The 72,089-nt window shown below is 42.5% G+C and overlaps 1 protein-coding gene across 2 annotated transcripts; it reads right to left on the bottom strand.

Moving 5' to 3' along the window:
- Positions 1 to 26,005: 26,005 nt before the first annotated feature.
- ELK1 (ETS transcription factor ELK1) lies at positions 26,006 to 63,293 on the bottom strand. Of its 2 annotated transcripts, XM_040324360.1 has the most exons (6): positions 62,691 to 63,293; positions 54,112 to 54,320; positions 43,343 to 43,771; positions 39,791 to 40,186; positions 35,209 to 35,310; positions 26,006 to 27,197 (listed from the first exon to the last, which is right to left on the bottom strand). In XM_040324360.1, the coding sequence occupies exons 2-6, from the start codon at positions 54,316 to 54,318 to the stop codon at positions 27,099 to 27,101; spliced, it is 1,233 nt and encodes a 410-aa protein (XP_040180294.1). In that variant the 5' UTR covers positions 54,319 to 54,320; positions 62,691 to 63,293; the 3' UTR covers positions 26,006 to 27,098. The 2 variants fall into 2 exon arrangements, with proteins under 2 accessions (XP_040180294.1, XP_040180293.1); XM_040324359.1 differs by lacking the exon at positions 62,691 to 63,293 and having other exon boundaries at positions 54,112 to 54,928.
- Between the last annotated feature and the right edge of the window lie 8,796 nt (positions 63,294 to 72,089).

The following is a 72,089-nucleotide window of genomic DNA, read 5'->3' as shown; positions in this document are numbered from 1 at the left end:
TTTTTTTACATCACAGAAACTGGACATTTTGACAGGGGTGTGTAGACTTTCTATATCCACTGTATGCACATGAAAAAAATACAATTGAAGTAAGGTGCAATTCTATAATTGATACAATAACTCATTCATCCTAGTAAATTGAGCATAAAGAACAGTTGTTTCAATGTCCTGAATCAAAACATTTCTAATTATTTTTAATATCATTATTTAAAAATAATGATTTATCATATAAGAAATATGTAAGTGTAAGGCCCCTTTCAAAGGTCCGCCTGTCAGTTTTTCAGGCAGAACTAATCGTATGATCCATTCAACCCTATGTGTCTGTTTACACCCACCTACCTCCGATATGATTCATTCCGCAAAAAAAAAAATGGAAGGGGATCTATTCTCCTCCATGTAGGCGGATCAGATCCTAGGGTGGTCGAGTGTAAATGGGCAGTGGAGCCAGTTTACACCAGCCTCTCCATAGAGCAGAGCAGGCTCTGCCCGTGTCCGCTCTGTGGAAACTGTCATCCGCCCGCTCTGCTCTGATCAGCGGAGAGATCCCATGTTAATCAAAACAGAAGGTGTCCGTGTGAATAGGGATTAAAGCCTTGTACACGCTACTAGTTTTTTTTTTAACTGACAGCTCAGGTCAGAGCCTCTGTACTAACAATCCAATGTTAGTACATAAATCTTCCCTGCTGTGCTATTGTGTTCTGACAGCTTATCGGGAGCCGGTCGGCAGAACTTTTTTGGTCATGACCCTTCGACAGGCACGATGTTCGGCCCGCATGTACTAGGCTTAAGGCTTACATTTATTATTACCACTCTCTACAGTATATCACATTACCCCCCTCTGATAATACTTTTATCTGCTTTTCCCTTTAGAAGGATGGAGTTTTCTTTGTTCATCTAGGGTCAACATCAACTTCCTGGACAGATGTTTGCTCACACATTACACAATCATGTAAATCCTTGTGTTGATGCAGTTCCTGGATGTGTTTACAAATGGCTGACACAGATCAATGCCTGCTGCCGCCACTTAACTTCTGTGATCACTGGGGGGAGAGGTTGACAACACTTTACCCTAGGCAAAGTCACTTTTCTGGAGCACAAAGCCTGCCTTTTAATGATAAAAATCCAGTTAATGGACATACGTTCATTTTGGGTCATGGCCCATTTGCCCTTTAAGCCTTTCTATGAGAGAAACATTGGGTCAGTTAGAAATTGCTAGCTGCTTGGCGGTCAAGTCAACCGCTTGTTTCTGTTTTTTGAGTCATCGGTCCAGAACAAATTTCTTTAACTTTTCTGATCTGCATACCTGATCCAAATGAGTTACTTAAAAATAATTAAATCTAGCAGGTCGGCATAAAATCCAGGCAACCATCATTTTCAGGAAAAGGTCAGTTATGGCAGCCCAATATTTCTCCCAATTAGAATTTGATAGAGCAGGACAGGGATACAACTTTCCTAGCTGTCTATGTCATTGTTAGGGAGATTTCCCTTGACTTCCTGTAAAGAGAGGAAATTATGGGAGATCACTTTAACAGGGACACATAGTAAAGCAGGAAATTACAAATTTTTAGTAGAATTTCTGGGCCAGATTCAGGTAGAATCGCCTATCTTTAGGCGGGCGTAGCGTAGCTCAGATACACTACGCCGCCGTAAGTTTGAGCAGCAAGTTGTGTATTCACATAGAACTTGCTCTTAAACTTACGGCGGCGCAGTGTAACTGGGCCGGCGTAAGCCCGCCTAATTCAAAATAGGCTGGTTGGGGGCGTGTACTATGTAAAATAGTAGTGACCCCACGTTTTTGACGTTTTTAACGGACGGTGCATGCACCGTCCGTGGACATATCCCAGTGCGCATGCTCCAAATGACGTTGGCAAATCGTCATGCTTTCGACGTGAACGTAAATTACGTCCAGCCCTATTCGCGAACGACTTACGCAAACGACGTAAAAAATTCAAATTTTGACGCGGGAACGACGGCCATACTTAACATTGGCTGCGCCTCATAGACCCAGGGGTAACTTTACGCCGGAAAAAGCCTAACGTAAACGACGTAAAAAAGTGCGCCGGGCAGACGTACGTTTGTGAATCGGCGTATCTACCTAATTTGCATATTCCTCGCTGAAATCGACGGAAGCGCCACCTAGCGGCCAGCGTAAATATGCAGCCTAAGATACAATGGTGTAAGAGACTTACGCCGGTCGGATCTTAGGGAAATCTATGCGTAACTGATTCTAAGAATCAGGCGCATAGATACGACGGCGCACAATCGGACTTACGACGGCGTATCTGGAGATACACCGTCGTAAGTCTCTGTGAATCTGGCCCTCTGTTTTTATAGCTGTCTGTGCCATCCTGCCCCTCTGACAACCGTTTTCCCCCTTTCTTGTATGACCATCACAGGGACAGGAAGTGAGGGTAAAATCTCCCCAATGAAATACAAATAAATACTTGACAAAAATGTTAACTGTATTCAACATTGCTAGAGATAGGCTTTAAGTAAAGAAGGTGACATACTATTATATGACACCTCAGGTTCAATATCCCTTATGCTGCGCACACACGATTGGAAATTCCGACAAGAAAACCGTGGTTTTTGCTGACGGAATGTTTGCTCAAACTTGTGTTGCATACACACGGTCACACAAATCTTGTCGGAAATTCCGACCGTCAAGAACGTTGACGTACAAGACGTACGACCAGCCGAGATCAATGAAGTTCAATAGGCAGTTCCGCTCTTCTGCTTGATTCTGAGCATGCGTGTCTTTTTGCTCGGGATTGCATACAGACGAGCGGATTTTCCGATAGGAACTTTTTCCATCAGAAAAATAGAGAACCTGCTCTTAATCTTTTGTTGGCAGAAATTCCGACAGCAAAAGTCCGATGGAGCATACACACGGTCGGAATTTCTAACCAAAAGCTCACATCGGACTTTTCTTGTCGAAATTTTCGATCGTGTGTACGCAGCATTAGTGTATGTTTTATCCAGGGACCCTGTACTGAAAAAGAAGAAAAAAATACACCAGAGCCAATTATTATTTTTAAAAAATATATTTACAGATATAACAATATAGAATGATTTACAGTGTCCTCAAAGGCCTTCATAAAACATTTTAAAATGAACAATAGCAGAAGAGTGAGAGCAGCATAGAGACTGATAGCGTCTCCTCATCGGTCAGAAAAGAGCATCTTACTTTTCAGCAAGAGAGGGGGGCTTGTCTTGAAATGGGCAGTCGGCACCAAATCACTGCAATGATGGCATGGTGAGGAAGGTCCCAACTCAATACCCTGCAAGAGAACTTAAGGCATGCTAAAATGACATGTTAATATTGTCTGAGAAGCCACTTCAGTATGTCTTAAGCCCGCTTGAGAGTTCTGTAGGTGCTGCTGGTAGACCATCTGGAGGAACAACAGGACTTGATGCCTCAAAATCAGTCACACTGTTCAACAACTAGATAACCTTTTCTTTATAGACTTACAAATATGTGCGTTTGTTTAGTGACTATACTAGTCCATACTGATGTCAGTTGAGGATTTTAACATAATAAACTGTATCTTACACATACCTGCCAAGATAACTGCCAATATTTTTTAGGGGCCCGGCCACCAAAAAATTATATTTTCATTATAGAGGCAACCTAGTGGGCCGTGTCAGTTCCTGGGTTTTAATGTGTCTTGGATACTCCAACAGTGAGGTCTCCCTGTCAAAATTCCAGACTCTGTTCCTGTCCACATGGAAGTTTAGGGTGTTTCTGCTAACCTTTTGTGTGCTCCAGCTCCTCCTGTTACATTCTGCAGGATATAAAATAAATAAAAATCCAGCAGGGAGAGCGGAGCACATCATATTGGTCACAGCAGATGTGCAGACCCAATAACTAAGTGCTGAGACTTCAACCATAGTGTCCCTCAGAGATAGAAGACATTGTCAGGTAGTGTACCTCTCCAACATCTACCAAACACTGAAATATCAGCATTGTGTGGACCGACCTTTTAAGATTATTTCCGGGGGCTATGGAATGTTTAATCAAGAACCACAGAATTGTAATATAAGAGTGTAATATAAAAAACACAATTTTAAGACTGAGGCCGGGTACACACGAACAAACATGTACGGTGAAAGCGGTCCGTCGGACCGTTTTCACCGTACATGTCTGCCAGAGCGCTTCTGTACGATGGTTGTACACACCATCGTACAGAAGTCCGCGCGTAAACAATACGCGGGGCGTGTCCGCGTCGTCGCCGCGACGATGACGCGGCGATGACGCGGAGACGTGGGCGGGCCTGCCATTTAAAGGCTTCCACGCATGCGTCGAAGTCATTCGACGCATGCGAGGGACGGCGGGCGCCTGGACATGTACGGTAGGTCTGTACTGACGACCGTACATGTCCGAGCGGGCAGGATTCCAGCGGACGGTTTTAAAACACGTCCAGGAATATTTGTCTGCTGGGAAAAGGCCCGGCGGGCAAATGTTTGCTGGAATTCGGCTTGCTCGCGCCCACACACGACCGAACATGTATGCTGAAACTGGCCCGCGGACCAGTTTCAGCATACATGTTTGGTCGTGTGTACGGGGCCTAAGGTTAGCCATACACATAAAGATTTCCCATCTTCAGCCAGCTGAACGAGAGAAATCTAATAGATTCCTTCATCTACGCTAAACAGCACAGATAAAGGAATTTCCCCAGTCAGCTATTGTACTGTATTCTGACAGCCAAGAGACTTTCCTGCTCTCAGAATACACTGATCAGTGCTGCAGGGGAAAATCTGACAGGGTGGTTGTACAGAAGTCGATCAGTAGATTGACTTTTGTACAACCTGTTTGCCCATACATGGATCAAAATTTAGCCGGTCAATGCTGAACCCGACAAAATTTCAATCCATGTATGGCTGGTTTAAATCAATTAAACCATTAACAATTTTTAAAAAAAAATCACACTCCGATTTTTTTTTATATTTCAAAGTATCATTTTTTAGTGACTAGTGGGATTGAAATGTTTATGGACATTGTTAAACTGACAAAACATGGTATGATCCATTTTATATACCAACAACTATGTAGTACAAAGGCTTTTTTTTGCTGCTTGTTTGCTGGTTTGTTGTTTGCATATTGCCTCAAGACCTATTAATTAAGCCCCTCCCACTTTAAATGCAATTAAGCCACACCTCCAGACCTATTAAGCCCCTCTCATTTTAAATGCAATTAGACCACACCCATAATTTGGTATCTCATGTGGTGTGGCTCAATTAATTCCTAGGTATGTTCATTTCATCTACACATGATTGGGTATCCAAAGCAAACAGGTATTTGCTTTTCCTGAATGGATATTTGGAGTAAATATTCATACAGGTTATAGGGTGATGGTTCTCAACCTCTTTAGTAAATGAGTCCAAAAATATCATAGGACGTAAAAAAAGGGGAACATCTCTCCAATGGACAGAGAGAGCAACACAAATACTTTTTCTAGTAGAGTGGGGAAAGGTTGACTAGGTCGGAAGTTAAGTATTTTATTGCTATCTGTGTCTTCCTGTTTCGGTGACACCTTTTCCCTCAATTCTTGTTCTGGGGTTCAGGACAAAAGTGATAGGTAATCTCCCAGTGGAGACTATAAAAATATTTCAATCAAGTGTTGACCATTATAAATTGTTCTCAAGTATGGAGGATACCAGGTGTATGCATGTATATAGTAACGGGATAAACCGCTTTGTAGAAAAGCATTTGTATGTGCCCAGACAGCATCACTTTTGCTACGCACACTGATACTGACTTGACATGGTGGGAGGGCCATCAATTTCCAGTGACTGGTGCATTCTGTCCATATCAGCAGCCTTTTTAGCTCTCTTAGTCAATAAATATATATATTTTTTGCCTTTGAACTGGCAGTTCAGTGAACTGAAAATAAATAATTAAAAATACTTGCATGATACATAGTTCTTTTCAGCAAAAGCAGTATTTCCCTTTAAAGCATAAATATATTCCATAACAAACACCACTAAAGTCTGCATTAAGAAAGACTTCAGCGTAGTATTAAATTCCCTTTTAAAGGTTACGCACCCCACAGAAAGAGCACATTCAGAAACCACTTCACAAAAATATTGCATAAGACTTGGATTTGTCACCTGAACAAAATCTGAAGTACTAAAACCTTGCATGAAAATTCTAACTGACCTAGAGCTATGTAAAAACTGCCTACATATTCCATATAGGTATATTTATTTATATATATATATTTTTTTATTATTATTTTTATTTGCCACACAAACAGTTGGACCATGGCCAACAAAATAGCACAAAACGGCAGCATGGTGCCACCAAGACGAGTCAGCTGACACATTCACTGTCAGCTCTAAAAAAATGAGGCTGTTAAAGTTCACAGCAGCTATTTATTTCAGTTGTGTTCAAAAATTTGTAGCGCTATTCTCAGCTGGGCCAAGGGTAAATAAACGGACCCGTGAAAATATTCGCTTTACATGAAATGGTACGGCATTGTGGCAAGCAGCTTTTACTGTTTTCCTTTGCACCAACTAAAATTCCCTTTTGACAATAAATCTTCTTTATCTAAAATTAGCCCTCCATATGAGTAACCTGTACCTGTATTCAGTGATAATTCTGCACTATAACTGGACAACATTTTCTCAATGGCCAAATTTACAAAACAAGCTTAACTTTAAATTGGATAGAAAAAGATTCAATAAATAGTGCCTGGTAATTGACTGTTGGCAGTCTCAATGAAACAAATCCTAAGGACCAATTTTTTCCCACCACGTTATAGTAAGGCCCCAAAATAATTTAAAAAGTTCAGTTCTGGATAGGCGTCACTGTACTATTGTATTTCTCAACGTTTCCAGTCTTGAGATTTAGGCATGCCTGTTTGTATATAATAATGGAGGGACAATGAAACATGTTGTTTTGTAAAGTCTGAGCGTGTTAGGCAGAACTGGAAAATTTGAAGGAGATATTTTGGTGCATAAGTGCACAAGAGATATAGGACTCCAGTATGTGATTTAATTAGCCAACAGCCATGCAAAACTTAAATATATTTTTTGGGTGGTATTGCACTTTAACTAAAAACAAATCAACTCTGTATTACATGGCCAAACCTATGTGGATTCCCCTCTAAATTACTGACTTCAAATGTACAGAGTATGAGTCAGGTTCATGAAGACATGGTTTGATGAGTTTGGTGTGGAGGAAACTGAGGTCTTCCATAACAAACTCAGGTCAGGGCACAGAGCCCTGACCTTAATCCTATTAAACATCTTTAGGATGAATCGGCATGCCAATTGTGAGATAGGTGTTCTCATCTAGCAGCAGGATCTGACCTCACACATGCTCTTGCGCCTGAATAGGCACACACTTTTACAGAAACATTCCAAAATCAAGTGGAAAGCTTTCTCAAAAGAGTGTATAGCCACAAAGGGAAGGTTAGCACTTTATTCGTGTGATGGTCAGGAGTCCAATAATGTTTGACCATACAGTGTATATCGAAAGAATGATAGTAAGAGGCAAGGCAGTTAGACATATGATCAGCCTCTACAGAGGTGTAGGTGGCAGTAGTATAATTTAATTGAATAGTGTGTATAAAAATAAGATATCACACAAAATGCCAACAGGGAGAACAGTACGCCTTGTAACATGGGCAACACCATAACCCTGAAAGCATAGATCTCACATCTCAAGTTGATGGGCGGTATTAAAGCCAACATGTATTTTGGACTACCAATCTACCAAAAATTGAAATATCATTTGCAGGTAGACAGTTTAAACATTGGTGGTGTATTTACCACCATTTGTGAACTGTTCAGTTCCTGCAGCATAAATAGCCAACATTCATCTTGTTTTGTTTTACTTTTGCTGGTGAATTTAAGATTAAAGTGCTCCATAATATTAACATAGTGATTGAAATGTTCACCATAATTAAAACCGATATTTCAGTATTTGGAAGGTGTTTGGTAGGTTCAGCTACCTAATGATTCAGGGACTCCAGAAGTGAATCCGCTGTGCTTGAGTCCTGAGGCCTATACAACCCTTAAGTTGGGGTCCCACTATCCCTTTTTGACTTTTTAATTAATTTGTATGTGACAAAGAAAGCATGGGAGTTGTAGGAACACCCAGTCCAAAATAGACAGAAATCGAATCAGGAACTATGGCACATAGTTCTCACTAATAGTTTACCCAAAAATAAGAAGTCACCATTTTAATGCCAGTAGACAAGACTCTAAGGCCTTTTTCCTCGACAAAATCCATCAAGAAACTTGGTGGCAGAGCTTTTTTGCAGAGGAAAACAGTCATGTGTATGTTTTTCGGCGAGAAAACTGTCGTGGATCTCAACGAGAAAAAAAAGAGAACAAGTTCTCTTTTTTCTCGTCGGGAGTCTCAATTTCCTCGTTGTGTATCTCATCAGGCTGGTTTACGATGAGAAACACGGTCGTGTGTATGCTTAGAAACCGGTGCATGCTCAGAAGAAGCTATGAGATGGGAGCAAACCTTCGGTAAAAGTAGCGTTCGTAATGGAGATAGCACATTCGTCACGCTGTGACAGACTGAAAAGCGCGAATCATCTCTCACCAAACTTTTACTTAACACACAGTAACATGAGATTAGTAAAAGCAGCCCCAAGGGTGGCACCAGTGGAATCAAACTTCCCCTATAGTGCCGTCGTACGTTTTGTACGTCACCGCGTTTGAGAACGACGAGATTTTGTCTTGACAGTGTGTTCGCAAAGAAAGCTTGACAAGATTCTCGACAAGCCTGACAAGGAACTCGTCGAGGAAAGCGATGTTTCTTTTACAACGAGTTTCTCGGTCGAGTGTACGAGGCCTAACTATAGTAAATGTTTTAGGGGCCCTTACATCTGAAGGCCATGCGACAAACCAAAGATGTTTATTAAAGTGGAACTGGAATGAGCAGTTGACTAGCACATTATGAATAGACATCAAGCATCTAGCTTGCAACTGGGACCATTTGTGTGTTTTTGGGATCAACATTTTTTTGACCAGGTCTACAGAAACTCAAATTTAAATCCTGGAGGATCTTTCCAATACTATTTTCCTATTTGAAGACATTTTGAGTCAGAGCAATGGCTCCTTTTATCGCTGCTATAACTACAACCTGGGTGGCATGTACATCAAAGACTAAAGCCGTGTACACACCATTTTTCATGTCATGAAAAAAAACAACGTTTTTCTCAACGTGATTCCTCTCAAGCCTGCCTTGCATACACACGCTCGTGAAAAAAAATGCTTGAGAAAAGCGCAGTGACGTACAACACATATGACGGCACTATAAAGGGGAAGTTCCATTCAAATGGCGCCACCCTTTGGGCTGATTATGCAAATTTCCCTTCTCATAACTTGCTTCTGAGCATGCACGTTTTTTTTTCCCCATCGTTAAAGCGTACACACGACCGTTTTTCACGACGAGAAAAAACGACGATGTGAAAAACGACTAGAAAAAATAGAGCAGGTTTCTAAATTTTAAACGGCCATTTTTCTTGTTGAGAAAAATTCTCTGGAGCCTACACACAACCGTTTTTAACAACCAATTTAAAAATCTGAATTTTTCTCATCATGAAAAACGGTCGTGTGTACGCGGCATTAGTGTAAGACGAGGCACCATAAGACTGTGCATTGCTGAGTGCATTATTAAATTAAACCCAGTCATAAATATTCCTTTTATTTCAGAGCATGATTCAGAGTCAGTATGCTGATTAGAGTTTTAAAGGCTCCAGTGATACAGTGCCTCCAGTTGCCAAACCTCAAAGAAAAATCTTCTATTACCTAATTCCATGCATGACATAACCTATCAATGGCAATAAGCAAAAAATATATACAAGGGTAAGTCTTAAAAGCAAAGAACAAGTTCTTGCTGGCTGATCTTTGAACAATAAGATTGCAAGGAACCCCACCCACTTTTTTTTTTGTTGGGAGGGCTGGGGAAGGGGAGCCCATGAGCAATTCATTTTATAAACTTATTTTTATGAAAAATAAGTAATAAGTTATCTTACTCTCCATATCTGCCTAATCGAATCTAGTATAAGCAGCCTAGAAATCACAATAGTTCTAAAGCACATGATACATTTTACATATGTAACTTAGTAAAATGGTACTAAATTACGTATGTAAATTGGAATGCCTGGATATATTAATGCAGATAAGTACACTTATTATTTAAATCCAACTTAATCAGCTAATTCCTGACATTAGGTCTTGCTACCGAAATATGAACTATTTTGCTCATGGGCAACCAATCAACTTTGGTTGTTCTTCCAATACTGTATGTCCCAGCAATTTGTCTTTATGAGATTTGTTGCTCTGGGCAACCCATAGAGCTAATCTCCCCTTCAATTATGAGGTTTAATGTAAATGTAGTTATAGCAACGGTAGTCCCATGATGGCCTTTTCCAGTGGGATAGGCCTTTGTATCACTTTTTGTATACAAATTGCCTTAAACTTGCTATCCTAACCCAGACTATCACCATCTCCCCTCATGGGGGTCTCCCCAGATTATTATCATCTCTGACATCTGAGAAGATTCAAAAAACTGACAAGGGGCCATTTTATAAGTCACACCACTGTGTACAGGCCTAGTCATTTAGTAGGAAATGGTACTTCAAACTTTACTTTATCCTAAAACGATCTGCCTGTGTCAAGAGTAAAGGCTTTAAACTCATTTTCCTTTAATGGGCATGAAGAAAGGAAACGTGTCATGCCGCGTACACACCATCACTTTATGTGATGAAAAAAAACGACACTTTCTGTGAAGTAAAAAATGACGTTTTTGAAACTTCAATTTTCAAAGACGAAGTTGCCTACACACCATCGTTTTCTCACAATGATCTTGCAAAGTGAGGTTACGTTCCACCACGTTTTACCATTGAAGCTTGCTTCATAAGTAGCTTCTGGGCATGCGTGGATGAAAAAACGTCTTAGAAAACGACGTTTTTGCTACACACGGTCAATTTCTGTGAAGTAAAAGTTGACGTTTTGAAAAACGACACATAAAATTGAAGCATGCTTCAATTTTTTTTGGTCGTTTTTTAGAAGACATAAAACGACGTTTTCCCACACACACGGTCAATTAAAGTGACGTTTTTAAAAACTTCATTTTTTTTCATCACATAAAGTGATGGTGTGTACGGGGCATAAGGCCTCTTGCACACTGCAGTTTAAAGTTTTTTTTTACTGAGCTAAAATACAGCCCATTAATTGTAATGTGCCTATGCACGCAGGCACGTAAACAAGCGCTTTGCATTCTTCAGTAAAAAAATTATAATTTACGCACATGCACGCAAATTCCCATTTACATATTGTGCAGAACGAGAATGCGCTTTTACTTATTTGCGTGAAAATGTGCGAGTGCGCATATATGTGAAAATGCGTGTAAACTTGCGCAACTACATACAAAAAGAAATGTCTAAAAAAGGTAGATGCTCAAACAGGAGTATCATGTGCAAGAGGCCTAATGCCCTGTACACACGATCAGTTCGTCTGATGAAAACGGTCTGTCCGATGAAGCTGACTGATGATCAGTCGCGCCTACACACCATCAGTTAAAAAAACTATCGTGTCAGAACGCGGTGACGTAAAACACAACAACGTGCTGAAAAAAATGAAGTTCAATGCTTCCAAGCATGCGTCGACTTGATTCTGAGCATGCGTGGATTTTTAACCGATGGACGTACCCACAGACGATCGTTTTTTTCTATAGTTTTTTTATCCATCAGATAATTTTAAAACAAGTTCCTAGTTTTTTGACTGATGGATAAAAAACCAACGGGGCCCACACACGATAGGTTAGTCTGATGAAAACGGTCCATCAGACCGTTTTCATCAGACGAACTTATCGTGTGTACGCAGCATTGGAGTTGCCTCTACCAATCAGTACAGTTTTGTTATCTTTCCCAGTCTCCATACGAGAGGCCTGGTGTATACAGTACAGAACCCTGTGTACTAACAGGCTGGTTTTGCTACTTGAACTGACTAAGTACTACAGCGGGGGGGGGGGGGGGGGGGGGAGTGTATGGAACCCAAATACTAGAATTAAGCTATAATACAGCTAGATCAAAACACAACCAGTAACACTGACTGTGGTACACACAGGTAATATGGCTTCTAATAGACTGGCTAACACTGTTGGCCAATCAGAACATAAGAAGAGACGAAACAAGAACGCTCACATGCAACACTGTCTTCAAAAATGCAGTGTTCCTATAACCTTGGAAAATACAGGAGGCTAAGCCATCATCATACCACTGTGTACAGAGAATCTGCCATAGCCAAACTGGTGAACAGAAGATACAGGGGTGGTACACACTGCAGCCAATGAGGTTTACAGGGAAACTAAGACCATAATTGGTATATAATGGTTCTGCTCCCCTTATATGTTTCTCACAGTAGCAAAATAAACTTGTATATGACTCAACCAAAGGATTCTACAGATGTATCGGTTTGTGGTAGAGTGGACGTTTAAAGGTTATTTTAGGTATATGCAATTTTTTGGGTATTACACAGGCAAACTTTTCAAGGGGAAGAATACACAAATAGGGGTTAATTTGCTAAAACTGGAAAGTGCAAAATCTGGTGCATCTCTGCATAGAAACCAATCAGCTTAAAGGTTTTATTGTCAAAGCTTAATTGAACAAATTAAAAACTTAGAAGCCGATTGGCTACCATGTATAGCTGCTCCAGATTTTGCTCTCTCCAGTTTTAGTAAATCAACCTCATAGTGTCAGGGCAGGGGTCACCAAACTATGGCCCTCCAGTTGTTCATGAACTACAATTCCCATCATGTCTAGCCATGTCTGTGAATATCAGAGTTTTACAATGCCTCATGGGACGTGTAGTTCCACAATAGCTGGAGGGCTGTAGTTTGAAGATCCTTGGTCTATGGCATAGATGGCTGTTGGAACCGGCCAGTCTGGTAAGCACTTTCTTTTTTTTAACAACCACACCGCAGCTACATTCTTCTCAAACCTTCCAGCCTGTAGACAACATCATGGATGTGGTAGGCAGATGTACTGACCTATGTACGGACCTATGAAGGGTAATGAGCAGTCCACTTCTCCCGATAAACCATAAATCACTGTTTGCTAGGGGCGGTAGTATGGCAGGCTGCACAGTTCTTAAAACTACAGCAGACATGTACTTATTCTTACTTATGGCCATTAAAAAGTTTACCTGTACAATGCCCCAAAAAATTGCTTATAACTAAGTGGCGTCTTACAAATTATTGGATTTAAAATGTTGGCCAAACAGGTAGATATTTTTTCAACCACTTTTAGACAGCTTGCCATCGCTGATACTTTTAAAAGTGATTGAAAGAATGAAGGCAAGCTAATATTAACAAATTGGACCAACGAGCAAACTTCGATCATTGTTAGGGAGAACTGAAATCAATTAGAAAACAATTGAAACCAGGCACCCTAACAAGCAATCTCATGGAAAATAAGCAGATTTTCCACTGTGTTTAATCTGGTTTTCTATTAGTGGATAATTTACTGGATTGTATTTTTATGGAACATTTAGAATGAGATCGAACCATTGGATTGCTTCATGAATGGTCAGCATAAGAGATGTGGTTGCTCTTGACAACACCAGCACTTGTCAGTTCCTAAAGTTTAGCATAAGTTAAAATAATAAAAAGTCCTCCGCTATATCGGAACATCACCATAAACAGGTAGACCCCTATTCCTAAGGGCTATGTGTTGTATTCTGGAGTCCAAATCAGTCAAAAAGCCAACATTGCTTTTAAGGTGCACCTGTACCAGAGCAACAAGGCTGTGAAGCAGTATGGTAGGAGAAACCGACACCTCTTCTAGGTTTTTCCATTATTAAAGGTTTTAGTGAATTTTTGGAAGAATATAGTTTAAAGCTCAGTCTATTCCTATGCGAGTCTGTGCTGTGCTTTCCCCAACTGTACAAACTCTTTCCAGCAGCAACACATAATAGGAGTTAACGTAAAGGCAGCTGCAATTTTGTAACATTTTTTTTTTTTCAGATATGCATGTGAAAGGAATACAGGAGGTAAGTAATCTTATTAATGTTTTGTGCATAGTTTGTAAATAGATATGAATTGCAGGTGATCGTATTTGCTCTTTGCTTTGCCTCCTCCCAATGCAAGTCTACCAATTAGGGACCCTCTGCTGGTAAGCAATAGAGGCTGTGCAGTCTTTAATTAAGGGGAACAGCCACAATGCTTCTGATTGCCAGGGACCAAGTGATGAAGGCTGCCAAGGTCAATGAGGAAGCTTGGAAGCATTGATTGTATTTCATAGCAAGAAAGTAGTTGTTTTTCATTTACAATAATAAAACTGTGGGTAGGCAGCACTGACATCTACCCTACTGATGTATGGGAAGTGTTAATTTTAAGTACGTTTAATGGTTCATGGCAAAGACCTACCAAATACCCCAAAACCTTAATTTAGGAAATGTGCCAACCTTCCTTACATTCACTCTTCACAGCATGTTTATTGATCCAGTAATACAGGTGCACTTTTTAGATGGATGGTTTCCTACAACAGTTTTTTTTAAGCCAGCTTCCATTCAACTTCTTTGTTAAAACTGTATAAACAATGCTGGTTTTTTTACTTCACTCCAGGGATCTACTGGAGACAGTTAAGCCCCTTTCACATGGGCCAAATCTGGAATGAAGAGGTCGGATGATTGTGTCCGCTCCGCTCATACAAAGTGGACAAGGACACAGCCCACTCTGCTCTATAGGCAGTCGGGTGTAAACACACTAGCTGTCCGTTTACATCTGACTGCCCTCTGATCTGATTTGGCCAGATGGAAGTAGAACAGGTCCCCTTCCATTTGTTTTTGCTAGATCGGATCTGAGGTAGCAGGGTGTAAACAGACACAAGTCTGTTTACTTCTAACTATGCATAGAGGAGAATGGAGGGTCCGCTGAAAAACAGAGAGGCCAACCCGTTAGGACAACTCATGTGAAAAGGGGTCTTACCCTCAAATCCTGACATGATGACAAATGTTTTCTGGTAAAACATTAGCAAGACAGAAAGTAAGGGTAAATCTCTCTATTGGAGTCCCAGATAGAAGTAAAACATGACCAGGGTTCTAATCCTACACCATTATGCATTAAGATAAATATATCCAGAAATGTATATAGGCCCTCCCTATTTCATATCTGTAAGATTTTTAATGAGGTTCAGTAGCTGTAAGAATTTAAAGTCCCTCCCAAAACCAATTTAGGTTTCACTACAAAATGATGTTCTATTTCCCATTATGTAAAGCGAGGTGATCTTTGAAAGAGAAAGAAAGACCCCTATTAAATCACACAAATCGGCTATCATATTACCGGGCCGGATTTAAATAAAAATCTGCAAAGCACACAACTTTAGGTAGACCTGTCAGTTTTGAAAGCTTTTTTAATTTTTTAATTTGTAAAATAAATTAATCGGCCAAAAATGTTGATTTTCTCAACTCCCTCCTGACTCTTGGCTGACAATTTGGCCTACAGTGCCCAGGCTCATTTTTGTTCATGAAGAAGATGTTTTTGACCCACATTTTTTAACATTATGCACATCGACACATGTCTTAGATAAGCTATGAAAGTGCTTTTGGCCATACATTTAGGCCCCATACACACGATAGAATTTATCCGCAGATACGGTTCAGCGGACCGTATCCGCGGATAAATCCTCTCTAAGATTTCAGAGGATTTCAATGCGATGGCGTGTACACACCATCGCATTGAAATCCGCGCTGAAATCCTCTGCCGATGACGTGTCGCGCCGTCGCCGCTATTATGACGCGGCGACGGGCGCGACGCTGTCATATAAGGAATTCCACGCATGCGTCTATTCATTACGGCGCGTGCGGGGAATCCCTTTGGACGGATGGATCCGGTAAGTCTGTACAGACGAGCGGATCCATCCGTTGGAATGGATTCCAGCAGATAGATATTCTGTGCATGTCGACAAATATTTATCTGCTGGAAATCCATTCCAGGGGAGATTTATCTGCGGATAGATATCCGACGGAGTGTACACACCATAGGATCTATCCGCAGAAACCCATTTGATGGGATTTATCTGCGGATAGATTCTATGGTGTGTATGGGGCCTCAGACATGACAGTAATATTGACAGTGGCCCAGATTCAGGTAGAATCGCGCAATATTTGCGTGGGCAAAGAGCAAATATTTTTCTCTGCGCCCACGCAAATATTGCGCTTTGCCCGCGATTCACGGAGCAATTGCTCCGTAAATTGCGCGAGCGATATGTTAATCAGCCGTGCGTAAGGCTGCCTAATGTAAATGATCCCGCCGGGGGCGGGAATCATTTAAATTAGGCGCGCTCCCGCGCCGAGCGAACAGCGCATGCTCCGTCGGGAAACTTTCCCGACGTGCATTGCGGCAAATGACGTCGCAAGGACGTCATTTGCTTCTAAGTGAACGTGAATGGCGTCCAGCGCCATTCACGGTTCACTTACGTAAACGACGTTAAATTTGAACGTCGCGAGCGGGAAGCGCAGCTTTACTTTAGCATTGGTTGCGCCTGCTATTAGCAGGAGCAGCCTTATGCTAAAGTCGCCGTACGGAAACTCCGTACCTTGCGTGCGCAGGGCCCGCGCAACTTTTGTGAATCGGTGGTAGTATGCAATTTGCATACTATACGCCGATCACAAAGGCCGCGCCCCCTAGCGGCCAACGCAAGAATGCAGCCTGGGATGTGAAGGCATAAGGAGGCTTATGTCTGTCACATCCTAGGCTGCAGTCGGTGTAACGAGGTTCCTGAATCAGGAGCACTCGTTACACCGGAGCAAGTAAGCCCTTGCGCCGCGCAACCGCTTCTTGAATCTGGGCCAATGACTTTATACTTAGGAACTAAGGTTTACATTTTAGGATAAGGGGTTTGGGTAAATGTTAACAATTAGCAGTAAGGATAGAGTTTATTTTAATTCAGAGGGTTGTGTTAGGTTGAGTTTTAGGGTTAGGATTAGTGGTTGAGGTTTAACGATTAGGCCATTTAAAACTTGTGTCTGTTTCTGATTGGATGCTAGCACTATAGCCAATGTCTTAGGCCTTGTACACACGATAGGTTAACCAGAGGACAACGGTCTGAAGGACCGTTGTCTTAGGTTAACCGATGAAGCTGACTGATGGTCCGTCACGCCTACACACCATAGGTTAAATAACCGATCGTGTCAGAACGCTGTGACGTAAAACACAACGACGTGCTTAAAAAAACGAAGTTCAATGCTTCCAAGCATGGGTCGACTTGATTCTGAGCATGCGTGGATTTTTAACCGATGGTCGTGCCTACTAACGATCGGTTTTGACCTATCGGTTAGGAATCCATAGGTTAATTTTAAATAAAGTTGTCTTTTTTTTAACCTATGGTTAAATAACCTATGGGGCTCACACACGATCGGTTTTGACCGATGAAAACGGTCCTTCAGACCGTTGTCCCCTGGTTAACCTATCGTGTGTACGAGGCCTTAGTGAATAAGTCTGCCTTGAGAAAGGGATCCTGTGAGGTCCAAAAACATTGCATTATGATGCCTGGTGCATTGTGTGAATAAAGGACAAAACTATTACTATACCAATAAGTGCTGGTAAAGTTTTCTATTTTTGTAGAATGAGATAATTGGTGCACTGCTGCTTCTTTATTGTGCAATCATGAGTTGAGGGCGTGGAAGCGACCTAGTTGTAGTGCTGTAACTGCAGCAGACACAAAACAGGTCACCAACCTATTGGGTCAAAATCTCAGTATTAACTGTCTAGAAAAACAAACCCTTTGGCGAAAAAATAGCTGCTGTATATGTATTTCAACTGTGTATGTAACAATTTGCCTAGAGTTCAGTGTTCACATTTAGGGGTAGGGTTTGGAAAAGTGAAAGTTTTCAATAAAGTGTAATTTATTAGTGCCGAAATGTTCACCCCTTATGCTGCCGCAGCAATTTTTGTAGTTTTTCTTCCAAAAAGCAAATATCAAGCCTTAACCCCCTTATCCCCCTAGGGCAGCACAGTGGTGCAGTGAGTAGCACTTTCGCCTAGCAGCAAAAGGGTCGCTGGTTCGAATCCCAACCACGACACCATCTGCCTGGAGTTTGCATGTTCTCCCTGTGCATGAGTGGGTTTCCTCCGGGTACTCCGGTTTCCTCCCACACTCCAAAGACATGCTGGTAGGTAAATTGGATCTTGTCCAAATTGGCCCTGTATATCTGTGTGTATGACTGTGTGTCCCAAGCGTGTCACGATCCTACGGGGTAAAATGACCGCACCAGCCAAGCAGACTCTGGCTGGAAAAAGCACCCAGAGGCGATTCAGTTCGCATGAGTTGCGCTATACAAGTCATTCATTCATTCATTCATTCATCCCTCCTCTATCCCTAAGCCTGACATCACTAAATTCTGGAGGAATGGTTGGTAGTAGGTGGGAAATGGATTTTGTAAGAGGGATAAATCCAGGTATGTTTTAGGGATGATAGGCCAAACTCTAAGCCACGCAGCCAATTGTTACTGTAGCTCTGGTTGGCCAATAAAGAAGCTTAAAAAAGTTCATAGTTTGCATCCAAAAGATTGATGACTACCTTCAAAAGTGACAGTTACTCTTTAAGGATTCCCTTGTCTATTAAATAAAACTTCTATTGCACACTTTCTCTAAACTTTAGTCTCATCTCAAACATAATGTAGTGATTCTTTTCTACACACAATTGTAACAGACAAATGATCTTTGCCGATGGATAGAAAATATACAACACCATATGGTCAGCATATGTAAAGCCACCTCACAGCTTCTGACACCCTAAGACAAAGGCTCAGCATACTAAGAACTTGATCCAGACCCACCAGTTGTGCTTGGAGACTCCAGCAGCAAAGACTACAGTAGAACATTAGATAGTCAGCTAAAGAAAACGCTGGAAAACCCAACTTGTGATCCCGTCAAAAACAAAGCCGGTACGGGCCACACTACTTAGGAAAAGTTGTTTTTTCCCCAGAAGCCCTTTCAAGGACAAGACGCCCTTGTGATTAAGAAAAAGGCCTTAGGAATATCGAGGGGGAACCTCAGGTGTCACACGCTCCAAGAAATAAAACACGAAAACAAAAAGTTACCCTGAAAAGTCAATAGAGAAGAGGTGTTCCTGGGCTCCCCCTCTGTCTGGCATCTGTGGAACATTCCTGAGGAGATCTTTGGATTAGGTGACCTCAATCACCAAGAGGGAATGTGATACTCTTCCGTGATTGGCTAAATAAAGGTGAGGAGGGGTACACAACAAATATTAGATTATATACATACACAAAATACAGAGTAGCATAGTAGGAACTACGTTCTGCAAAACAGATAAAAAGGATTGTAAAAGGAGGCATATATAGCAACTGTAGGGATTTGTGGTTGCCAACCAATCGTAAACGAACCTACAAAAAAAAAATAAAAAAACTATACAATGATCATTACAATTATTAATAAAGTGACACATTCAATAAAACACATCATGAATCAACCTGGTGTAGGACTTTCTCTGAAAAGTGTGTACAACCACATTGTATTATAATACTCATTTATATTTCAGTTTTCTAAATTATCTGCCGGCTTGTCACATTCCTCAGACACTTCAATAGCAAGATTTCCCCTGTATTGGTCATATTTTTGTCATCTTCCACAACACCCTAAAGAGGGCCACAGACTTACCAGGACGGTCACTCTATGATCCGTTTTGCCTAATTGGAATATGGTCATATCGTGTTTATGGCCAGCTAAGGGCTAGTGTACACAGGCTTTTTTAAATCAAGATCAATTTGATATATTTGTGCTGTGCTTTTATTTCTCCATATGAGCCAATGTGAATCCTTGTACACACAGGTTAAAAAGCTAAAAAGGGCAAGGACATTGAATAAAGTATTCAACCCTGAAGGAATGTGTTCTGGCAGCTTGACAGGACCAAGGGTTTCAGTAGGGATATCTTGCCGCTAAAGTAGCAGGGTGACGTAAGGAGGCAGTGCGTGATTCAGCTTGCTAGTAAGAACACAGAACTGAAATATCGCTTTTGGGGGGAGTTGACCTTTAACAAAGGACCTCATTTCATAAAAAGGCAGGAAACCATTTCACAAATGTGTAGATAACCAGTTAACAGTTTTAGCTAGCTTCCTTGCAACAGGGAAGCATGCAGTACGTAAAATCAAGCGCTTGGCACCCTCAGGCACTACCGGGCAATCAGAATGTGCCAAAGGCAGTTATAATGTACAAGGAGCAATAAACCATAGCAACCAATCTGATTTTTAATTGCATAAAGTGGTTGTAAATTTCCATGATGAAATATAAACAAAACATATCCCTCTATAGTGTGCACTTGTTTCAATTAAGAGCATGTAGGCCTGGTTCACATCAATGCATTTTGTGCGTTTTCAGTTTTGCAGAAACACACTTCAGTCCATTTAACATGGTTTCCTATGTGTCACGTTCACATCTGTGCATTTTATGGAAAGGGCCAGGGACTAGCAGGTTGTGTTTTTGGTTCCATAGATTTCAATGGATTAAAAACATGTATTGAAAAATGCAAAATGGCCCTGGAATATGCATCAACTGTAACCTGCATAGATGTGAAAAAGGCCTAAGTGTAATTTCTGTCTGCTGCTTCATTCCTCTGCTATCAGCATGTATAATTTCTGACAAGTTTATCTGACACCAAGAGAAAATTGGTGACATGGGAGGAACCTCCTGCTGATTGACAGCCTCAGCTTTGTTCCTGTATGAAAAGGGGGGTGTCTCTTCCCTCCAATCAGCTCTCAGCGCTCTCCTTCACTGAGCCCTGCCACTGGCAGCTCAGACAAGCTGTATACATTCTGGACTTTGAAGAAAAGTAGTGAAGAGAAGACTGTGAATAAACAGGTACAACTTATGTAGGAGGATTTGTTTCATCTCTGTGTATCAGCTGAGGCCAATCACTTTACTGGGTATATGTAAGGGTTTACAACCACTTAATGTCAGCTGGTTTCTAAATTGGTGGCTATAGGTTTCTACACTTTTGACACACCAATCGCTGTTTGCGGAATAAGCCTACCCAAGCCTGCATGTCACCCTCTTGATTCACTCATTATTTAACAGCCTAGCTCAGTGATAGTGAACCTTGGCACCCCAGATGTTTTGGAACTACATTTGCTTAAAGCGGTAGTTCACCCTCACTGACATGATTTTACCATCGAGACAGGCATTGTAGCGCGAGCTACAGTATGCCTGTCCCGATTTTTTTAACCCCGGACTCACAGTGTAATCGTACATTATAGATTTCGGCTCCCGCGGGGAATGGGCGTGCCTATGGAGAGGGAGGATGATTGACGGCCGGCCCTGGCACGTCACTCTCCCCGAAGACAGCCGGAGTAGGTCTCGGCTCTTCACGGCGCCTGCGCACAGACTATGCGCAGGCGCCGTGAAGAGCCAAGCCTATTTCGGCTATTTCCGGAGAAGCGTGACGCGCCAGAGCCGGCCGTCAATCATCCTCCGTCTCCATAGGCACGCCCATTCCCCGAGGGGAGTCGGTATCTTCAAAGTACGAGTAAACGGTGAGTACGGGGAAAAAAAAAATCGGGACAGGCATACTGTAGCTCGCGCTACAATGCCTGATTTTATGGTAGAACAAAACATTTTTTTTTTTTGGGGTTTATAGGGTGAACCCCCGCTTTAACTACACTGCAGAGTGCAAGAGAATCTCGGGAAATGTAGTTCCAAAACATCTGGGGTGCCAAGGTTCACCATCACCGGCCTAGCTCATGCAGGATCTGAGCAGAGACATCTATACATGGACCATGGCAACTAAGCGTTGCTTTAAATCTTCTTATTTGTGACACCTTGCGGGGAGGGGGAGTAGCCACAAGCAGCACCTAAAATTTACATTTAGCTGTCAGTTGGCATGGAAAAAGTCTGAAAAGCATATCAAATGATAAAGTGGTTATGATACTTGGCCATTTTAAATGAAAACAGGTTAAACAAATGTCTCCTCACACTCAGCTAAAATCAGCAAGCAATCAGACTCCAGCTGTTTTAAGTTGGAAAGATAATGAAAGGAAACCCCAGAATAATTGCTACAAGCAACATCTCCACTTTTTTCCTACCTTCATGTTATATAGTTCTGTCTCGGTTTAAATCAGCTAAGGCTGGGTTCACATCATCACTGCAAACGTCTCACAGCCGGGGTCCGGTGCGTCCTGGGTCACGGTTTCAGGTCCGATTTCAGCCTGAATTTTAAGGCTGAATTCGGACCTGAAATGGACCAAAAGAGGCACAGCATTTTTATGCAAAACGCACCAGACCTGCTGCGGAGATATGTGAACCGGCTCCATAGAGAGGCGGTCAAAATCTCCTGCTTTTGCGAATTGAGTACAAAAGGTTCCAACTTTTCTTCATTCTACTAAAGAAAGTGATTTCCTCTTGATGCAAACCCATTGGGGAGATTCCCTCCACTTCCTCACTGTGCCAAAAGAGAAGCTGGACATAAGCATATGCAGTAGAACAAGGCAAAGTTCCCATGTGCAATGTACAACAGCTCACCCAACTGGATTGCTCCTTTACCTGATCTGACAACAGTAGGCTTAGGGCTGATTAGTTGCTATGAACCAAGTGACTGCTGTTGTGGCAATTGCCCTTTCTGCTGTATATTAAATAAGTTTCAAAGTTTGTTTGCCAAATCGGTAGCAATGGCACAGTCCGAATCGGTGCGACGCCACGCCCATTCCCCAAAAAATTTCTGTACCACTTTTGGTGACTTTGGCATGCGATTTGTATAGACATCTGTGCAGGAACCCGCACAAGTGTCTCTAAAATTGCTCCCAAAGTCAGACTGACATGCGGGAATGAAATCGTGCATGTTCAGCTGAACTTGCACGATTTCAATCCCGCTGTAGGTGTGAACCTGGGCTAAAAAAGCCCTGACATAAAAAAGCTAGATTGATCATAAATAAATAAATAAATGTAAACAAAAAAGCATCTCTCTTCACTAGTGAAATATTGCTGGAAAAGATATATACCGTAATATATTCATATCGTTTTTGTCCGATTAAGGGTAGACACCTGAAGTTACGCACCTCATCCCAAGAAGTTATTTATTTAAATGAAGGAGAGAATTTGGGAGGGGACTATAGCAGTGCTTATACAAATAATAATGGAAACCAGTCAGGTTTATATAAAAAATATACAATTTTTTTTTATTATAAACAAAGACTAAAGCGAATAACAGGACACAATAAGTGGTTACCACCATAATGGGGATACTTTATAAAACCCATTATTGTGTCATGTTATTCTTTGTTTATAATAAAAAAAATTGTATATTTATTTTATATACATCTGACTGGTTTCCATTATTATTTGAATAAGCACCGCTATAATCCCCATCCCAAATTCTCTCCTTCTTTTGAATATAATAAATAAATAAATAATTATATATATATATATATATATATATATATATATATATATATATATATATATATATAAATTAAAATGTTGGGGTGTTTTTAGGTGAAAGGAATGTGATATTTTGATACCACCTCTTCAAAGAGTGTAAGTGCTGCCTGCAGCCACCAATAAGATTGTTCCTTTCACTTTCTAACCTGCATTACAGAGATGACAGCTGGAATCTGATAGGATGTTATAAGAAACAGAGACAATTTATTTTCAGATGCTTCATTACTCTGTCTTTGGCATCACTCAAATGGGTGATAAAAGAACTAAGACAGTGAGGCAGCTAGAGGAAAAATGACTATACGTTCCACAGCAAACAATAAGGCTTGGTTCACATATGTCCGGTTTTAGCGCAGTTTTTAAAAGGAGTCTGATGCAGTTTTGTTCATCGATTCAGGTGTGAATTTTTACTTGAAATCGCTCATGAACCGGACTATAAAACACACAGGGCTCTTTGAAAACGGACCGCAGCCACCCCGGACATATGTGAACCGGCTTTATTGAAAGCTGTTCGGCTCATATGTTATGCAAATTGGATACGGTTCAAAATGCCTCCAATTCGCATATACTGTATGCAAGCCGAGCCTTAAGGCAAAGTCCACCCACGACAGATCCTTTACCTTAGGCTGGATATAATTTAAAGTGGTATTAAACCCAAAAAACAAAAATAATTGCAGTTTACCAATATATTATCTCTACTGAAATCGGATCTGAAACGGTGAACAGGGACGCACCAGACCCCTGTTGTGAGCCGCTACGTGCTACAGTGTGAACCCAGCCTAAATGTTTGTTTATTCACAAACCCATACTTCCTGTTTAAAAAGTGTTATCTGAAGTTCAAGTCCATCTAAATCTGCTAGTACATCTAAAGCCTTGTACACATGGTTCGATTGTCGGAAGGGGATTGTCTGTTGACAGACGGTTGTCCTACATTCTTACCGTTAGTACGCTCCTTTAGACACTTCTTTTTCAATTTTCGGCCAACAAATGTTGGATGGCAGGCTAGTAAATTTTCGGCGGACAACGACTTTACGTCTGATTTTCGTATGGTCAGTACACAAATCCATCACACAAAAGTCGAAAGTACAAACACTGGATCAAAGGGTGACGCTCAAGAGCTGAAATTCCTCGTAGTACATCACTACGTTCGTATTTGTGTCACGACAATTGTGTAATGTGTAGTATGCAAGACAAGATCCTGGCACACGCCCTTTTGACAAAAATCAGACACTCAGTTGGCCAACAATTGTACCGTGTACGAGGCTTAACACTCCCCTCCTACTAGACTGACAATACTGTTATCCAAATGTGTCTTAGTTGTTCCTCCAGGGGAGTGGAGACACCTGTAAGACAGAAAGTGTGTTACTGACCAGATTGCCAAGTACAAATCGAGGAAAAAAAGGAGAAACAGATTGCAGTCACCACATTTAAGAACTATAGGCAAAAGTTTTTTGGAAGGTTAGATCCCCTGTCAGATTATTTATTTTAGCCATCTGTGTCCCTTTGTGGAGATTTCCCTTCACTTCCTGCCCCATAGCCAAACAGAAAATTTGTGGGAATTTCTTGGGGACCCCCTGGTCACCAGAACTAGTGTCCCCATTGGAAGATTTCCCCTATTTTACCTTTCTGGGGACAACCCAAAATTTGGGATTTTCTTTTACTTTTACTTTCACTTTCAGTGAAAACGGTAAACAGGGCAAATGGAGAGGGTGAATCTCCTTAACGGGGTAAAAAAAAAATTGCCTTTATACTTTAAAATTAGGTAAGCTGCAACATATTGAATTTAGTTTTTGGGGTTTAATAAAATGTTCAGTTACCTCCTGCCCCAACTTTTTGTTGCAGCTATTATAAGGGTCCTTCTCTCTCTCACTCCCCGTTAGAACCTCCTCTTAGTTTCTTACAAAAATAGTGTTCCGAAGAAATATAATAAAGCGGGAGGTGACTAAAAAAAGTAGCACTCATACAGTTTGGGTGCTATAGTAGGAACCACGGGACTCTAAAGCTCAGAAAAGCAGAGGTTAGAACTATAATGGTGAGATCTCTTTAAAAAAAAAGGAAAAAAATGGATGATTTAGCTCACCAGCATCTAACAAATACTGAAATATCTGCATTGGGTGGGCTATCCCAACTTTTTTTTAGGGCTTTAGCAATATCTACACGTGACAGCTAAAAAAAGTGCATGAAATAACCTGCTCTTTATGTGCCCTACAGAGAGGGACAAATGACACCATAAAAGGTGGTGCAGAGACAGTTAAACATTTCAGTAGAAAAGAAAAAAAAAACATGGTTGGTAACACAAAGTCTAAATTTAGTCTTTTTTCTTTGCAGCTAAATCTTTTGCTGCTTGACAAGATGAGGTGACAAATTGTAATGTGTGATAGGCTCAGTGTTTCAGGATCTTGTAACATAGATTTCACACCCCAAGAACAAAAGATTGGTCTTCCTAGCAAAAATCACACCCAGGAAAACACCAGTAGGTCATCTGTGCTAAGTAATAAATAAACATTTTCATATATTAAAGAAGATGTCACGTGGCATTTATCTTTTTTCAAAAGTTCGTTCTTTCAGCCATCTTGTATCCAGACAGTAGGCTCCTTTTGTATTTGCCAACTTTATTATTCACTCAAACCTTGAACATTTCCTCAAAGATTCCCTCACGTTCTCTTTTGAGTGTCCTTCTTTTGGTTTCTATGTAACCAGTGAAAGTCATCCCTTTTTCAATCTTTTGCAGATTTAGGCTCGTCCTCCCATATGAAAACTATATATTTTTTTTAAAAGACCGGCATTATCTGGAATGAATTTTTCCCTAAACTCCATCTTTTTCTTTGTTCTTCATCTCAGCAGACAATGGATATTTAGATTTCGAACCCCCATGTGCTGGGAACAGGCTCACTTTTATTAGTCTTTTAAAATCTGAGCCTGTAATTTTGTGCTGCTCATGGAAAGCAAAAGTTGAGGAAAAGTCTTATAAAAAATTTCGGTGAGTATAATGGAGGCTCTGTAAGTTTGGTTTAACAAAATAATTTTTTAACCTGCATCTTGCAAAGATGAGCACATTGTACATCCAGTGTTTTTTGTGGCCTTCAAATAATATTTCTTGAGGGAGAAGTTCCTAGGTGTTGGTGTATAGTTCCTTAACCACCACACCAAAAAATTAAAATAAAAACCTCTCGACCTGAAAAAACAGTGATCACCTTTGTGTCACAAAAACATACTTCATCTCTTGACCTAGAGTCACATTCCTGTTTTGTTCACAAATACATGATTTGCAATATTACTGTGCTCTTGAACAACATCTGTTGTTTGTCACTGTTAGCTCCCACGCATACATTCTGGATCTATACTTGCTTTCCAGACCTCCGTATACGTAAACCTTTTCTTGGTCAACAAGTTTGGGAGAGCGCAGACATCTGTGGTCCTCAGACCAGCTCATACATAAGGTCTTCCTCTTTAGTGTAACTTGATGCATTCAAGATTACATCATTGATGATGTAGAGTCATCTACCAAGGGGAAAGGCAGAGTGTGTCCGAGCAGGTGGTACAACACAAAAATTACATCTCTTTCAACAGATAACGCAGACAAAAAGCTATCATAGATCCCAAGGCAGGCCGCATGGGTGTTGGTGCGTTAAGAGATAAAACATTGTGTATTTAAAAAGTCTTAAGAGGTCACAGCTCTATGAGTTCCTTATGGCTTCTGAGGTCCAGGAGATAGCACAACAGGGGTGGACAGCCCATCAACACTGAGAGTTGGAACATGGATCTGGCTGTTTCCATTGGCTGGGAACTGCAATTCAAGAGAGATTTTGGGTTATACTACCTATAAATTTGAAATATACAATTTCTATCCTTTCATAAAGCTCAAATGACATTCCTCCCTGCAGGAGACAGAAACACCAGTTCCCTTGTTTGCTTCATAGCTATGTCAAGGATTGAAATACTATGTTCAAAATGCCTAAGGGCCGACACAAAACCTGACAGAGGCACCCTTTTCTCACTCTGTCAAAACAAAAAGTTCAGAAGTTCCTTTAAGGTAGACCCGAAGGGATAAAGCAGGGCTCTTTCACACGGTCCCTATGAGATTGCGGGTGTCAGCGGATGTTCATCCGCTGACATCCGATCTCGCCTGGTTCCGCAATCCTCCGATTCTGCAGACAGAGGAAAATCCGATTTTTCCATCCGTCTGCGGATCGCATGGGATGAACACGGACAGACGGTCCATGTTCATCCGATCCCCCCATAGGGGAGAGCGAAGATCTGACAGGGCGGTCCCTGCACAGTGTGTGGGGACTGCCCTGTCATCCAGCGGCTCAGCGGGGATCAACGGAGCGATCTCCGCTGAGCAAGAGGTGGTTCACGGGGCAGATCTTCACGGATCCGTCCCATGTGAAAGAGGCCTAACTGTTTTTTTCTTCTTTAGTTATTTATCAAATTTTTTACTCTGTCACAAGAGAGACATCTCTCCAAAGTGAAGGGAAATTCCCTCTATAACAGTTGTCAATGGAACAGGATTCCTCATTGGAAGATTTCCCCTCATCTCCTGTTCTACTTTTTGTCCCAGGGACAATGGTCACCAAGACAAATAGAGAGGGTAAATGTAGTTAAAACTTTTGGCCTTAAGCCACCTAAATACCTGCAAACAGGCAGACAATGCTTATAATGCTAGAACCCCAGCGGGGGGGGGTCCTAGCAGTTAGCTGTGGGAGGCAGCCTCGTTGAAAGCAATGGGGGGCTGCCAGCTCCCGCAGCTAATTGCAGCAGCTTGTTAGTAATTGCTCATACGGCAAATACCTGCTAGTGATTGGTGCTTAATGCAAACAGTCTGCAGGTGATCACTGCATGATTTGTTTCAATGGGGCTGCCTCCCGCAACTAATCCCCTCCCGCTGGGGTTTTCCATATGTAATCTTTGTCGGGCTCATTTGCAGGTGTAAATGTGGCCTTAAAAACACCATAAAGGATAAGTTTTCAAGATAAAAAAATATACATTTATAAAAAAAATTGTTAGGACCCTTGAAAGCATTGCACCCATGCAGACTGTGTAGCAGTCTGCTCGTACCTCCAATACAGGCAGGCAGTCACGGGGGCTATATTTTCTTTAGATTGCGACAGTGAGCGAGGGATCTTCTACCCCTGCTCGCTGTCACAATCTAAAAACAATGCAGCTGTGCTGGGGCTTTGCCTGCCGTCAAAATGGGGGATCGGGGGGTGCAGGGGGCAGTACATCTGTAGCATGTTACCTGTTACACTGAATATGGGTGTAACATTTAATGTGTTACAAAAGGTGAATTTATCCTTTAAGAAGGGATACTGGTCAAATTCCTTGTTATGCAAAAAATAATAAAGGTTTACAAAGCTATGTAAAAATACAGTAATTAAAATGTGTACAATTAACCACTAAGGGAAATATGGAAACTGCCACTGCTGAACCTCTTTATGAAAAATCTAGTTGATGGGCTGTCTATGACTTCAGTAATTTCTGAGTCACTGATCTGGAACAAGCATACTGCCAGTATTGTCTGAACTCCTTATTTGCATACAGTGGGGATAATAATTATTTGATCCCCTGTAGATCTTGTAAGTTTGCCCACTTACAAAGAAATTAAGGGTTTATATTTGTTATCATAGGTTTATTTTAAATGATAGAGACAGAATATCAAGCAAAAATCCCCCCCAAAAAAACACATAATACAAATGTTCTGAACTGAGTTCCAGTTCAGTGAGTAAAATAAAATGATAATTCTGGCACCACAGACTGGCTACAGTATGTGCTCATGTGGTACACAGATTAGTCCTGTCATTTTAAGAAGGTGCTCCTAACGACAACTCGTTATGTGTGTAACGGACATATGCATGCTGCCGGGACATCGATAATCTTCATGCAGGGGGACTACAAGGAACTGCATGGCTTGTCACAATTGGATGTACCACATTGTATTCTGAGCTCAAAGGGTTAACTGGACAAAGAGTCTCTTTCACTGCTGAATGCTAATGTACTCTTCGCATAGCTAATGAACTCTTTTGTGGAGGTAACAGGCCTCCTGTGAGGTGTATGCTGATGGGATTATGTGTGAGTGATAATTGTTTTAAAGGTTAATTGAATTCTATTGTCTGATCCAGCTAAGGAGCCAAAATGGCTAGCGACTGATTGGCTCAAGGGAGTGTCATTGTTTCAAAGTGCGTGTATTGAAGTCCCCCCTGGGGGGGGGAGTGTCATTTGTTTCTGTACAGTTGTAACCAGATTTAAGGAGGAAAAATGTGACATTAAAAGTCAGTCTGCTTGACTCTGCAAACGTAGCACGTCTCGTTTCTTGAAAGGGCGTTCGATGGGATATACCGGCGGTACCTGCATATCGCAGCTTGCCAGGGAAAAGGACGTCTCCAACGGCCGATACCCCTCACTACCAGTGGGTAGCCGTTACATTGGTGGCAGCAGTGGGATGGTCCTTTTATCCAAAGAGCAAGTTCTGAATGGAGTCGCAGTACGCCAGGCTGAAAAGATCCACACTGAAAGATCTATTGGAGATTCGTGGTAGGAGCGCCAGCAACAGACCACGGAGGGAGCTGATAGCTGAACTGCTGGAGCTGGACGAAATGGATGGATCCATGGAAGGAACGGAGCCCCTTGCACCGGTCAGCAAAGAAGATGTAATTACTGGGATTGTACAGCGGAGATTATCCTTGTATCCAGAAACGTCCGTGGAACTAATCAACCAGCTGTTCCGGGAAGCAAGGGAGGAGATACAAACGAAGAGGGGACAAGAACTGGAACTGGTAAGAGCGAGACAGCCCATTACACCTGCAGTTCCTACCCCCCCACCTGCTGCTACAGGAAAGAAAATACCGTTCACTGCATTTAAAGCTTTTGTAGAAAGTGAGGAGGAAATCGATGGATATTTGGCGGACTTTGAGAGACAGTGCTCACTACACCAGGTACCACCAGACCAATGGGTCACTATTTTGTCGGGGAAATTGTCGGGCAAAGCCAACGAAGCCTTTCGGGCTCTCGCTCCAGAGGATATTTTACAATATCAGCAAGTTAAAAAGGCGCTGCTAACCCGATATGCCGTAACGCCAGAAGCCTACCGCCGGCGCTTCCGGGAGTCCAAGAAGATGGCTGTGGACTCCCACATGGAATGGGCCAACCAGTTACAAAGGGTGGCATCCCTTTGGGTCCAAGGGTGCAAGGCCAACACCGGGGAGGAAGTATTGCAGCTGTTCCTAATGGAACATTTCTTCCAAGACCTGGCCGCAGACATACAAGACTGGGTACGAGATCGCCGGCCCGCTAACTTAAACGAGGCGGCTCGGCTAGCAGATGAGTACGCGGAGACAAGGAAAGTAAGCCAGGGTACGACGCGGCTGGCTCAGAAGGTAGAACCGCGTACTCCAACCGTCACCCCACGCCCAGAGTTTCGGGCTCCAGTCCCACCACATCCTCAGGGGCCTAGCAACTACCCCCGGGATTCGCCTAGGGTGACGTGCCATCACTGCAGCGACACGGGACTTATTGCTCGTTATTGCCCTTTGAGAGCTACAAATAACAACTGGAGACGCACAACACCCAACACAGAGGTCACTCCATCACGTCCCTCTGCGGCCCACTGCCTGGAGACCGAGGGGGGCCCTGAGGAATGTCTGGGAATTTGGTATGAGGCAGACCCAATACAAGCGGCCTCTCCGGATAACCGTCAGCATCACCGTCAGGAGGTACGAGTGAATGGACAAGTAGCACAAGGCTTAAGAGATTCCGGGACTACTATCACTCTGATTCAAAAACATCTGGTAAAGCCAGAGAACGTGTCCACTCGCACAGTTGCCGTCCGGGTCGCAGGGGGTGCTGTATTTCGCGTACCCACCACCCGGGTGCACTTAGACTGGGGAGCCGGGTCAGGAAAGACCACAGTTGGTATCATGGACAACCTACCTGCCGAGGTGGTGCTGGGCAACGACATTGGCCCTCTGACTTCGGCTTATTTACCTACACCTGCTGCTGCTTGTCCCGGGACCACCCGCGTTGCTGGAATCAACCCGCTTGCTGCTGAGAACAGGGTAAGACTACCTTCCCCGACATGTACTGTAGATCAGGCACAATATCACAGTCTAAAATGGGAATGTGACAAGTTGGCCAGTGAGAAATCAGAGATGCAACGACACTATGTCATGTATTATGAGATGTCCCGTGGCTTGAACATTGAAATGCACAAACAGGCGGAAATTGTCAAAAGATTAAATGGGATTTGCATCCAGGTGGTGCCGTATCTGTCCCAAGAGCATCAGCAACAGGTTTTGGGAGCCATTGAGAGAGCAAAGCAAGTGACTGTTCCAGAATTGAATTCTATTCTTCACCGTCACCATCAGCTACCGACCTGGTAAGCCAATGGGAAGGCCGACAGACTGTCCAGGCAAACGGAACTTTTACCCTAACAGCAGACCGGACATCCCCAAGTTGATCCGAAAAGGATCAATCCGGGTCTGCCGGAGTGTTCCACAAAAGGGGAGTAGTGTAACGGACATATGCATGCTGCCGGGACATCGATAATCTTCATGCAGGGGGACTACAAGGAACTGCATGGCTTGTCACAATTGGATGTACCACATTGTATTCTGAGCTCAAAGGGTTAACTGGACAAAGAGTCTCTTTCACTGCTGAATGCTAATGTACTCTTCGCATAGCTAATGAACTCTTTTGTGGAGGTAACAGGCCTCCTGTGAGGTGTATGCTGATGGGATTATGTGTGAGTGATAATTGTTTTAAAGGTTAATTGAATTCTATTGTCTGATCCAGCTAAGGAGCCAAAATGGCTAGCGACTGATTGGCTCAAGGGAGTGTCATTGTTTCAAAGTGCGTGTATTGAAGTCCCCCCTGGGGGGGGGGGGGGGTGTCATTTGTTTCTGTACAGTTGTAACCAGATTTAAGGAGGAAAAATGTGACATTAAAAGTCAGTCTGCTTGACTCTGCAAACGTAGCACGTCTCGTTTCTTGAAAGGGTGTTCGATGGGATATACCGGCGGTACCTGCATATCGCAGCTTGCCAGGGAAAAGGACGTCTCCAACGGCCGATACCCCTCACTACCAGTGGGTAGCCGTTACAATGTGTATAAAAGACGCCTGTCCACAGAATCTCTTTCTTCCATTCAAACCTGTCAAAGAACGTCAAGGACAAGATTTTAGACCTGCATACGGCTGAAACGGGCTACAAGACCATCAGCAAAAAGCTTGGCTAAAAGGAGACAACTTTTGGAGTGATTTTTCGCAAATGTAAGAAATAGAAAATAACCATCAATCGCTCTCAGTCATGGGGTTAGGATGATCATGTGAAAAGTGAAAGCTCAGCCCAGAACTACATGGGAGGAGCTTGTGAATTTTCTCAAGGCAGTTGGGATCACAGTCACCAAATGATTGGTAACACAATATGCCGCCATGGATGAAATCCTGCGGCGCTCCGCAAGGCCCCCCTCCTCAAGAAGGCACATCTACAGAAGAACACCATCCCTACAGTCAAGCACGGAGGTGGAAACATTGTGCTTTGGGGCTGTTTCTCTGCTAAATGTACAGGCCGAATTTGACGCATTGAGGGGCCAATGGATGGGGCCATGTATTGTAAAATCTTGGATTAAAACCTTCTTCCCTCGGCCAGAACCTGAAGATGGGTCGTGAATGGGTTTTCCAGCATGTCAATGACCCAAAACATATAGCTAAGGCAACAAAGGAGTGACTCAAGAAGAAGCATATTAAGGTCATGGAGTGGCCTAGCCAGTCTTCAGCCCTTAATCCAATAGAAAATGTATGGAGGGAGCTGAAACTTCGAGTTGCCAAGCAACAGTCAAGAAACCTTAAAGTGGAGGTTCACCCGGAAATGTTAATTTTTAACATTAGATTCATGCTCATTTTGTCTAGGGGAATCGGGTAGTTTTTTTAAAATCGAAGCCGTACTTACCGTTTTAGAGATTCATCTTCTCCGCCGCTTCTGGGTATGGGCTGCGGGACTGGGCGTTCCTATTTGATTGACAGTCTTCCGACAGGCTTCCGACGGTCGCATCTATCGTGTCACGATTTTCCGAAAGTAGGCGAACGTCGGTGCGCAAGCGCCGTATAGAGCCGCACCGACGTTCGGCTTCTTTCGGCTACTCGTGACGCGATGTATGCGACCGTCGGAAGCCTGTCGGAAGACTGTCAATCAAATAGGAACGCCCGCTTCCGAAGACCCATACCCGGAAGCGACGGAGAAGATCTATCTCTAAAACGGTAAGTACTGCTTCGTTTTTAAAAAAACTACCCGATTCCCCTGGACAAAATTAGCTTAAATCTAATGTTAAATTTTTTTTTTCGGGTGAACTCCCGCTTTAAGGATTTAGAGAAGTTAAGTAAAGAAGAGTGGATCACAATCCCTCCGGGGATGTGTGCAAACCTGGTAACCAACTACAAGAAATGTCTGACCTCTGTGCCTACCAGCAAGGGTTTCTCCACCAAGTACTAAGTCATGTTTTGTTTGGGGATCAAATACTTATTTTACTAAACTGCAACTCAATTTACAATATTTCATGTGTTTTTTTTTTCCAGAATTTGTGATTGATATTCTGTCTGTATCATTTAAAATACACCTATAATAAAAATTATAGATCCTTTATTTCTTTGTAAGTGGGTAAACTTTTACAAAATCTGCAGGGGATCACCACTGTACTTGTTCTGGGGCAGAGATTGGGGGAAGTACAAAAGCCATTTAATCAGTAAGAGAGCCAGGCCACTGGCCTTTTCAGAAAGAGAATTCAGCAATGCCATTCTTCGTATTTCTTTGAGCACGGGTTTCCTTTTAAAAATATAAGTCTGAACAAAGACAATTAGAAAAGTATAAAAGCAGTAAAATGTAATTTCATGCTAGTGGATTCTAGTGACAGCTTCTACACTTAAAGTGGTTGTAAACCTCAGACATGAACAAATATGAACAAAGCATATCACTTTATAGTATGTACTTGTCTCAATCCAGAGCACTAAGTGTAATTTCTGTCCGCTGTCCCGTTCCTCTGCTATAAACTTGAGTCACTGCTGACAAGTTTTCCTGACACCAAGAGGCCGTGTACCATAACCGCGCGGTACAGGAGATTCAGTTTGCTGTTCCCGGGGCCGGACTGAAAGGAAGTGAACACTCAGTGTGTTCACTTCCTGAAAATATACAAAATGCCCAGACGGTGACCCTAAGGGGTAAGGTTACCTCTGGGCGAGAGGCTACTGTAGGCAAAATATGTTCACTTCCTGTCAGTCCGGCCGGGAACAGGAACCTGATTCTCCTGTACCGCGCGGTTATGGTACACGGCCGACCGGACTGCAGGAGGACGCAGCGGTGCGGCAAGGGCCCTCCCTGCTGGGGCCCCTGACCAGCTCGGGGCCCCAGGCAAATGCTTGCTTTGCCTGTCGGGTTCCGACGGGCCTGTAGGGGAGGGAGCTTCAGCTGATTGACAGCCTCAGCTCTGTTCCTGTGTGAAAGGGGGGGGTGTCTTTTCCCTCCAATCAGATCTCAGAGCTCTCCTCACTGATGTAACTTCAGCTCTCTGCCCCCTGTTTTTTAGAGCTGAAAGATACTGTGTAAATTCTGCACTTTGAATAGTTGTAGGGGACAGATGGCTTTAGATAAACAGGCACAACTTAGGAGGATTTGTTTGACCTCTATGTATCACCTGAGGCCAGTCACCTTACTGGGTATATGTAAGGGTTTACAACCACTTTAATAGACAAATGATCTAGTTGGTAGATTAAACTGTATTTATACTTCACCAACCTTGTATGAAACAAAGCATTACCTGGAAGGACAGCTTGGCTGGACTCCGGGGAGCAATTGGGCTGAGTGTACTCCAGAAGTGGATGGAAGGAGGCAGGGAGCTTGGAGTGAGCAGCAGAGGAGTCTGAAAACACAAAGATTAAAAGGACTTTCAATTATTGTTTCGTAATGAAAGTGGACTTTATCTAACAGTCTTTCTGGCTTTTTTTCTAAGGGCAAGACAAAAAGTGCAGTAACCCTTGGTATTCAATCCCAAATGTATTTTTACTGTTGTGATTGTAGACATCTGAAACCTGGCTTCTAAAGACACTTTGCACATTATTAATTATTTTTGCACTGACTTAGGTCCTGCCTCTGAATCAATACTACCCCATAGCTTGAGTGGGTGGAGCCGCTTAGAACTATAATGAGAACATCCAATGATCACAATATCATTATAAGGCCCCTTTCACACTAGACGGATCTGTCGCAGCGGAGTCCGCCAGCTCAACAGGGGATCTCTCCGTGGATCTCCGCTGAGCCGGCGGATGACAGGTCCCTCTCTGCTCACTGAGCGGGGAGGGGCTTGTCCAGCGCCGCTGTCTCCTATGGAGAGATCTGTCCATTTTTATCAGATCTCACCCAATGCAATCCGCCATGGATGGATGGCGACGTATCGCCATCCGTCTGATTTTAGCAGATCAGATTGGGTCGGATGTCAGCGGACATATCTCCGCTGACATCCGACGCTCCATAAAGATGTATGGAGCGGCCGCTCAGGTCCGCCAACAAAACTGACATGATATTTGGGGAGACATCTGCTCTTCTATGTCCAGCTTTATTGCACAAACCGGTAAATCTATTTTTGCTGCTAATTTGGTAAACAAGGTCTGTCTTGAATTTTGATGGATATACCCTGTAGGCAGGGGCGGACTGACAATTAATGGGGCCCCTGGCAATAGGAGATTATGGGGCCCCCGGGCAATAGGAGATTACGGGGCCCCCAGGCAATAGGAGATTATGGGGCCCCCGGGCAATAGATGATTATGGGGCCCTCGGGCAATAGGAGATTATTGCCCCCCCCCCCGGGGAATAGGAGATTATGGGGCCCTCGGGCAATAGGACATACTGTCCCTGGTTTTACTGAGGCTGGCAACCCTGATGGGGCCCCCTAGTGGCATGGGGCCCTCGGGCAGTGCCCGAGTGCCGGAATGGTCAGTCCGCCCCTGCCTGTAGGTCTGTGTTCACCACTGAATAAAGCAATTTTTGGGTGTATTTTGTTGAGCTAATGCTTCCTGCTAACCTGCAGCTCTAACAGCAAGGGTGTACAGATAGATGTGAGGAAAGTAGAAGGATCTAACCTTAGGGTTATTTATTAAAGCTGGAGGGTGCAAAATCCATCTCACTGCTTCATAGAAACCAATCATCTTCCAGGTTTTACCATACCTGTCAACATTTTGAGATGGGAATGAGGGACACCTACTAGCAAACGTATGTATGCATAGGACACGCCCCCTGTCACACCCCCTCAAAAAAGGTTAATCAAATACCACTACTATTCCTTTATATTGGCTTTTAAAATTTACAAACGTAGCATCATAGAATTTGGATGAAAGTTTTTGCACTGGGAAACACTTTTTGAAAGATAAAAAGTGCATTTTATATAGATCAGACCAAGATGAGAGACAAATGAGGAGGAAAGAGGGACAGAGGGACAGTGCTCCAAATCAGGGATAGTCCCTCGAAATCAGGGAAGGTTGGGAGCTATGGTTTGAGGCTGGGTTCACACTACTACACTACTTTCATCCTACTTTGCTCTGTGTTCAATGTTTCCCTATGAGAGCGTCTTGTAGCGTCCTACACAAGTCGGTCCGACTTTGAAAATGCTCCCTGTACTACTTTTGGTCCTACATTGATCCTACTTCAGGCCCATTGAATATCATTGAAGTCGGACCAAAGTAGTATCCTGTTCATGAAAGTAGGATGGATGTAGGACCAATGTAGGATAAATGTAGGACCAATGTAGCAGAGCAAAGTAGGATGAAAGTAGTGTAGTAGTGTGAACCCAGCCTCATTGAACAAGCTGAGGTTAGAAGTTGATTGGCTACCATGTACAGCTGCACCAGATTGTGAGTGCACCAGCTTTAGTAAATCTACCCCTTTATGTCTTGTCACGAGGCACTGGTGGTACAAAAATATGGCATTGCCTACATCTAAAATTTTTGTCACAGCAAGAGGTTTGGAAAGATGGTTGGGAAAGCAGATACTGAAGAGTTCCATAAATCCATTTAGGAAGTGCTGATATATACGTTTGGTGCTAATCTCCTGAAGATATATATATATATATATATATATATATATATATTGCATATTTATTAACAAAAGTACAGAAATTGGGAGTGTAGGTGCAGGGGCGGACTGACAACTCATGGGGCCCCCGGGCAATAGGAGATTATGGGGCCCCAGGCAATAAGTGATTATGGGGTCACACAGTATACACACATACAGTATACATACACAGTATACACACACACAGACACGCAATATACACACACAGTATACATACACACAGAATACACATACACTCACTGAAAAGGTACTGGAAAGGCAGGGCAGCTATAATCTTGGGATTTTTTTTTTTCCATACTGTCTCTGGTTTTACTGAGGCTGGCAACCCTGATGGGGCCCCCTAGTGGCATGGGGCCCTCGGGCAATGCCTCAGGGCCCGAATGGTCAGTCCGCCCTTGTGTAGGTGATACTGCAACACTTTGCATGTTGATCCAGGCAGCGCTGATAGCACAGAGTATACTGGCCATACTGCCTGCATGAAGGCTGATGTTTTGCACTCCTGATAGGAGATCTTGTGAGGTTTAGGGATGCTGCAGAACTCTATTAGCTAGATTCAGTAAGAGTTAGGTCGGCGTATCAGTAGATAAGCCGACCTAACTCTGAATCTGCGCCGACCTAGGTTTAAGTGTATTCTCAAACAGAGATACACTTAAACCTATCTAAGATACGACGGCTTGCGCCGTCCTATCTTAGGGTGCAATATTTTGGCTGGCCGCTAGGTGGCGCTTTCATTGCGGTCGGCGTAGAGTAAGTAAATCACTAGTTACGCCTATTCACGAACGTACGCCCGGCCGACGCAGTACAGATACGCCGTTTCCGTAACGCATTATCAGGCCTAAAGTTATTCCATCTTATAGATGGAATAGTAATGTTAAAGTATGGCCGCCGTTCCCGCTTCGAAATTCGAAAATTTTACGTCGTTTGCGTAAGTCGTCCGTGAATAGGGATTCACGTTGTTTACGTCCACGTCTAAATCAATAGGCCCGTGCGGCGGACTTAGCCGCAATGCACACTGGGAAATGTAGGCGCCCGGCGCAAGCGCAGTTAGAAAAAAAATGTCGATCACGTCGGGTCAAGCCTGTTTATCATAAAACACGCCCCCTCAGCCAAATTTGAATTAGGCGCCCTTACGCCCGCCCGCTTTAGGCTACGCCGCCGTAACTTAGCAGGCAAGTACATTGTGAATCATGTACTTGCCACGCTAACTTACGGCGGCGTAGCCTAAATGCCTTAAGCTACGCCGCCTTAAAGTTGCAGCCATCTCTCTGAATCTAGCTAAATAAGTAAAGTAAGGCAACATTATCATTTAAAGCTGCCTGCTACGAATCTCCTGATAACATTTCTAAAATATACTCCTTATTAGCAAAAGTGTATGTTTTGGAAAGGCAAGCAACAATGGGGTAGATTCAGGTAGCAATTACGCCTGCGTATCCATAGATACGCAGCGTAATTGCTAAGTTGCGCCGGCGTATCGACTTTCTGTATTCAGAAAGCTCGATACGCCGACTGTAGCCTAAGATATGACTGGCATAAGGCTCTTATGCCGTCGTATCTTAGGCTGCATTCTGACGCTGGCCGCTAGGTGGCGTTCCCGTAGTTGTCAGTGTAGAGTATGCAAATTGCATACTCGCGCTGATTCACAAACGTACGCGCGCCCGGCGGTCGTGTTCTACGTCGTTTGCGTTCGTCGCTTTCGTCGTAAGGCTGCTCCTGCTATTAGGAGGCGCAGCTAATGGTAAGTATACACGTCGTTCCCGCGTCGCGATTTTTGAAATTTACGTTGTTTGCGCAAGTGAATCGTGAATGGCGCTGGACGCCATTTACGTTCACGTCGAAGAAAATGACGTCCTTGCGACGTCATTTACCGCAATGCACGTCAGGAAATTTTCCCGACGGAGCATGCGCAGTACGTTCGGCGCGGGAACGCGCCTAATTTAAATGATCCACGCCCCCTACGGGATCATTTAAATTACGCGCGCTTACGCCGGCCCCTTTTAAGAAACGCTGCCGCAAATTACGGAGCAAATGCTTCGTGAATGAAGCGTAGCTCCAGTAATTTACGGAGGCGTAGCGTAAAAACGGTACGCTGCGCCGCCGTAGTAGTGCGCGCACCTAGCTGAATCTACCCCACTTGTGTGAGCCCATCTAGGCAGCACTGATAGCTGTACAATCCTATAGCTCTGCCCTACTCTGACCTGCTGTAAACTTTACCGGTTTGAGATAAGGGGAAAGCACATTCTGAAAATCCATCAAGTTCTGTTTTGTGTTTCACTCACCAGTGAATGAGAAGTGATGACTGACGATGCACTCCCAGGAGCCAGCAAAGAGTTAACAGCAGCATTCATCTTTTCCTGTCCAATCACAGTAGAGAAGGGGATTTCCAGGTCTTTTGGCTTCTTCCCTTTAACAGGATGTCCTTCCTGTGGCGGGACTGGTGCCTCCTCTTTCTTCTCTCCTTCCTGAAGATCGTCCTTAGCTTTTACTTCATCTTTCTCTGGAGAATTGATGACAACCAAGATCTCCTGAGCCAGCGGCTGCTCTGAGCTCATAGTCTTTATCTCAGGAAGAGATGCCAGAAAGACCTGGGGTTCGGAGAGGTCTTCTACATCGGAGGATGCATCTTCAAGAGAATCCTCCACTTTGATATCCGGAGTTGGGGGGTCCACTGTGACCTATGGGAAAAGAGACATCAATATGTGCCAATGCCTTATGGGAAACCAAAAATATAGGTAAAACATTAGTCAGAAAATGATGTCCTGCTAGATCACTTCAGGCTGGCCTCTTTTGCAGATATAGCTAATTAAAACTTTAAAAATAAGTGTCTATACTGTTTTAAACTCAGTAGTACACTGTCTTATCCTGCTCTGCACATGCATTGGCATTGTGCTGAAAATCAGAGTCACTAGAGGCCGATCTGTTGACAGCCTAAAGATTTACTGCTGTTCAGGCTCTCTGGGTTTCAGCAAAATGGCTGCCTCCAGCAAGAAAAACCAGGAGCAATGCTGGAGGCAATTTATAGCACACACTAATTTTGGTAGCATAATTGTTAATGTGGAATGTATGTTCCTTGCTAAAGAAAATTATTTTTTATTAAAGGGGTTGTTAAGGTTTTTTTTTTCTAATAAGGACCCCTTCACGCCGATATACGTCGGCAGAATGGTACGGCTGGGCACATCCACGTACATAGCTCTTTAAGCCCAGCCGTGGGGGCGGGCGCGTACACGCGACCCGGTCCGAAGCTCCGTGACCGTGGCCGTGGGACTCGCGGACCCGATCGCCGCTGAAGTCCCGCGATCGGTCCCCGGAGCTGAAGAACGGGAAGAGCTGTGTGTAAACACAACTTCCCCGTTCTTCACTGTGGCGCTGTCATCGATCGTATGTTGCCTTTTATAGGGAACCACAATCGATGACATCACACCTACAGCCACACCCCCCTAAAGTTAGAAACACAAATGAGGTCACACATAACCCCATCAGCGCCCCCTGTGGTTAACTCCCAAACTGCAACTGTAATTTTCACAGTAAACAATGCAATTTAAATGCATTTTTTGCTGTGAAAAATAAAAATAAGAAAACTATCCCCTATTTTGTAAACGCTATAAATTTTGCGCAAACCAATCGATAAACGATTATTGTGATTTTTTTTACCAAAAATAGGTAGAAGAATACGTATCGGCCTAAACTGAGAAAAAAAAATGTTATATATGTTTTTGGGGGATATTTATTATAGCAAAAAGTAAAAAATATAGCATTTTTTTCAAAATTGTCTCTCTATTTTTGTTTATAGCGCAAAAAACAAAAACCGCAGAGGTGATCAAATACCACCAAAAGAAAGCTCTATTTGTGGGGAAAAAAGGACGCCAATTTTGTTTGGGAGCCACGTCGCACGACCGCGCAATTGTCTGTTAAAGCGACGCAGTGCCAAATTGTAATAACCCCTTGGGTCATTTAGCAGCATTTTGGTCCGGTCCTTAAGTGGTTAAAGAAGAATTCCAGTCCTATGGAAAACAGAATATTGTAAAAATTAAGATCTCCTAAAATGTTTAAACATAATTAAGTGAAACTTCAGCCCAACTATACACAGGTGAAATTAATTTCTGTCAACTGTTTTACTCGACAAACTACCAGTAATTGTAAAACTGTTCAACTGGTATTCACACAGCCCTGCCCACTGTTCAGCTAGGAAGGTGGCACCATTATTCACTATTGCACCACCCAATGCCTTGCTGAAAGATACAAAGTTGAGACAGCATTGTGCAATACAACACAAGTGGAATGTCTCAGGCCCGATACACACGACCGAGTTTCTCGGCAGAATTCAGCCAGAAACTCGGTCGGAGCTGTATTCTGCCGAGAAACTCGGTCGTGTGTACACTTTTCAGCAGTGAAGCCGACAAGGAACTCGTCGGGCCGAAAAGAGAACATGTTCTCTATTTCCTCGTTGTTCAATGAGGAAAGTCGGCCCGCCGAGATCCTCGGCGGCTTCAACACGGAACTCGATGTGTTTGGCACGTCGAGTTCCTCGGACGTGTGTACGGGGCCTCACTGTGCACTCTACACCATGTTAATTCTCTTTAGAGCTTGCACTCAGCATTAGCAGAAGCTAAATATTTATTTCAGAGATCTTCGTTTGTGAGAAGATGATGATGTCTAATAACAAAATCACTTTAACATCTCCCTAATTTTACCACAATATGGAATAAGAGTCCAAAAAGAGACCTATAAATATCTTATTAGAACTTTTTTGTTCTGTATAGCTGAGGATTTGTAGCTCTCTCTCCCAGCCAACCACACCCAACATACACCCTCCATGCCATCTCACTAGTCCAGTGATGGTGAACCTTGGCACCCCAGGTGTTTTGGAACTACATTTCCCATAATGCTCATTCACTCTGCAGTGTAAATTATAAAGGCTAGAATAATGGACAGCCGCACTTCCAAAAAAACTCTTGGCCATGATTAAGCACTGACCGCAGTGTGAAACGCGTAGGCTGCTATCTCCACTGTTTTGCTGTACTTTGTAGTGCATTTGTCATTTTTTTTAAATATTAATCTGGTTAACACAGAGTGTGATGTCTGGGCATACAGCCAAGATAGTTAACATTGCTGATTGGAGGAATAGCACACACCCCCTCTCCTCATAGGCAGAGACTCTCAGAGCTGTTTTGTAATAGGAGCTGCTCTCTGCTACTCTATTTTAGCAACCTCCTTTGACAAAAGATTCAGGCTGCTTTTGTCTAAAAAGTCAAAAAATATGTCAGAAGTTCTCAGGCTGATTACAGAGGAACCGTTCAGAAGAGAGCTATAAGACTTAGCTCATTTAAAGAGATAACAAAATACTGCAGATATATGTGCCCAGCTCAAATGTCAAAAATCGGGTTTACATCCACTTTAAGGGAGATGCACATTAACAACGAATGCCCTGTACACACGATCGGACTTTTGTCCGACCAAATTCACATCGGAATTCCAACGGAGGAAAAGCAAACATGTTCTCTATGTAAACTCCGATGGAATTCATCGGAATTTCCGATCAAATTACTCCAATGGGGCATACACACGGTCGAAAATTTCGATGGAAAAAGTCCGTCTGATTTTTTCCATCGGAAATTCCGATCGTGTATACGAGGCATTAAAGACTGAAATAAATCTAGATGCAATGTATTACATAATAATCTAACTATAGGCAAGCTTAGTGTCCTTTCAAACTTTAGCACCTCTGGAAATGTTTCCTGATTTCATAAAACTTGCTGCATAGACTGAAACAGCCCTTTAAATATGGAAGTAGTAAAGTAATAAGATCACGTGACATAATATGTAGACATTACATGTAGTTGAAGTTCTTTGCTGCTGTGGATGTTGACTTCCAGAGAAAGATCTGCATCACTCTGATCCATGGACTCATACTGGGGAAGGTCAACGCTCTGACTCCCGACCTCCTGCAGGGGAGGAGCTTCAGTTGGAGGCAAAGCTTCCAGTTTGCTAGTCCTGGAATGCGTGGTGGGTGGGGCCTGCAGAGACTGGATGGTGAAGGTGGAATACAGGCCGGATCGCATATACTCATTTCGGCTGGTCTTGGGGCTGCTCCTCGCCATCTTAGGGACATATAGGGAGCTGTCTCCAGGCTTGAGCGATTGGACCAGTTCATTCACAGACTCCCTACTTTTTCCATCATCCTTGGAGGCCTCTCCACAGGGATCCGGATAACACACAAACTTGTACACAAACTTTTGCCCACTGACTTTCTTGATAATGTTCTGAAGAATAAACAAAATGGGTAAAGACTAATGTCAGTTGTTGTTACGTGAAGCAGTCAAAGGCCTTTACAAAAGTAGGGACCTTTCAATATTAGAGATAACAAAGTTACAAATGTTGCTCAGTCAGATAAAAAAAGTTATTTATTTGTAATGTTTAAGCTACATTCCGCTTAATATTGATATTTTTTGGGTTGTTGGCAAATGGAAAAATATTCTAGCTTCTGTTCTCTCGGAGACTCAAGTGAAGATATCTCCCCACCAAAATTCTTATTCCGATGAATGGCCACCAGGTCCCTCTTTAATGTTGATTGGACCGTGGGCAAAAAAAATCTTGGGCCCCCCCATGCAATTTTTCTCTCCACCTGCTCTGAGACATACAATAAATATCAGCTAGACTTAAAATCAGTTTACTGTATCAGGTCAGGCAGTGATTGCGATTGGTTGCCAGAGGTTACAGCATATCATTACCACTTACTGACTGGTTGCTAGAGGTTACAGCACACATTACGGCTCACTGATTAGTTGCTAGAGGTTGCAGCTCATGATTTCTTCTTGTTGATTGGTTGCTAGAGATGACTGTACAGTAATACTGCTCACTGATTGGTTGCTAGAGGTTACAGCACACCATCTCTTCACTGCAGAGGGGCATGATATACATATGAATGCCGCCTTTATTTACATATGAATGCCGCCGGCTTGGCTATTTACATATGAATTCCACTGCTATTTACATATGAATGCTCCTGTTTTTTACATATGAATGCCGCTGGCCTCAGATATTTACATATGAATGCCGCTGCTATTTACATATGAATGCTTTCGTTATTTATATATGAATGACGGTTATTTACATGTAAACATGGGGTCTGCAGGTGAGTCATCTGTACACAACAATAGGGCAGAGCTGGGCAGCATTAGTAGCAGCAATATACACTGAGATATCGGGACACAGCACAGGACTAAAACTTCAAGGGACGGGGGAATTTAAACTGGGATAGTTGGCAAGTTTGAGGCAGCTGCTTTGGGTCCCACAACAATGAAAGGGCCCAGTGCAGCTGCCCCTTTTCCCTGCCTTAAAGACGGCCCTGATGGCCACATCAATCTTTAGACCAAAGGATGGCGTCACACCTGTCACTTTAATGAGACATAATGACCTCTAGAATAAAAAACTGTAAAAGCCAGCCACCTGCATCATGGCCTTGTTGGTGGAGAGACCCAAACAACTAAAAGTAAATCCCAACAGTGGAGTCTCTGAAAGGTTTATTAAGCCAGAAGGCGATCACCCACCAGTTTTCACCTTAGACCTAAATATACGTTTTAGGTGGGAATCACATTGGACTTCATGTATCAAAATATCAGCACAGAGAGCTGGGGCTGATGATAAATTCTGAAAAAAAAAACTGTTTTTGTTAAAGCCCGACTCCAGGATATTAGCAACTTCCCCTACCATTCTGTCCTTCCTCCACCTCTAACTAACCACCGGTAGAAAAAAAAACGTATCCAAATGCTAATTATACTTACCTACTCTTCTTTTTCATTTTCTTCCTGCTCCTTTTACAGGTATCCACATCACCAACTGCATAATGTGAATACCTCCTTTTGGTTTGGTGGAGGCAGAACAACCAATGGCCAGGTCCTCTCTCATAGGCTTCAAAGGCAGGAGAACTCACAGGGATGGTGAGTAGAGATGCACAGAACGGTTCGCCGGCGAATAGTTCCCGGTGAACATCGCTTGTTCGCATTCGCCGCCGCGGGCGAACATATGCGATGTTTGACCTGCCTCCTATTAATGGGACCAGTGCCCAAGATGATAACAAGCAGGAAAAAATGTCTGGTCCCCAGGGCAGCACATTAACTTGGCTCATAGGAAACTACAACTTTCATCCATAACACTGTGGAATGGCTTATGAAAAGATGTTTGGAATCAAGACTGAGGTGTAAGTTGCCTAGAGTTGGATTTTAAAGGATAAGTTCGGCTTTGTGAACATGTTACACCCATATTTAGGCCTGATTCACGCCTATGCATTTTTAGTGCTTTTTGCATTTTGCTGATTTGTACTATAGTCCATTTAACATGGTTTCCTATGGAACATGTTCTGTAGTTCAAATCTGCAAAATTCAAAAAGCACTGAAAATGCATAGGTGTAAATCAGGCCTTAGGGTGTAACATGTAACAAGTCCATCATCTGCCTGCTCTCCCCGCCCCTTTCCTGTGACAGCAGGTCGGGGATCTTCTCCCTGCTCCTGCCACCATAATTTCCCTGTGTCCGCCCACACGGGCTCATCATTCATTCACAGAGTTCTGTAAACTAATCAACTACAAGTACCGTCATCCTCTGCGGCTGATGGCTTGTAGTTCTCAATGTACTACAAGGGCACTGGTGAGAATCCTCATAGTTCATTGAATCTTCCTGGACTGAAGTAACTGCCTGCTAGAATCAGAGGTATGGGCAGTCTGTTAAAGCGGGGGTTCACCCTAAAACTACTTTCTAGTATTACAATGTCCCGACACATTACAATACAATTATGCCTATTTTGTTTTTTTTTATGCTGTACATACCTCGGTACAGCTAATTCACCCGCGGCTTCCGGGTTGCGAATCCTGCGGGAGTGGGCGTTCCTAACTTGCTGGTGATTGACGTGATGACCAAAAACGAGCTCCCCCCGTCGCGTAAGCTGCATCACGATTGCCGAAAGGAGCCGAACGGCGGTGCGCAGGCGCAGTATAGCGCCGACTCGCCGTTCGGCTTCTTTCGGCAATCGTGACGCAGCTTATGCGACGGGGGGGAGCTCGTTTTTGGTCATCACGTCAATCACCAGCAAGTTAGGAACGCCCACTCCCGCGGGATTCGCAACCCGGAAGCCGCGGGTGAATTAGCTGTACCGAGGTATGTACAGCATAAAAAAAACAAAATAGGCATAATTGTATTGTAATGTGTCGGGACATTGTAATACTAGAAAGTAGTTTTAGGGTGAACTCCCGCTTTAAGCATTGCACCCACGATCAGCAGATCTGCCTGCCCATACCTCTAACTCTGTTTCTAGCAGGCAGTTACTTCAGTCCATTAAGATTCAATGAACTATGAGGATGCTCACCAGTGCCCTTGTAGTACATTGAGAACTACAAGCAGATCGCGGGTGCAGTGTCAGACTCCTAAAAAAAATAGATAATAAATGCAAATTTTTTAACCTGCAAAAAAAAAAATTTTTTTTTCAAAGGTGAACTTATCCTTTAACTGCACTTTGCGTTGATGCGTAACTATTTTCATCTGTAGTGTTTGCATACAGGTATCTTTCGTTTTTTTATAGCCGTGACTATAAGATGTGTACATACAACGTATCAGTTTAAAAGCAGACTCCGTCATGAACAAGCACAGACCTATTTTTAGCTACAGCAAGTGTTCAGAGTGAAGCTGAATACATTATATACATTAGTACAATTTTGATTTCAGTACATTCGACCACTTGACGAACAACATCCACATACACTGTTAGAAATTCAAAAATTCAAATGAAAACATTTCCCATCCTGCTCCTAATGCCGCGTACACACGATCATTTTTCGGGTTGTAAAAAACAACATTTTTCAGGCTGTAGAAAAAACGACGTTTATTTCAACTTCATCATTAAAACGGCCTTGCCTACACACGATCGTTTAAAAAAAATGCTCTAGCAAAGCGCGGTGAGGTACAACACGTACAACGGCACTATAAAGGGGAAGTTCCATTCGGATGACGCCACCCTTTGGGCTGCTTTAGCTGATTTCGTGTTAGTAAAAGACGATTTGCGCTTTTCAGTCTGTTACTGTGTGATGAATGTGCTTACTCCATTACGAATGGTAGTTTTACCAGAACGAGCGCTCCCGTCTCATAACTTGCTTCTGAGCATGCGCGGGTTTTTCACGTCGTTAAAGCCCACACACGATCATTTTTTACAACCCGAAAAACAACATTTTTTAAAACATCGTGAAAAAATAGAGCATGTTTGAAAAAAAGCCCCCACACACAATCGTTTTTAATGACATTTTTAAAAAAACTTCGTTTTTTACAACCCGAAAAATGATCGTGTGTACGTGGCATTATAATTTTCTCATCACTGGAGTTGAAAACAAATGCCCATTTGACCCCACCTGCTTAAAAATGCTTTGTGCATCTTAACCCCTTGCTGACCGCCTTATAGCAGTTTTACTGCTATAGGGTGTCAGCTGTACTCAGGATCACAAATATAACTATATTTAAAGAACACAGCCTGACATAATACAGTTTGGAGTAGGAAGAGCAGAAGGTGATGAATCACAAGTAACATTGCCATGTTGTTTGGAACCTTTTTCTATTTCACATGACAATGTATCATTTTGAACTTGTTTTGGCTAGAATGGGGAAGGGCTACACCTCTGCTATGCTTTGATTCCCCTTGTATGTCTAGAGCAAGGGTGGGCAACTGTGGCTCTGGGACACTCAGGTCTGCTATTAGAAATCACAAGGCAGCTTACATCCTACCTGATAGGAGGAACCTTTTTTTTTTATATCAAATAATTTATATTTTTTTAATAATATATAATAATAATTGACAGGAGGACCTAGATTCATCAGTCCCTGAAACCCAGACATTCGGGGTATATCGGTATGGGGTAGGGACTTCAAAATATCTCTATTCGCAGACGACATTGTCCTTACCTTGACCCAGCCTAGGGTATCCCTGCCCAACCTCCACACCAAACTCGCAAAATATGGGGTGCTCTCGGGTTACAAAACGAATCCAACGAAATCCATGGCCCTCCCACTTAATGTCCCGGAGGAAGAGCTTCGCCACCTGCAGTCCAATTTCCCTTATAACTGGGAACGGAACTTCCTTAAATACCTGGGGCCAGATTCTCAAAGGACTTACGACGGCGTATCTCCACGTACACCGTCGTAAGTCCGAATGCGAGCCGTCGTATCTATGCGCCTAATTCTTAGAATCAGTTACTCATGAATTTGGCCAAGATACGAGCGGCGTAAGTCTCCTACGCCGTCGTATCTTGGGTGCATATTTACGCTGGCCGCAGGGGGCGCTTCCGTAGATTTACGCGTTGAATATGTAAATTAGCTAGATACGCCGATTCACAAACGTACTTGCGCCCGCTACGCCGTTTACGTTAGGCTTACATCCGGCGTAAAGTTACCCCTGCTATATTAGGCGCAGCCAATGCAAAGTATGGACGTCGGAACAAGCGTATCTTTTTACGTCGTTTACGTAAGTCGTACGTCAATGGGGATATGCGTAGGTTAAGTTCACGTCACAGGCATTGAGCCGGTATCTTAGGAAGTAAATTCGATGTGATACTGAGCATGCGCTCGCATGCGCCGTACGATCGGCGCTTCATTAACATGGGGTCACGGCTCATTTGAATGCATTTGAATGCAACACGCCCACCTCTTCCAAATTTGAATTACGCGGGCTTACGCTGGCCCATTTACGCTACGCCGCCGCAACTTACGGAGCAAGTGCTTTGTGAATACTGCACTTGCCTGTCTAAGTTGCGGAGGAGTAGCGTAAATAGGATACGCCACGCCCGCACAAAGATATGCCCAGATACGCGAATCTGGCCCCAGGGGATTAACCTTACACCATCCTTTGTCACCCTATATCAGGCTAATTTCCCCCCTCTGTATAGGTCAATCAGGGAACTAGTTCAAAAATGGAAGAACCATCATATCTCACTAATGAGGCGGATCCCATCTATTAAGATGGTCATCCTCCCTAAGCTCCTATACCTGTTTCAGACGTTGCCAATACCCGTCGCCTTCAGTCATATACGCAAGTTGCAGGGTGACTTGCTGCAATACGTGTGGAACTATAAAAAGACACAGGATATCCCGGTCGGTCATGATGGCGTTGCGATTATGGAGGCCTGGCCTTCCCCAACCTTCCCCAACCTAGTTAATTATTACCAAGCAGCCCAACTGCGTGCCATAGTCTCCTGGTCACCAAGCGGTCATACAACAAATGGACGGAAATAGAGACAATCTGGCTAGCACCTGTACACCCGAATTCCCTTCTATGGAATGTGGAGGTAGACACTAGACGACTGGGGCGCAAGCTGTCCCGCAAAGGCGGGCTTAAATATGACTGCTCACTGCTGACCTTCCTCTGCAGCCCAAAAGTACCTGCAAGCCTTACCCACCAGATGTCTTGGCCTTGGGCCTCGCGGAACTTGTTCCACTTTGGTCATCTAGTGCAGTGGTCTCCAAACTGCGGCCCGAGGGCCGAATGTGGCCCTTTGCTTGCCTTTATGTGGCCCTTGGGGCAATTTTCAATTGACTGACACCAATGATGGGACACCATTCCATCTACTACTACTGACATCATCAATGAAGTACTAATCTCCTCATTGATATCAAGAATGGGTCACTATTTCTCTCATTAAAACCAATGATGGGGCACTGATGTCGGGGCATTTTCTACTCTCACTGGGCACAGTCCGGCCCCCCCTAAAGCCTAAAGGACAGTAAACTGGCACTTTGCTTAGAAAGTTTGGAGACCACTGATCTAGTGGATCCCAGATCCCGTAAATTACTGCCGTTCTCGGAACTCCAAGCCAAACATGACCTACCCCAACAGGTGTTCTATAGCTACCTGCAGATTAGACATTATGCTCAGACTATAGCCCCATGCCTGCAATTCTCCTTACCCTCCCCATTTGAACGCATCATACTAGAAGGGCGTACACGTAGAGGACTGATCTCAGACATATACCAGATCCTAAACGCGTATTCTATACCAGTACGGGGCAAACACGCTTATATGCTCAGCTGGGTGGGAGAGTTGGGAGAGAAACTCCCTGTGGAGGCCCGACCGGCGATCTGGAGTCAGGCTGCCAAGAGTTCCCTTTGTACCCTCTATAAGGAAAACGCCTATAAAATTCTCTTCTTTTGGTACCTGACTCCAGACATACTAATAATTATTAACACGCCTCTTTGAGGTGCCAATACCTATGTCAACAAAATTCTTCCTGTTCGGCCTGTCTCAACTGAAATTAGCCAAACCATATAAGAAATGACTTAGACACATTCTCACGGCAGCAAGGTGCCTAGTTGCTCTACAATGGAAAAAAAACATCACCCCCTACCCAGGAAGCTCTGTACTCCAGGGTCAAAGATGTTGAACTTATGGAGAAAATTACGGCCATGATACGAGATAGGCTGGACGACCACGACAGGGTCCGGGAGAGGTGGCATCTTCGGGAGGATCTGTTGTGAGCCGGTAACAGAGTCAACGCGGTAACCTAATGTCTCCCCCTATCTTATTTCTCCTATTTTCTTTCCCCCCTTTGTTTTTCTCTCCCTTTCATTTTCTTTCTCTCTTCTGCTTGGCAATTTATCTGTGCACAGATATATGAGTAATTGGTCTTAAGATACTGTTTACTATGCTTGTTTTTATAAGCAATGCTACTAAGTGAAGTTGATATATATATCATGCACACAATGCGAAGAAGGTCTCTTTTTTCCCTCTCTGACGCGTTTGCGTATACACAGAGAATTGTTTTATCCCTGTATTTGCTTTTTCTAACTTTATATGTATCTGTGTAATGATAATCTTTTTGAGATAACTAATAAAAAACGTTATTTAAAAAATAGAGTGCGATCTGCTGGGAGACCGGAGATTCAGGTAAGTAAAACTGTTTCTCCTCCACCCTAGACAAAATGAGCTATTAAACCTTGTAACCGCAGGCCCACTGCAAGGGATTATTGTTGGGCTTTAAACCCTTGACACCTATAGGTAGATTCACATACAATGGCCTAACTTTAGGGCGGCCTAGCCTAGCCTTTTTAGGCTACACCGCCGTAAATTAGTTAGGCTAGTAGTGATTCTCAAACCACTTACCTGCTAATTTTCGAAGCCTCTATACCATCCACACACTATGATGTCTATGGATTACACCCAACCGCTATCCTAATGTCATTCTCCGCTCCTCGTGAACGGCAGCTAACACCAATGAATTAAAGATGGTCGCCTCTCCACCCAACTCTCATACCTCTTCGGATGTCTTCTTTTTTTATTTATTTTTTAAGGGAATGGGCGTAAGGGCGCCTAATTCAAATGACTTGGAGGGGGGCGTGTTGTATGGAAATGAGGCTTGACCTCACGTTTTTTGAAGTTTTTTGACACTGCGCATGCGCCGGGCGACTACATTTCCCAGTGCCCATTGTGGCTAAGTAGGCCGTACGGGCCTATTGATTTTGACGTGTACGTAAACTACGTAAATCCCGATTCGCGGACGACTTGCGCAAACGACGTAAAAAATTCAAACCTTGCGGCGGGAACGGCGGCCATACTTAACATTGTTATTCCACCTCAAAGGTGGAATAACTTTAGGCGGCCTATCCCTTACGGAAACGACGTAATGCGACGTAAAGCCGGCCTATCTTAGCTTTGTTTAAGTGTATTTCTGTTTGAGAATACACTTAAACAAACGCCTGCGTAGATTCAGAGTTAGGTCGGCTTATCTACTGAAAAGCCGGCCTAACTCTTTGTGAATCTACCTACTAATCTTCACAACAAGTGTAGACCTATCTCTGTCCACGTAACAGCCTCCAATAGGAAAGGAAGTGAGGAGAAAATCTCCCCAGCATGGACACATACAGCAGGAGCCCACACTCCATCCAAATCAAATTGAGCTGTAAGGTGTATGGTAAGGCCTCATGCACACTGGACATTATAAAAACAGCAGTAGCGTTAGCTGTAGAATGCTGCGTTAAAAAAATCAAGTTTTGCAGTGTTTTTGCATTTGCTTTTTTTGCATTTTTTAGAAAGAGTATACTCCCACAAAATGTAAAACAAGGATTAGTCAGTGCTAAACACATATCCTACAGCTGCTGGCAAAAAAGAGATATATATAACCTTCGTGGAACGAATGTATATAAATTTGCAGCACTAAAAAAATCTATGAAAAGTTCATAAACTGTGAATCTTAAAGTGCAAATGGTCTTTAAATCCTCCCACATTAGCTAAATGTCTCACTCACCAGAAACCCTGGCTGCTCATTTAAAGTGTTTTTTCTACCATCCCCTCTGTTATAGTACATGATGTGCCCAGTATATGTGTTTAAAAAAATTAATAACCTGCTATAAGCCTTAATTTATAGTGCCGTTTGGTGTTCACAGGACCGGCCGCCTCTCTCCTCTCTTGATCTGACAGAAAACAGAGCACCTGAGAATCTCGCACTGATGTCAGCCAGGAGGAGGAGAGAGACGGCCGGTCATGTGAGCGCCGATCGGCGCTATGAAAAAGGTATATAGCGGCTCATTTAAACAAAAAAAACACATACACTGGGGGCATTATTTACTACAACAAAGGGCATGGTAAAAAAACTGCTTACTTATAAAAGCAGCAGGAGGGGAGGGCCGGGGAGTGAACAGAGCTGACAGGCAGGGAGGGAGGGGAGGACAGAGGAGAGCTGCGGAGGACAGAAGCACGTAAACTGACCACAGTATCAGGGCTCAGCAGCCATGATAAACTGTAGTCAGTTTACAGGGGGGAGGGCAGAACCAGGCAGGATCAGACAGGTATTTCAGATGATACACAAGGCCAAATTACACAGCACAAGCACTGTGCTGTATAACCTGCTTTAAAGGAACAGGATCCAATTTTTTAGGGTTACAAACACTAAATGCAGCAATAACACATAACACATAAACGCTGAATATACACGTTTTCAATGTTAGAGCGTTTTTTACAGCTGAAAAACTTCCCCTCAAATGCAGTCATTCTGGGTTTTCTTTCTAGCCTAAAAATGCCCCTGCCCAAAAAATGCTGATAAAAGCCTATGTGTGCATGAACACATAGGATACCATGCTGGGGAGTTTACTGGCTGTAGAGAAAAAAAACGCCCAAAACAGCAGCTGTAAAAACGTCCCAGTGTGCACGAGGTCTAATGCCGCATACACACGATTAGAATTTCCGCCAAGAAAAGTTTGATGTGAGCTTTTGGTCAGAAACTCCGACCGTGTGTAGGCTCCATCTGACTTTTTCTGTTGGAATGTCTGAAAGCAAAAATGTGAGAGCTGGTTCTCAAAATTTCCGATTGTCTGTATGCAATTCCAACGCACAAAAATCCTACGCATGCTCGGAATCATTGAACTTCATTTTCCTAGTGTTGTACGTCACCGCGTTCTTGACGTTCGGAATTTGCGACAACATTTGTGTGACTGTGTGTATGCAACACAAGTTTGAGCCAACATTCCGTCTGAAAAAAAATCCACAGTTTTCTTGTCGGAAATTCCGATCGTGTGTACGCGGCATTAGAATGAACTTCGGGTTTACCAATGTCCATCATCTCATCATGTGCTGTACCCTACCTTATCGTAGTAGTATCTCAAAGCTCGGCTTAGCTTGTCGTAGTTCATGTTGGTCTTGTTTTTCCGCAGGCCCCAGAGTCGCGCCACCTCCTCCGCATCCAAGAGCTTGAACTCGCCGTCATTGGAGGTCCAGGAGATGAGGTGTCGGTGGCTCTGCTCCTCCAGCAGCTGCAGGAGAAACTGCCAGAGCGTGCCGGAAGGGTCCATCTCTATGAGAGGGGAGACCATTAGTCCAAGGGAAACATACAGGGCGGGGTAGAGTGAGGGAAACGCCAGAGTGACAATAGACATTAGAGGTGTCAGATGCAACGAGACATGAAAATGAGATGGAGTAAAAGTGCACCTGTAGCATCGAATCGAATTCTAAGCCCTAAAAGAGAAGAAGGCAAGCAGTGCTAGTTTTGTATCCATGGGAGTTTTAGGTCTTATGCCCACAGATGTAGGCATTTTATATGCCTAACCTAAAATTCCCGGTGCCCAGGGAGCTCCAGTGCTGGTGTGTACAGCCTGCCATGCAAGTTTTAATTGCATAAATACTTATTCTTCTGTGCATTGGTGTGTGTTCAATGTATTTTCCAAACATGAACCTTCATTTTTAAGAAAATCCGTCTTACTCGCATGAACGGGTATACATTGATGGGCAGAAGCATCACTGTTTACACCAAGGCCATGTACAACCATTCACTTGTATGGTAGGCCCATAAGTGTGCACCCCAAAGCTCCAACATATTTGCGTATGTGTGCATGTGGAAAATAAACGTGGGTGGACTGCCAATAAGCCAACGCACCACATGCCATATATTGAAACAAATTTGGAAACTGGGTATTGGGATTTTTTTGGTGCTTTACATCAAACAGCACTAAATTATATTAAAATTTCAACATAAAAAAAAAATACATATTTAGCTCCAATAAAAAAAAATATTTGCACGTAGGGTTTATTTTATATCGGTCTTGTTTTATACAGTTATACTTTGAGTGCAAATCCCGACATGTTTCGCCCTTTAGGCTTCTTCAGGTGGTATTTTGCTTCTTCAGGGGATATTACGTTCCCATGTAGATTATTATGCTACTTTCTGAAACTCATGGTTGTTCCTTTCCACGGAAATCTTTAGTAAAAAGATGAGAGATTTATAAGATTTATAAGATTTATAAGATCTAAAGAGAAACTCTAAAAAGATTTCCATTAAAGCGGGGGTTCACCCTATCAACGAAATTTTTTTTTATTTTTTTTCTTTTACCATAAAATCAGGCATTGTAGCGCGAGCTACAGTATGCCTGTCCCGAATTTTTTACCCCCGTACTCACCTTGTACGCGTAGATCGAAGATACCGGGGAATGGGCGTGCCTATGGAGACGGAGGATGATTGACGGCCGGCTCTGGCGCGTCACGCTTCTCCGGAAATAGCCGAAATAGGCTTGGCTCTTCACGACGCGTGCGCATAGCCTGTGCGCAGGCGCCGTGAAGAGCCGAGACCTACTCCGGCTGTCTTCGGGGAGAGTGACGTGCCAGGGCCGGCCGTCAATCATCCTCCCTCTCCATAGGCACGCCCATTCCCCGCGGGAGCCGAAATCTACGATGTCCGATTACAAGGTGAGTCCGGGGTTAAAAAAATCGGGACAGGCATACTGTAGCTCGCGCTACAATGCCTGTCTCGATGGTAAAATCAAGCCAGTGAGGGTGAACTACCGCTTTAAAGTATAAGTGTATTAAGCAAGACTGATATAAAATGAACCCTAAGTGCAAATATATTTTTTATTGGAGTTAAATATGTGGTTTTTTTTTTTTTTTTTTTTTAAATAAATGTTGACATTTTAATATAATTTAGTGTCGTTTGATGTAAAGCACCAAAAAAATCCCAATACCCAGTTTTCAAGTGTGTAGATACAGTATACTGATGGTGCCAGCATAGCTATGGATGGTGTCAGTAGGGCAGAGATTTGTGTCAGTAGTTTTTATTTTTAATATTTTTTTAGTTTTTTAGGAGCTCCGTTGGGAGGCTTTGGTGAAATATCAGGAGTCTAAACAGGGGGAATCTGCACCACACAGGGTGATTCGGGTGTGCCCAGGCACACCCTATGCGCACACCTATGGCACGCTGTTTGAACCAGCTGCAGCTCCCTGGGTACAGGAAGCATCTGAAATTTAACACTAGGCATATTACCTGCATACATTCATATGCATGAGACCTTATCGTATTCTATAAGGGTGGTATTAAAGCCACCTTCTGTACCAGCTTGTATGCGAGTCAATCAGTGGCTCTGCCATAAGGCCCCGTTCACACCTGTGTGTTTTATGTGCCTTTTTTGTTAAAAGAGATCCTGCTCACTGGATCTTTGATGCAGTTTCATGAAAACACATGTTGATCATAGTAATGCACCCACTTAAAACGCATGGCACAGATGAGAACCAGTCCTAAATGCCAATTCTAACCAAAAGGCTCAGCTTATATTGGATAAAGGCAGGAAAGATTAGAGCCTCTATTTGATTTTTTTTAAATTAAAGTGTTAGTGAACTCTTGGGAAAAAAAAGTTCCCTCCTGCAAGGCAATGTCATAATGTGCTAGCATGAACCGCATACTAGCACATTATGAAGGGCTTACCTTGAAACGCAGGCCTCCAGTGGTGCTCTGTCACCTTTTCAGAGGCTTCCATCTTCACCCGATCTTCCTTCTTGGTTCTAGGGCTGCAACCGCTTAAATGGCCGAGTCGCGATGACGTCACTCCCATACATGCGCGTAGGAGTCCCGGCCACGGCACAAAGCTCTGAAGGAACGGAACGCGTATGCCGTTTCTTCAGAGCGCATGCACTGGTGACGTCACTGGATGCTGCTCTCTAGAATATCTCCTACACAGTGAACGTTTAGGAGATATTCATTTATTATATTATTAGCTTACCTGTAGGTAAAAATCAAAAATGCAGAGTTTACTACCACTTTAACAAATAGCATGTGAGACAGTCATATTTCCACTCCAGGCAAACAGATAAATACACAGATGAGAAAAATAAATACATAAAAAATAATATATACACATACTCAAGGGAGCTGTTTTACCAGCCAAAGTATTTATAATTCTACCCACCCAGTCCTGAGATTTATACAGCTATACCCACGCAGCACAACACACCTATCTGCTCAGACAGGAGACCTGATTTTTCTCTGCTGCACTTAGGTAACAGAGGTCTTGTCTGTGATTGGACAATGAAAGGAGAGGCAGTCTACTGGCCAGCTCATTTCTCTCCTCCTATCGGCATGGTCCTTGTTAGCAGGGGCGGACTGACAATTTATGGGGCCCCTGGGCAATAGGAGATTATGGGGCCCCCGGGCAACAGGAGATTATGGGGCCCCCGGGCAATAGGAGATTATGGGCCCCCCGGGCAATAAGAGATTATGGGGCCCTCGGGCAATAGGAGATTATGGGGCCCACGGCAAAAGGAGATTATAGGGCCACACAGTATACACACACACACACACACACATACAGTATACATACACAGTGTACATACACAGTATACACACACATACAGTATACATACACAGTATACACACACACATACAGTATACATACACAGTATACACACACATACAGTATACATACACAGTTTACACACACACACATACAGTATACATACACAGTATACACACACATACAGTATACATACACAGTTTACACACACACACATACAGTATACATACACAGTATACACACACATACAGTATACATACACAGTATACATACACAGTATACACACACACATACACAGTATACACACACATACAGTATACATACACAGTATACACACACATACAGTATACATACACAGTATACACACACATACAGTATACACACACATACAGTATACATACACAGTATACATACACAGTATACACACACATACAGTATACATACACAGTATACACACATACAGTATACATACACAGTATACACACATACAGTATACAAACACAGTATACATACACAGACACACAATATACACACACAGTATAGATACACACAGAATAAACATACACACACTGAAAAGATACTGGAGAGGCGGGGCAGCTATAGTCCTGGGATTTTTAAAAAAACACAGATTTTTACATACTGTCCCTGGTTTTACTGAGGCTGGCGACCCTGATGGGGCCCCCTAGTGGCATGAGGCCGAGTGGTCAGTCCGCCCCTGTGCGTGGTAAAACTTTGGCTCAACCGCAGGGTTTTACCGCCCATCAACCTGACATGTAAACGAGCCCTAAGAGCCCATTCACACTTGTCTACACACGTTTAAGCACTTTATTTTGTTTGTTGATACTTGTTGCGTTGAGGCAGCAGATTCATTTAATAGGCCATTGAGTGGCTCAAAAATGAAAAACACATAAACTGCACGATATTGTGTTCTGGGTCAACGCACAAGAATACAGACATCTTTATATGTCTTGCAAGGTATGGACAAGTGTAGAGTCCCTTGTGTTTCTTGCTCACCTGTTGGCACACCGGCCACTTCACCACAGCCAAAACTGGCAGCTGCCCGCACAATAACCCGGGGTGACAGTGTGAACGGGTCCTTGCACGTGGGTGACTCCCTCACCAGGGCAGCTCAGGTGCAGTGTACAGCCTCCCATAGACACGAATGGCTGTCGCTGGTAAACACCCATATATGTGATACAACAGTGTTTAAGATGTATACCCGAGAGACTGTATGCTGCACCTGGGCTGTCTAGGTGGGTAAACATGTCAGCATTTACATTGACTGGGCTCAGCTGCCTGTGTGCAAGGGCCCAAACAGTTTATTTGCATTACGCTGGGTTCACACTGCTGCAATTCCAGAAATTGCATGTGATTCGCATTGCATGCCTGTGCACATCACATGCGATGTCTGTGCAGTGCGAATTCAGCCACACAGCCAATGCAGGACATACTTATTCGTAAAATAAAAATGATTTGTTTTACAGTACCTGAAATGTATGTAGATGATTTAAACTGAAAGCTTGGTTGAGCCGGCCATAGACGGTCCAAATCCTGCCCGGTTCAGCAGGGACCGTCCGAGATTTAAACCATGTATGGTCAGGCTGAATCGATCGATCAACTTGCCCTGTTGAATTTTACTGTTATAGCCATTGGCAATAATCACGGACTTCTCCCAGCGGGAATTTGACAAGATGTGCAGCTTAGGTTGACCACGTGTCCCGGATTGCCCGGGACAGTCCCGCATTTTGCAGGTACGAATGCCCCCAAAAAAAGGCTGCCACGTCACCGCTTTACTCACTGACAGTACTTGTCCTGGCCGGGAATGCCTGGAGGAGCACAATCCCCACCCCCTGCTTGTGATTGGAGAAATCATAAATCCTGCCTCTTGTGTCCAATCACTGTGCTGTGATTCGTTACAGCACAAGCTGATTTTTGGGAAGGGGGGTGTCCCTGAATGGTAGTTTGGAAATGTGGTCACCCTAGTGCCGCTTGTCAAACGCTGCACCCCAATGCCGCGGCTGCAGCAAGTGAACAGCCCTGTCTGGCTTTTACAGCCGGAAAGCTGTAAAACCGCATTTCAGCCGCCTGTTTTTACTGCCTCCCGACCGTCCATTTGAAAGAAACCTTCGGCCGGGTTCACACATGTGCAGGCGCGGGTTCGTGCGTCCCTGTTCTCCGGCTCAAATGCGATTCAGGTCCACATTATTTGCCTGAATTCACACCTGAACTGGAACCAAACACGCACCGGATCCTTTTTCAATCCAGACCGCAGCTGCCCCGCACATGTGTGATTCGGCTCCATTGAAAGCTGGTTACACTCGCCTGTCTTGCTAATTGGATGCGGAGAAACCCACATCCAATTCGCAAATGTGTGAAACCTGGACTTGGCAAAACATTACATAGATGTGCAATCATTGTTTCTTTGCATGAAATTATTTACCCTTTGCAAGCTTTTGTATTTCTTATGAGCCATTAAATAATCATCACCAAAATGGCTTAATTTTCCTCCATTTTTATGGTTCACACCGATGCAATTTGTCATGCGACTTGACAGTTCCAAATCTCATGATAAGTCACACCCCATTGCCAGCAATGGAACTGTTTACATCATTGAGATTTAGAAAAACATTCCTGCACTGCTTTTTTCCGATTTCATTGCAACTTGCATAGACTTCTGTTAGATTAAGTCACAAGCCGCATCGGAGGTACAAATCGCACTGATCTGCGGCTTTGAAATCACGCTAAAGTAGCGCAATTCAAAAGCTGCACTGGTGTGAACCAGGGCTCATAAAAAAACAACATCTAATGTCAGCCAGAATTTATAGAGTGAAAAGCTGCAAAAACAAGAGTTTTACATCCAAAATGCGGCAGAGCGATTAACATGTGCGATAAGTGCGACCTACAAGAACACAACAACATAACAATCATTTTTAAATGACACAAAAAAATACAGCATGCTTTATGCATTAGTAAACAACCCTGGCATTAGGATAGAAATGTAGTTTGGCTACTTCTATAGCACGTGGTGAAGAGCTCTGCACGGCCGCTATGACCTAAGTTGATGGCATGATAAAATTGGCCAAAGGGAATGTGTAACTGACACTGGGGGGGCGTAGTCATGGAGCAAATGCCCTTTTATTTAAATAGTTCAGTGCGTGGGCATCCACTCGTTTAATAAGCCATTTGCTCCAGGCCTGTGCGCTGAACCATTTTAATAAAAGGGCATTTGCTGAAGGCCTGTGCCAGGACCGAAGCACTGAACCATTTTAATAAAAGGGTATTGGCCTGTGCAAGGACCAAAGCACTGAACCATTTTAATAAAAGAGCATTGGCCTGTGCAAGGACCTAAGCACTAAACCATTTTAATAAAAGGGCATTGGCCTGTGCAAGGACATAAACACTAAACCGCTTTAATAAAAGGGTATTGGCCTGTGCAAGGACCTAATCACTTAACCACTTTAATAAAAGGGATTTGGCCTGTGCAAGGACCTAAGCACTAAACCATTTTAAAGGGGAGATCCACCCACAATTTCACTTTTTAAATATAAATACCCCTGTAATACACAAGCTTAATGTATTCTAGTAAAGTTAGTCTGTAAACTAAGGTCCGTTTTGTTAGGTTGTTACAGCATTTAGATAGTTTATAATCTAGAAATAGACCGTGGCCATCTTAAGTGTGGGCATCATGAAGCCAGACTGTATGACTTCCTGGATTTCAGCTTTGCATATCTCGCACATGCTCAGTGCACAAGCAATGTAATAGGTTTCAGTCAGGTTTGCAAGGACTACTGGGAAACATGATGCCTATCCCAGAAACCCTTGCAAATAGCCTAGGTAAATAAGGAGGAGGAAGTAATGAAGGACTACAAAATAAAGGTATTTACAAGCAACAAATTAAATAAAAATTGTCCATTCTGAACACTATGAGATTAGAGCATACAGCACAGACAAACATAAAAAAATGGGTGGAACTCCACTTTAATAAAAGGGATTTGGCCTGTGCAAGGACCTAAGCACTAAACCATTTTAATAAAAGGGATTTGGCCTGTGCAAAGACCTAAGCACTAAACCATTTTAATAAAAGGGATTTGGCCTGTGCAAGGACCTAAGCACTGAACCATTTTAATAAAAGGGCATTGGCCTGTGCAAAGACCTAAGCACCGAACCACTTTAATAAAAGGGCATTGGCCTGTGCAAAGACCTAAGCACTAATCTATTTAAAAAAAAGGCATTGGCCTGTGCAAAGACCTAAGCACCGAACCACTTTAATAAAAGGGCATTGGCCTGTGCAAAGACCTAAGCACTGAACCACTTTAATAAAAGGGCATTGGCCTGTGCAAGGACCTAAGCACTGAACCATTTTAATAAAAGGGCATTTGCTAAAGACCTTTGCAAAGACCTAAGCACAAAACCATTTTAATAAAAGGGGCATTTTCTCTAGGCCTGTGCAAGGACCTAAACACTTAACTATTTAAATAAAAGGGCATTTTCTCCAAGTCTAGGCAAAGACATAACCACTGAAACATTCTAAAAAAAGGGCATTTCCTCCAGGCCTAGGCAAAGACATAACCACTGAAACATTCAAATAAAAGGGCATTTTCTCCCGACCCACTCATTAAGAACCCAATTACACATCCCTAACCCCCTTCCCTCTCTTATCCAAAACTACGGGTGCACTTTACAGATCGAAAGAGAGAGAAAAAACAGCTTGAGAGAAAAGGTGAAAGAGTAAGAGGGGGAAGACGGGCGAAAGGCTGCTCAGCGGCGATATTGACGGCAAAGCGGTACACATGATCGTCTCACCTGTCTGTCAGCGCGCTCCATTCTTTTTTTTTTCCCCCGTCAGCGCACAGCTCTTTCCCCCACCGCTCTATGCTCTTGCTCGCTCTCCCCCGCACTCATGTTGTTTAACAAGTAGATGGTGTTGAGCAGAAGCAGACGGACACTGCATGACAGAGCAGGCAGAGTGGGAGGAACAAGGAGGGCACAGGATAAAGCAAAGCAAATGAATTGACAGCACAACATGCTTGGCACCTCCGCCACCTTTGCCAAGAAGCCCCCACAAATTTTTGGTTGTTTTTTTTTTGGGTTGGCACGGCTGAGCCTCCTACCTGTCTCAGGCTCCTCTACAAGTCTGGGCCACTCTGCTCCTGCAAGGTCTTTGAGTCACATTCAGTGCCTGCATCCCCGAGGGCACGGAGGAAACAGCCTGAAACATGGTCCAAAGCCTGGAGGAAGGAGAAGAGGAGATGAGGGTTTAATGCTGGCCTATTTTCCTTTCCGCCACTGCTCTATTTTGCTTCCTCCCTCCCTCTCCTCTCCATCTCTGTTATGCACAGCCCCTCCGCCTTTTCCTTGTTTTCCTTTTTTTTTTTTGCTCTCCCGTCTGCCCCCCTCTCTCTCTCTCCCCTTCACCCAGCAGACACAGAAGAGAATCCTTGTTTTACGTCAGAGGAAAGGAGAAAGCAGTGTGGAAGGCAGGAGAAGGGAGGAGACGAGGGAGGGGAGAGAGGAGAAGCTGGGACGTGGGGCTGGATTGTACACACCTGCAGCAGCTGGATTGACAGAGGATCAGCCTCCAGGCTACAGCCACACACACCAGCCTGCCCACGCACCTACCAATCTGATTGTTCAAATCCATCAAGAAATATTTCACCTTTTTTAAAATAAAATTCAATATCAAAGGATGGAAAATTGCCAATCAAATAAACAAGGGTTTTAAAGCACACTTTACCATTTTATTTATTATTTAGCAATTAAAGCGGATCTTCACTGAATGTGAGAAACACAAACCAAAAACACCATTCAATTCATTTTTAACTACTCCTTACCAGGAATAATTCTGCAATTTCTCTATATATTATATATATATATACATATATATATATATATATATATATATATATATATATATATATATATATATATATATATATATATATATATATTTTTTTTTGCTAGAAGATTACTCAGAACCCCAAACACTATATATGCACACACACCGTTTTTTATTTATTTTTCCCTTTCTTGGGTTGTGTTTTGTTTAATGTGATTTTGTTTGTATAATTTGTCTCAATGTTGTTTGCATATAAAAAAAATAAATAAAATTGTATCACTCTTTTCAATAAATACTGTTGAAACAAAAAAAAAAACAAACAAAAAAAAGAATCTGATTTAAAAAAAAAATGTTTGGGGGTTCTGAGTTCTTCTAGCAAAAAAAAACCAAAAAAGGTGTTTTTTACATGGAGGAGAGAAATGCCATATAAAAAAAATGATATAATGTTTGGGGGTTCTGAGTAATCTTCTAGCAAAACTCAGAACCCCAAACATTATATATACATACACATAATTTATTTTATTTTTTTTGCTAGAAGATTACTCAGAACCCAAAACATTATATATGCACACACAATTTTTTATTTATTTTTTTCCTTTCTTGGGTTGTGTTTTGTTTAATGTGATTTTGTTTGTATAATTTGTCTCAATGTTGTTTGCATATAAAAATAAAAAAATAAAAAAAATAATCTTATCACTCTTTTCAATAAAAACTGTTGAAACAAAAAAAAAAAAATAATAAAAAAAAAAAGATGATTTTTACATGGAGGAGAGAAATGCCATATAAAAAATGATATGTTTGGGGGTTCTGAGTAATCTTCTAGCAAAACTCAGAACCCCAAACATTATATATACATACACATAATTTATTTTATTTTTTTTGCTAGAAGATTACTCAGAACCCCAAACATTATATATGCACACACACAATGTTTTATTTTATTTTTTCCTTTCTTGGGTTGTGTTTTGTTTAATGTGATTTTGTTTGTATAATTTTTCTCAATGTTGTTTGCATATAAAAAAAAAATAAATAAAAAAAATAATCTTATCGCTCTTTTCAATAAAAACTGTTGAAACAAAAAAATAAAAAAAGAATCTGATTTAAAAAAATCTGAGGTTCTGAGTTCTTCTAGCAAAAAAAAAAAAAAAAAGATGGTTTTACATGGAGGAGAGAAATGCCATATAAAAAATGATATAATGTTTGGGGGTTCTGAGTAATCTTCTAGCAAAACTCAGAACCCCAAACAGTATATATACACACACACAATTTTATTTTTATTTTTTGCTAGAAGATTCCTCAGAACCCCCAAACATTATATATACACACACACAATTTTATTTTTATTTTTTGCTAGAAGATTACTCAAAACCCCCAAACATTATATATACACACGCAATTTTTTTTTTTTTTGCTAGAAGATTACTCAGAACCCCCAAACATTATATATACACACACACAATTTTATTTTTATTTTTTGATAGATTACTCAAAACCCCCAAACATTATATATACACACACAATTTTATTTTTATTTTTTGCTAGAAGATTACTCAAAACTCCCAAACATTATATATACACACGCAATTTTTTTTTTTTTTTTTTGCTAGAAGATTACTCAGAACCCCCAAACATTATATATGCACACACACCATTTTTTATTTATTTTTTCCTTTTTTGGGTTGTGTTTTGTTTAATGTGATTTTGTTTGTATAATTTGTCTCAATGTTGTTTGCATATAAAAATAAAAAAAGAATCTTATCACTCTTTTCAATAAAAACTGTTGAAACAAACAAACAAAAAAAAAAGAATCTGATTTAAAAAAAAAATGTTTGGGGGTTATGAGTTCTTTTAGCAAAAAAAAAAAAAAAGTTGGTTTTTACATGGAGGAGAGAAATGCAATATAAAAAAATTATATAATGTTTGGGGGTTCTGAGTAATCTTTTAGCAAAACTCAGAACCCCAAACATTATATATACACACACACATTTATTTTTATTTTTTTCCCCTTTCTTGGGTTGTGTTTTGTTTATTGTGATTTTGTTTGTATAATTTGTTCCAATGTTGTTTGCATAAAAAAATAAGAAAAGGATCTAATTAAAAAAAAAAAAAAAAAATGTTTGGGGGTTCTGAGTTCTTCTAGAAAAAAATAAAAATAATATATATATATATATATATATATATATATATATATATATATATATATATATATATATATATATAAAATGTTTGGGGGGGTCTGAGAGAAATGCCATAATATATATACACTTTTCGTCATTTTTTATTTTTTTTCTAGAAGATTACTTACAACCCCCAAACATTTTATTTATATATTCTTTTTTAAGCAGAGGTGTATTTGCGCAGCAATTTTTTGGGGAAAAAATACACTTTTGGGGAAAAAATACACTTTAACCGATTGCCGACCAGCCGCCGTCATTATACATCGGCAGCTTTAAGAGCTCTAGAAGGGATGCGCACGCCGCCGGAGCAAAGGCACGTGACTGGCGGCCGCGATGTCTGCCAGCGTCCCGCGATTGCTCCTCAGAGAGCCAGAACGGGGATCTGTCAGCCTAGGTTCAGAGTAGAGCAATGCGGGAGACGCGAGGACGAGAACACCCATGCGATCCGATTCCAGTGCGTGGGAAAACAAGTCCCTGCACCTTTTTCTGTGCAAATCAAATGTAATTCAGCCATACAACTGTATGACTGAACTCACATTGCTCAGACATCGCATGTGATCGACGCCTACAGTGCGGGTGCGAATCACATGCGATGTCTGAGATCGCACTAGTTTGAACCAAGGCTTAATGTTAACAGATAGATCCCCGTTCTGTCAGGGAAGTAGAGAGAGATCTGCTGTTCCTAGTGATCGGGAACAGTGATCTCTCTTCTCCTCCAGTCAGCCCCACAGTTAGAAACACCTCCCTAGGGAACACTTATTCCCTTGATCGCCCCCTAGTGTTAACCCCTTCCCTGCCAGTGACATTAATACAGTAATCAGTGGCTATTTTTTTTAGCTCTGATCGCTATAAAAATGACACTGGTCCCAAAAAAGTGTCTGATCTGTCCGCGGCAATGTCGCAGTCCTGGTAAAAATTGCTGATCACCGCCAATACTAGTAAACAAAAAAAACTTACAATAAAAAAGTCATAAATCTATCCCCTGTTTTGTAGACGCTGTAACTTTTGTGCAAACCAATCAATATACGCTTATTGCAATTTTTTTATTTACCAAAAATATGTAGAAGAATTTATATTGGCCTAAACTGATGAAGAAATTCATTTTTTATTTTATTTTTTGATATTTATTATAGCAAAAATAAAAAATTTATTTTTTTTGTCAAAATTGTCATTTTTTTTTGTTTATAGCGCAAAAAAGAAAAACTGCAGAAGTGATAAAATACCAGTGGCTAATCAAACTCTAGGGTGGCTTTTACAAAAAAGGGAATCGCTGGCTGAAAAAAAAAAGATATCGGGATGATACCTGTAAATGCACATCAACCTAAGGATGCCCATGGACATCCCACAGTCAGCAAGTGGTTAATATTTAAAGCACTACCATCCGTGGGCTAGATTCAGATGGGGTGAGCGGATCTTTACGATACGCCGCCGCAAGTTTTTGAGGCAAGTGCTTTATTCAGAAAGGACTTGCCTGTAAATTTGCGGCGGCGTATCGTAAATCCCCCGGCGGAATTCAAATTCCGCGGGTAGAGGCGTGTAAGATTTAAATCAGGCACGTCCCCGCGCCGAACGAACTGCGCATGCGCCGTCCGTCAAATTTCCCAGCGTGCATTGCTCTAAATGACGTCGTTAGGACGTCATTGGTTTAGACGTGAACATAAATTACCTCCATCCGTATTCGCGAACGACTTACGCAAACAACGTAAAAAACTCAAAATTCGATCCGGGAACGACGGCCATACTTAACATAGGATACGCCGCATATAGCAGGGGTAACTATACGCCGGAAAAAGCCGAACGCAAACAACGTAAAAAAAAAAAGCGCCGGGCGGTCGTTCGTTTCTGAATCGGCGTAACTCCTCATTTGCATATTCCTTGCGTATACAAACGGAAGCGCCACCTAGCGGCCAGCGTGAGATTGCAGCCTAAGATCCGACGGTGTAAGTCACTTACACCTGTCGGATCTTAAGGATATCTATGCGTAACCTGATTCTATGAATCAGGCGCATAGATACGATGCCTGGCAGGTAATTGTGCTTAGCTAAGAAAACCCCTCCTCCCCTCCTGAAGTCTCCAGGGATATATGACATAATTTTCCTAGGCAAGAAACCAGAAAGCAACTGAAGAAATGTAAAAAAAAAATGTTTAAGATAAGTAAATATGATATACTTTCCTATCTATTTACTAATGCTAGCAACTTAAGGAATACAAATAATCATGGCTGATTGGGGGGAGTGAAGTTCCACAGTGAACAGGAGGCATAATAAATAGTTTTAGCAAAATCACAACTGTTTCTTGGTTTTTAAAGGATTTTTCATGGGGAAAAAATAACAAAAAAATAAATAATAATAATAATATTTTAAAACATACAATATATATTATATATAAAATATATGGGCCAGATTCATGTAGATTTACGGCGGTGTAACGTTTTCGGCGTAAGTGCTTGATTCACAAAGCACTTGCCTGTAAACTTGCAGCGACGTAGCGTAAAGCCGTCCGGCGCAAGCCCGCCTAATTCAAATGGGGCGTGTACCATTTAAATTAGGCGCGTTCCCGCGCCGAACGTTCTGCGCATGCTCCGTTTGGAAATTTCCCGCCGTGCTTTGCGCGAAATTACGGCGCCCCGACGTGTTTTTTGAACGGCGACGTGCGTAACGTACTTTCGTATTCCCGGACGTCTTACGCAAAAAAAATTAAAAATTTACGCGGGAACGACGGCCATACTTTAACATGGATTGTGTAATTTTACAACATCTAAATAGCACTCTTAACTTAACGACGGGAAAAACCGACGTAAGAGAATGCGACGAACGCGCGTACCTTCGTGGATCGCCGTAAACAGCTAATTTGCTTACCCGACGCTGGAAAACGACGCAAACTCCACCCAGCGGCCGCCGGAAAATTACACCTACGATCCGAAGGCGTACGAAGCCGTACGCCTGTCGGATCTATGCCAAAAGCAGCGATTTCAGCGCATCGCACTGCTCACAATTATTTTTTTTTAAACAAACTTTATTGAAATGTTACGCAGACATGCTATGAAGTTACATTTTAGCCACCGTGTGGTGCGAGTCATGGGATTGCCTCGCACTGCGCTGGGGTAAAGAAAAAAGTACTGCATACCACGCTTTTGTTTATCAAACAGGTAGCATAATAATGAGAAATTTCAACAAAAACTTAAATTATTTTGGGCCAGTTCACGCCACATGCAGGCCGGTGCGTTTTTTTTTTTTTTGCATCAAAAATGCATTGCTAGTAGGTAGGTTATTAGCCAGGTTCAGATAGACTGGCTTAATTTTGAGGCGGCGTAGCGTATCCCATATACGCTACTCCGCCGTAAGTCACAAAGGCAAGTGCTGTATTCACAAAGCACTTGCCTCCTAAGTTACGGCGGCGTAGCGTAAATGGGCCGGCGTAAGCGCGCCTAATTCAAATGATGAACAGGGGGGCGTGTTTTATGTTAATGACTAGTGACCCGACGTGATTGACGTTTTTAACGAACGGCGCATGCGCCGTCCCTGTACATATCCCAGTGTGCATTGCTCCAAAGTACGCCGCAAGGACGTATTGGTTTCGACGTGAACGTAAATGATGTCCAGCCCCATTCACGGACGACTTACGCAAACAACGTAAACATTTAAAAATTCGACGCGGGAACGACGTCCAAACTTAACATTGGCTAGGCCAGCTTTTGTTCGACTAACTTTACGCCGGAAAAAGCCTTACGTAAACAACGTAAAAAAATGCGCCGGGCGCACGTACGTTTCTGAATCGGCGTATCTAGCTCTTTTGCATATTCTACGGCGAAATCAACGGAAGCGCCACCTAGCGGCCAGCGTAAATATGCACCCGGCAGAGGAGACTTACGCCGCTCGTATCTTAGCCTAATTTAAGCGTATCTGGTTTCCAGAATACGCTTAAATTTACGACGGCGTCGATTCAGAGTTACGACGGCTTAGGAGACTTACGCCGCTCGTATCTTAGCCTAATTTAAGCGTATCTGGTTTCCAGAATATGCTGAAATTTACGACGGCGTCGATTCAGAGTTACGTCGGCGTATCTACTGATACGTCGGCGTAAACGTCTCTGAATCTAGCTATATATGTTTTTCAATGGCATAGTTCACACCAGTGTGGTCAGTTCCATGGTGTTCCAGTTACAGAAAGAAAAAATAGAACACGCTGCATTTTTTCTGCACTGAACTGTACTGGAACGTGGTAAAACGCATCAAAACGCACAAAAACGCACATAAATGCACTGTAAATTAATTGGAACTCATATGTCCTTATTTAAAAGTGAAGAAAAAAGAGGGGGGGGAATGCTCTGGAACGCATCAAAAACGCACTGGATTGCATGGAAAACGCATCAAAAACGCACATACAGAAAAGCACCTGGAACACATCTGGACTGGGTTTCTATGGTTTGAACTGGCCCTTTAAAAACAGACAAAAAAAAAAAAAAAATACTAAAAACATCTGCATCAGGTTTATATAAACGAAGCGGCATCTAAACCTGCCAGTCCTCTGAAAAGCGACCCAAAGTCAAATCACTTTTCAGAGGCAACTGACGCCTGCTCACCGGCTTTTTTAACCCCATTTTCGCCAAACAGTGTAACGGCGTGCATTGTCCTCACATTACACGTTTTTAGCACATTTAGATGCTTACCATACATGCTTCAACTGTTTTATCCAATTGATGTGCAATTCGATCAAAACGATCGAATCTGCAAACAGTCGCGCAACCCTTCTGGTGCACACTGACCCAGTCAGCAAGGGTGGAATGTTATCGATCATTTTGCATGAATCGGCAGCACTGAGATACTTTGTAGACATGTGCAGTTTTTTAAGTTACGAATACGTTTTCCGTTATTTTTCGTTATTTTCGTTGATTCGGTAACCAACGAATGAACGAACGGCTTAGCTAAAATTATAACGAATAACGATATTTCCCTAGTTAACGAATATGGAAAACAACGAATATACGAAACTGTTAAATGTAAAAAAGCAGAAACAACGAAAGAAAAAATGAACGAAAACACAGAATTAACGAAAACACCGAACACCCCCCATAAAATCATAATTACGAAAAAATAAACGAAAATGCAAACTTACTATTACTAATAGTCGAATAACGAAATGAAAACAACTAAAATGCCGAACAAAGAATAAAATACGAAAATCGAATCTAACGAAAAATAACTTACGAATCTTCGTAAAACGTAAATGAAAACAACGAATTTTAATAAATAAGGTAATTTCAGTTTCGTTTCTCCTAAAATACTTCTGGACATTGACCAATAGCCACTAAGCCCTGTCCCTTCCCCTGAAGAGGTTTGTTCCTTCCCCCAATGAGCTTCTTTCTCATTATCTAGTGGCTCCTTGACCTTGTGTCTTTTTCTAGGCTAGACTGCATTTCATTCCATCCAGAGTCCAGATAGGGTGTCTTTGGGTAGGTTGCACCGGTTTTGTGGATCTTAGAGCTAATTTGTAGTTGTTATAGAGAACTTCTTAAGCATACTCTAGATTCTCATTCCTAGATTTGTAATTGTAAATATCTCTGACATATTTTAGTTTTCTCCTACGTCAGACTGCATTCTAGACAGGGTGTGTGTGGTGTTGGATTTGTGACTCAGTGACTCACTCATTGGTGACACTTAGAAATTATACATTTATACTTATTATGCAGTGCTCACTGATTACTATTAATTTTTTCTCATATTTTCTGCAGTTATTTTTTCCCCTTTTGTGAGACAGTGTAGGACTGTGTTTTATTATCTTGCCTATATATTTTTTTTACTTTAGCATAGCCACCAGTGCCATTATAGTCTAGTACTAGGCCAGCCCAGGCAGCAGCCAGTACTCTACTAAGATATAAATGGTGGTGGTAGAAGTTGATTAGTAGAGCTTTGTTGCATTTTAATCCTGACCAATTGTGTAAGGCCTGATAAATCAACAATCATACTCCGTCCTCAATACCTTTATTTTTCAGAATACATTATCATTTGTATTTTTTTCTGAAAAAAAACACAATAATAATATTTCTAATATAAAAAATTTTTGTACTTTTCCCACTTATTCTCACATTCTCACCATGAGGAAAGCAACAGAGGAAAAAGTTGAGTGTGACACAGCAACAACAACTTCTGAATATAGGCCAACTGTAACCCCAGATGTTTTTTACAAGACATGCCGGTCACGGGCAGTTCCTGCAAAGGTTGTTGCTAGTGTCCATAATTTTAGGCAGCCAAAACTTGAAATTTTACAGCTTGAGGAGGAGCAAATTGCTCAGCCTCCAGATGTAAAAACAGCACACAATATATTGGAAACAGATAATAGCAGCATCTTTTTTCATTCTCATAGTTCAGTATCTAATCCTAATCCAAGTAGGCACCTGGCAGAACAGGATGCTGCTAAAGTAGAATTACCTGAGAGTCTGACCCTTGAAGGCCTTGACCTTGAAGGAATTGATTTAGATTTTAATATAGAGGATAATGC

The sequence above is a fragment of the Rana temporaria genome, chromosome 9 (genome assembly GCF_905171775.1).
Source record: "Rana temporaria chromosome 9, aRanTem1.1, whole genome shotgun sequence".
Classification (NCBI taxonomy): domain Eukaryota; kingdom Metazoa; phylum Chordata; class Amphibia; order Anura; family Ranidae; genus Rana; species Rana temporaria.
Note: the sequence above shows the minus strand (reverse complement) of the source record. Positions and strands in the feature narration are given on the sequence as shown.

What these genes read in the sequence shown, in the direction of transcription:
- ELK1 (XM_040324359.1), bottom strand. Translation starts at nt 54,402, where the DNA reads ATGTCTATTGTCACTCTGGCGTTTCCCTCACTCTACCCCGCCCTGTAT. An exon ending in TCATCACTTCTCATTCACTG is followed by an intron (nt 35,311 to 39,790) that starts GTGAGTGAAACA and finishes TTGTGTTTTCAG; the next exon opens with ACTCCTCTGCTGCTCACTCC. An exon ending in CAGCCAAGCTGTCCTTCCAG is followed by an intron (nt 27,198 to 35,208) that starts GTAATGCTTTGT and finishes CTTGAATTGCAG; the next exon opens with TTCCCAGCCAATGGAAACAG.